This window comes from Eretmochelys imbricata, chromosome 1 (genome assembly GCF_965152235.1).
Source record: "Eretmochelys imbricata isolate rEreImb1 chromosome 1, rEreImb1.hap1, whole genome shotgun sequence".
Lineage (NCBI taxonomy): Eukaryota > Metazoa > Chordata > Testudines > Cheloniidae > Eretmochelys > Eretmochelys imbricata.
In genome coordinates this window covers 7,119,440-7,182,889 of record NC_135572.1, presented here as the reverse complement: position 1 = coordinate 7,182,889, position 63,450 = coordinate 7,119,440, and the positions used below count along the sequence as shown (strand labels likewise).

Sequence of the window (63,450 nt, the reverse complement as noted above, 5' to 3'; positions counted from 1 at the left end):
GGAAAGAATGGGTTGACATGTGTGTGCTAAAGTACAGATGTGTAAATATTATGCCAAAACTTCTCATTGTAAGACAAATTTTATAAATCAAACTGTCATGACATGCCTGTATATTGAAAGCCAGCAGCAGAGTTGTTGGAATCTCTACAGGATGGAGCAGTGGTAACTTTACTGCTTAATGGCTTTTGCTTTCAAAAGTATATCAGAAGTACTCCACATACTGTTTGTTTATGGTATGAAATAGTTTTCAGTGAATAGTTGCATGATACTGTCTCCTGCTGACTGACCAGAAGCTGTTTCTAACACTTACATTCAGGGTCATACACACAATCCATCTGCAATACCTGGGCAACACTGTCCAAAAAGTCCTGTGAGAACAGAACCGCTGGTCCGTGTTTCAGCAAAGAGTGGAGTTGAGGTACAGGAAAGGGGAGTGTAATAGTGGTTGTATGTAACCTACCCCCATAACCTCTTACATGAGCATGGCTGAAGGAACTTCCACACTCAGCTAGATATTAGTGAAAACCTAGTGTTTGCAGTCTTCACCCATCTGTGAAGCGAACCCCCAGCCCAAAGCTGAAGTAACTGTCTGGCTTTGCTTGAAACTTACCAGGTATATACAGACCCTTGTATGGGGAAAGGATGCAGGTCCTGTGAGGAGGTAGAGAAGACTTCAGGATGATCAAACTCTCTAGATTTTGTCAACACTAACCAGGCAAAGCACTTCAGTTGTCTTGGAGGGATTCTTGGGGGTCAGAGTGTATCACCGGGAACATTGGGTAAGGGACAGTTAATTCAGCTCTGTTCTGATCGAATTTACACATGTGACACTGTAAATGTCAATGTTACTGAATTCAGAACCTGGACGTGAGAATTTATCCAATATACTGGAAAGAGGCAATGACATAATTTGGACTCTCCGGAGTGGACAAAATAATATATATATATAAAATGAGGCAATGAAACATGTTTATATATAGTGTGGCAAAATACCTTGTTCACCTCAGTAGGCTCAGTCCTTTTTAGCTTTGGAGACTCAGATTTGGGGCAAGACAAATCCTTACAGGTGGCACAGGGTCCTGCAACTCCTCTCCTCAGTCAGTCCCTTGTGTTTGTTTTCCTTCCCTTCTGGGGAGTGAGTGCAGCCTCCCTACTGGGAAGGTCGTAACAGTTTTTCCATGAGCCTTTGGAAAGTAGCGGGCACCCCATGCAACCCAAAGGGGAGGACAGTGTACTGATATAGTCCCTCTGGAGTTGCAAAGGCCGTCTTCTCTTTATCAGCCTTGGCCAGGGGGATCTGCCAATAGCCCTTGGTCAGGTCAAGGGTAGACATAAACCATGCTTTTCCCAATCTGTCAAAGTGCTCATCTATCCAGGGTATATGGTACACATCTGTCATAAAAAAAAAAGGGAAGGGTAAACCCCTTTAAAATCCCTCCTGGCCAGAGGAAAAATCCTCTCACCTGTAAAGGGTTAAGAAGCTAAAGGGAACCTCGCTGGCACCTGACCAAAATGACCAATGAGGAGACAAGATACTTTCAAAAGCTGGGAGGAGGGAGAAAAACAAAGGGTCTGTGTCTGTCTGTATGCTGCTTTTGCCGGGGACAGAACAGGAATGGAGTACTTGTGCACCTTAGAAACTAACCAATTTATTTGAGCATAAGCTTTCGTGAGCTATAGCTCACTTCATCGGATGCATACTGTGGAAACTGCGGAAGACATTATATACACAGAAACCATGAAACAATACCCCCTCCCACCCCACTCTCCTGCTGGTAATAGCTTATCCAAAGTGACCACTCTCCTTACAATGTGTATGAAAATCAAGGTGGGCCATTTCCAGAACAAATCCAGGTTTTCTCACCCCCCCCCCTTTTTTCCAAAAAACACACACACAAACTCACTCTGCTGCTGGTAATAGCTTATCCAAAGTGACCACTCTCCCTATAATGTGCATGATAATCAAGGTGGGCCATTTCCAGCACAAATCCAGGTTTTCTCACCCCCCCACCCCCAGACACACACTAACTCACTCTCCTGCTGGTAATAGCTCATCCAAACTGACCACTCTCCTTACAATGAGTATGATAATCAAGGTGGGCCATTTCCAGCATAAATCCAAGTTTAACCAGAATGTCTGGGGGGGGGGGTAGGAAAAAACAAGGGGAAATAGGCTACCTTGCATAATGACTTAGCCACTCCCAGTCTCTATTTAAGCCTAAATTAATAGTATCCAATTTGCAAATGAATTCCAATTCAGCAGTTTCTCGCTGGAGTCTGGATTTGAAGTTTTTTTGTTTTAAGATAGCAACCTTCATGTCTGTAATTGCATGACCAGAGAGATTGAAGTGTTCTCCGACTGGTTTATGAATGTTATAATTCTTGACATCTGATTTGTGTCCATTTATTCTTTTACGTAGAGACTGTCCAGTTTGACCAATGTACATGGCAGAGGGGCATTGCTGGCACATGATGGCATATATCACATTGGTGGATGTGCAGGTGAGCGAACCTCTGATAGTGTGGCTGATGTGATTAGGCCCTGTGACGGTGTCCCCTGAATAGATATGTGGGCACAGTTGGCAACGGGCTTTGTTGCAAGGATAGGTTCCTGGGTTAGTGGTTCTGTTGTGTGGTATGTGGTTGTTGGTGAGTATTTGCTTCAAGTTGGGGGGCTGTCTGTAGGCAAGGACTGGCCTGTCTCCCAAGATTTGAGAGAGTGTTGGGTCATCCTTCAGGATAGGTTGTAGATCCTTAATAATGCGTTGGAGGGGTTTTAGTTGGGGGCTGAAGGTGACGGCTAGTGACGTTCTGTTATTTTCTTTGTTAGGCCTGTCCTGTAGTAGGTGACTTCTGGGAACTCTTCTGGCTCTATCAATCTGTTTCTTCACTTCCGCAGGTGGGTACTGTAGTTGTAAGAATGCTTGATAGAGATCTTGTAGGTGTTTGTCTCTGTCTGAGGGGTTGGAGCAAATGCGGTTGTATCGCAGAGCTTGGCTGTAGACGATGGATCGTGTGGTGTGGTCAGGGTGAAAGCTGGAGGCATGTAGGTAGGAATAGCGGTCAGTAGGTTTCCGGTATAGGGTGGTGTTTATGTGACCATCGTTTATTAGCACTGTAGTGTCCAGGAAGTGGATCTCTTCTGTGAACTGGACCAGGCTGAGGTTGATGGTGGGATGGAAATTGTTGAAATCATGGTGGAATTCCTCAAGGGCTTCTTTTCCATGGGTCCAGATGATGAAGATGTCATCAATATAGCACAAGTAGAGTAGAGGCGTTAGGGGATGAGAGCTGAGGAAGCGTTGTTCTAAATCAGCCATAAAAATGTTGGCATACTGTGGGGCCATGCGGGTACCCATAGCAGTGCCGCTGATCTGAAGGTATACATTGTCCCCAAATGTAAAATAGTTATGGGTAAGGACAAAGTCACAAAGTTCAGCCACCAGGTTAGCCATGACATTATCGGGGATAGTGTTCTTGATGGCTTGTAGTCCATCTTTGTGTGGAATGTTGGTGTAGAACAGGAATGGAGTCTTAGAACTTTTAGTAAGTAATCTAGCTAGGTATGTGTTAGATTATGATTTCTTTAAATGGCTGAGAAAAGAACTGTGCTGAATAGAATGACCATTCCTGTCTGTGTTTCTTTTTTGTAATTTAAGGTTTTGCCTAGAGGGATTCTCTATGTTTTGAATCTAATTACCCTGTAAGGTATCTACCATCCTGATTTTACAGAGGTGATTCCTTCACTTCTCTTTACTTCTAATTCTATTAAAAGTCTTCTTGTAAGAAAACTGAAAGCTTTTTAATTGTTCTCAGATCTAAGGGTTTGGGTCTGTGGTCACCTATGCAAATTGGTGAGGATTTTTACCAAACCTTCCCCAGGAAGTGGGGTGCAAGAGTTGGGTGGATTTTTTGGGGAAAGATGTGTCCAAACTACGTTTCCCAGTAAACCCAGTTAAAATTTGGTGGTGGCATTGGAAATCTAAGGGCATAGGGTAAAATTAATTTGTACCTTGGGGAAGTTTTAACCTAAGCTGGTAAAAGTACGCTTAGGAGGTTTTCATGCAGGTCCCCACATCTGTACCAGAGAGTTCAGAGTGGGAAGGAACCTTGACAGCATCAAACTGGGACACCTCTGTCAGCTTTCGGAAGTCGTTGCAGAACCTCATGCTGCCATCCGGCTTAGGCACTAAAATCACTGGGCTTGACCATTGGCTAGGAGATTCTTCAATGACTCCTAAGGCCAGCATTTTCCTGTCCTCTGTCCTGATCTCCTCTCTTTTGGCCTCCGGGATCCGGTATGGCTTGACGTTCACTTTCACTCCCGGCCCTGTGAGGATGTGATGGTGAACCTCAGTAGTCCTGCCTGGCTTTTCTGAGAACACATCCTGATTGCATTTAATCAGGCTGATCACTTCAGATGGTTGCTCCGGAGTCAACTCCGGGGATATTCCCACTTGGTCTGGCTGGTTGCTTTTAAGGGATATGCCCCGAGTGCAACCACATGTGCTTCTCTATCCTGCCGTTTTTTCAGCAGGTTTATATGGTAGATCTGCTCCAGCTTCTGGCTGTCGGACCTTATAGTCGACTTCTCCTATGGCTTCTATTATCTCATGTGGCCCCTGCCACCTGGCCTGGAGCTTGCTCTCTGCCATGGGTATGAGCACCATTACCCGGTCTCCCACCTGGAACTTCTGGGTCATTGCTTGGTGATTGTAGTATGCCCGTTGGGCCCCTTGGGCCTTCTCCAGGTGTTCGCATACAAGGGGGGGCGACTTGGGCTATCCTGTCTTTCACTTACAATACATGTTCAATGATGTTTATCCCGGTGTTCGGATGTTCTTCCCAGCCCTTTTTGGCCATGTCCAATATGCCCCTCGGGTGGCGATCATATACCAGTTTGAATGGGGAGAATCCAGTGGAAGCTTGGGGAACCTCCCATACAGCAAACAGCAAGTAAGGCAGCAGGGTGTCCCAGTCTTTCCCGTCGTGACTAACCACTTTCCGTAGCATGTTCTTCAATGTTCTATTGAAGCGTTCAACAAGACCATCAGTCTGGGGATGATAGAATGACATCCTGAGGGTCCGTATATGGAGCATTGTACATAGGTCCTTCATTAACTTAGACACAAAGGGGGTCCCTTCATCCATCAGGATCTCTTTAGGTATCCCTACTCTGGAAAAAATCCAGACTAATTCTTTGGCTATGGCCTTGGACACGGTGTTCTGTAGGGGTACACCCTTGGGATATCGGGAGGCATAATCTAGTACTACCAGAATGTACTGATGACCCCAGGCTGACTTCTCCAGTGGCTCTACTAGATCCATAGCTATTCGCTCAAATGGGATTTCAATAATTGGTATAGATACCAAAGGGGCCCTTAGGTGTGGTTGAGGACCATGTAACTGACATTCTGGACAGGAGGTACAATATCGCTGGACAGCCGCATAAATGCTGGACCAAAAAAAACCTCTGAAAAATCCGATCAAGGGTCTTATCTACCCCTAGATGGCCCCAACAGATGGCTGTGGGCCAGATCCATCATGCCCCTCTGATGGTTCTGTGGGACCAAGAGTTGTTCTACTACTTGCTCTTGGACCTGGACTACTCTGTATAGCAGATCATCCTTAATCACATAATATGGCCCTGGGCCCTTGACTCTCCCCTCCACGGGGACCCCATTTACCTCAACTACTTCTTTACGAATATTGCTGTATATTGGATCATTGGCCTGATCCTGACCAAAATTCCTGAGTGAGGTCCCCATTTGTCCAAACTCAGGGGGATCTACCTCTGTCTCCCCCTCGGGGAAAACCCCCAGGGAACAAGGTCTGGATATTGGGTCATTGATCTCCTGCCCCGCCCCACTGTCCGTTGAGACACATCTTTCCCCTACAAGTGTAGATTTCTGTTACTGGGTCAAGATCCTCATTCCCCTCCTTTTATCCGCCCTCCGTTCCCTCCGAGGCTTCTGGGGCTTTCCCAGCGGGGAGAACAAATCCTGGCCAAATTCGTGGAAGGCCGGGGGGGTGTTATTTATCTGGGCCACCCCCTGGGTCCTGGGTTGATTATTTTCTTCCACCTACTCCCCAGGGAGTAGGCTATCAAATCCCGGGAAGTCCTGTCCAATAAGGACTGGGTTGGGGAGTTTCGGAACTACTCCCACCGTCACCTTAGTGGGGTTTCCGAGAACTTCTATTTTTACAGGGATGGTCGGGTAGTAACCGACATCCCCATGCACACAGGATATTCCTGAGTGTTTGGCCCGGGATAGTTGGTCCTGCCTGACCAGCTTTCCCGAGACCAGAGTGATTGCACTTCCCAAGTCTACTAACGCAGTGGTCTCTATACCATTCATCTTAACGGGTCTAGTGTATCTATGAGGGACCACTACATCCCCTACTAGACTTATTAGATCACATGGTCCCCCTATATCTCCCAGTTCGCACTGCATGGGCTCTTCTAGATTTAGGCATTGGGCAGCAATATGCCCCAATTTGTCACATGCATAACATCAGTACCCTGCTCGGGGCAGTCCCTGGTTTTTCGGGGAACTGGGCTTTATCCCCTGAGCATTTCTCCCCCCAGTCCTCAAGTCTCTCTGGGACCTCTGGCTGCTCTTCAGCCTCCTTCCTCCCTGGTGCTAGGGCAAACTGGGACCTCTGTGCAGAGACTTGCCTCTGATTCTGGTGCCTTCCTTCCCTGGTGGTCTGCAAAAGGTCTTCGGCTGCTAGGTGTCTCTCTACGAGGGCAACTAGTTCATTATAGAAGGAGGGATTGTTTTGCCAGACTCACCCCCGTATGTCCAGCGGCAACCCCCTCATGTACCTGTCCAACACAAGGATTTCCACTATCTTCTCTGGCCCATGGGTCTCGGGGCAGAGCCACTTCAAGGTGAGGTGGTTTAAATCAAATAGCTGGGACCTCGGCAGTTTGCTGTCCTGGTATTTCCACTCATGGAAGTGCTGGGCCCGTATGGCTGATTTCACACCTGACCTTGCCAGAATGTCTGCCTTCAGCTGGGGTAATCCATATCTGTCTCTGTGGTCATGTCAAAATAGGCCTTCTGGGGCTCCCCACACAGAAATGGAGCCAGGATACCTGCCCACTGGTCTTGGGGCCAGGCCTCCCACAGTGCCATCCTCTCGAAGGCGAGGAGATAGGCCTCTATATTGTCATATGTAGTCATCTTCTGTAAATAGTTGCTTACCCACAGCGGCCGGATCCCCTGGGGCCTGTGCTGACTCTTGCTGGGCAGCCATCTGCACCCTGGTAGCCTCTTGTTGGGCCACAGTGGCCTGTACCAATGCCTTCACTACATCCTCCGTGTGTGTGTGTGTGTGTGTGTGTGTGTGTGTGTGTGTGTGTGTGATTTACCCTGCCCTGAGATGGCTTGCCACAGAGCCTTATTCATTCACCACATCCCACTTCTGACACCAAGTGTGGCAAAATACCTTGTTCGCCTCAGTAGGCTCAGTCCCTTTTAGCCTTGGAGACTCAGGTTTGGGGCAAGGCAAATCCTTATAGGTGGCACAGGGTCCTGCTACTCATCTCCTCAGTCAGTCCCTTGTGCTTGTTTTCCTTCCCTTCTGGGGAGTGCGTGCAGCCTCCCTACTGGGAAGGTCTGGTGTCTTGCTGCAAACAGCCTACTGGCAGCTTCCCTGCTCCTCTCACTCCCTCACTCTGCCCCTCCAACCACCCAGGGGAGGGTTTAAAAAGGTCCCAAGTAGTTGGAGTCAGCTGAACCTAATTGGTTCCCTAGCAACCTGTTTTCCAGCTGAACCTTATTGCCCAGTGGTTCTCTCTCCACAGTGGGCAATAATATTCGTAAAGAAGTAGTTGAGGTAAATGGGGTGGATAGGGAGGTGCCTTTTAATCCCCTGGGACTAATTATTACTCCCCTTTTGTAGCTGTTTGTCCTGGGTTTACCATAATAGCTTCTATGCAGCACAGATAAATACAATGACCATTATCACCATGTGTTTACACACATGTCATGATACAATGGGGCACACTCAGACATGGAGGGCAAGAAACTGTGTGTGTGGTAAAGTCACAACTGTAAAATCACATAGTGCTCAAGTAGGCTGTGGAACTCCCAGCCACAAGATATCAATGGGGCCAAGAACTCAGAGAGATTCAAAGAGGAATGGGATGTTCATATGGCTAAGCAGAAAATTAAATTACAATAATGGGGGTTTTTAAAAGAATCTGTAAGGGCTTTAAACCTTCTTTATTTATACCAAAAATATGTCTCTAACTAGTGAGGGGGGAAACATTCCCTGAGAGCAGTTTATCTCATAGTTGCCTAATGCAGAGCTTCTTGGATTGTCCTCTACAGCATCTGGAACTGACCACTGGATATTGAGCTATACGGACTACAGGTCTGATCCAATCTGGCAATGCCTATCTTCCTATCAGTGATGAAGAACCAAGACAATATTTTTGCTAATCTTCCTTCAGCTCATGGGATTCTCTAGCCTTCCCCTGAGATCAGAAATATGTCTAGTTAAATATTATCTAGTCTCCTGTTCTTTTTCTTTTCAGGAAAGAAAGCTCAAAACGCCTCGGACTAGCCCAGTACATTATGTCAGCTCTCAATGACACCAAATTCAACTCTGCAGTCTTCCTTCTCACAGGGATACCTGGGCAGGAAGACATCTATCTCTGGATCTCTATCCCCTTCTGTTTCATGTATGTTATTTTGATATTAGGAAATTCAGTCATTCTGTTCATTATAAAAACAGATCCAAGCCTCCATGAGCCCATGTACATTTTCCTTTCCATGTTGGCTGTCACAGACCTTGGTTTATCGTTATCCACCATGCCAATGATACTGGGCATATACTTGTTTAACTCTAGGGAGATTAGCCTGGATTCCTGTTTTGCCCAGGTCTTCTTCATCCACTCACTTTCATTAACTGAATCCTCCATGCTGTTGCTGATGGCCTTTGACCGTTTTGTTGCAATCTGTAACCCACTGAGATATGCTTCCATCTTAACTGCACCAAGGATAGCCAAACTGGGACTGGTGTTTGTGCTAAGAGGGGTGGTCCTAGTATTCCCAGTCCCCTTTCTCCTTAAACGGTTCCGATATTGTCGAGCCAATATCCTCTCCCATTCCTACTGCCTGCACCAGGAGGTCATGAAGATGGCTTGTTCAGACATCACAGTCAACAGCATCTATGGATTGTCTGTTAAGCTCTTAACAGTTGGGTTGGATTTGTTCCTCATCTTTCTCTCTTATGTGATGATTATCAAAACAGTGCTGAGCGTCGCGTCCCCCATGGAGAGCCTCAGGGCCCTGAACACCTGCATATCCCACCTCTGCACTGTCCTGCTCTTCTTCACACCAGAAATTGGCTTGTCTGTGATACACAGATTTGGGAACAGCTCTTCTCACTTGCTTCAGATTCTCCTGGGCTATGTCTACCTGCTTGTCCCACCCCTGATGAACCCAATTGTGTACAGTGTGAAAGGCAAACACCTTTGTGCGAGGATAATCAGGGTATTCGTCAAATAAAGAGTCAGTTCTTTATCTGGATCCTGTGCTGCTGATATGAGAATGAAATATACGGGCCACCAATTCCATCCTGGACACTTACATCTGAGAGGACATGAGCTACTGATCTCCACTCAGTAGAGAGTGGTTCAGGTGGTGTCTAAGACCTGGAGCAATGGGTGATGGGCTGTCCCCAAACACTGTTGAGGGAAGGCAATGCACTGGTGGAAGGAAACCAAGGCAGGCAGTAGCATTTAAAAATTGAATGAGTTCGTGGAGAGCCAGGGGACAGGAGAGATGTTGGCTAATAAAGATCCATATCGGTGGCTGCTCCAATCTCACTATTCTTCTTGATACAGTCAATAAAGAGAAGGGACTTGGATGTTGTTTCCTATTACCCCCAGTCTGTAGCTGTTCTGTCTCTAGTTAAAAAACAAGGGCCCTGCAAAAAGGTGCAGGGCTGTCTTGCAGTTGCAGTCCTGGCCCTTCCTGAGAGCTCTGGTTGCTGCATGACCCATGGGTGCTGCACCAGCGATGGACAGGGGTTATTCAAGGGGCATGGACACCCATACTTCCCCCACGCCCTCAGCCAGATGCGTGTGACTGAGTCGTGTCAGAGACATGATTAATATCAGAGCCCCAGGAGAAGCCATTCAACCAGTGCCCCCAGCTCACCCGTTGATGGCTCTGCACACCACACACCTGCTGAGCCCACTCCCCACCAAGGCAGGGCAGAGCTAGCTGTGTGAGTGAGGGCCTGACACAGGAGACCTGGCAAGATACTCAGGCCCAGATTCCCTCCTCCTCCCCTCAGTTTGTGCTGCCCCAGCAATGCAAAGGGGTGGAAGTGGGTCTCAATTCCCCAACAAAGACGCAGCTAGCTCCTATCCCCATCCAGCACATTCATCGTAGGGTGACCACCTCTCAAAAGGCAAAAGTGGGACATGTGCAAGAGCCTCATCCCCTCTATGACCTGCCTCTTGTTGTCCTCCTTGAGATCCCATCCCCTGCTCCTCCTCATTACCCAAGGCTCCATCCCCTGTCCAGGCTACAAGCCAGAGGTAGGCCATAATAAAAGCTGCCTGAAAGAAGCCCCCATCCTGTCTCCTCACCCCCCAGGATGTTCAAACCAGGGAAACTGGTGAGTCCAGGGCTCTGCACAGTGGCTCCCTGGGCAGCTCTTACCAAAATCAAGCTCAGGTCTGATCAGAGGGGTGGGTCTTCAGGGGAAGAGGAAGAGCAGGGGGCGGGGCTTAGGGGAAAAGATTAGGCAGAGGGCAGGGCCTCAGGGGAAAAGGAGAAGCAGGGAATACAGCAAGCCTAAACCAATGCAGCCCCGTGCAAGGAGGTCGCTAGGGCGGGGGCTCATGAGTAAAGGAGGGAGATGGGGCCGGAAGGTAGGAGAGTCTGTGCTTTACAGAAGACCGAATAAATGAAACTCCACAAAGGGGGCTCTTGTTTTAAGTGTTCCAGGCTGAGAGTAAGTCATTGCAAAGACCTTAGTGCAGGGGTGGGCAAACTTTTTTGCCTGAGGGCCACAACGGGGTTCTGAATATTTATGGCGGGCCCGGTAGGGACCCAAAATGGCCAATGAGGGGACAAGATTCTTTCAAATCTGGAGGGGGTGGGGGACAAAGGGGTTGGGCTATCTGTGTGATGCTTTTGCCAGGAACAGATCAGGAATGCAAGCCTTACAACTCCTGTAAAGTCAGTAAGTAATCTAGCTAGAAAATGCATTAGGTTTTTTTGTTTGTTTGTTTGTTTAATGATTTGTAAAATAAGCTGTGTTGGAGGAAATGTAAATTCTTGTTTTTGTGTCTTTTTGTAAGTTAAGGTTTTCCTTAAAGGGATTCTCTGTGTTTTGAATCATAGACTCATAGACTATACTAAGGTCAGAAGGGACCATTATGATCATCTAGTCTGACCTCCTGCACAATACAGGCCACAGAATCTCACCCACCCACTCCTGCAATAAACCTCTCACCTATGTCTGAGCTATTGAAGTCCTCAGATTATGGTTTAAAGACTTCAAGGAGCAGAGAATCCTCCAGCAAGTGACCCATGCCCCATGCTACAGAGGAAGGTGAAAAACCCCCAGGGCCTCTGCCAATCTGCCCTGGAGGAAAATTCCTTCCCAACCCCAAATATGGCGAACAGCTGAACTCTGAGCATGTGGGCAAGATTCACCAGCCAGAGACCCAGGAAAGAATTCTCTGTAGTAACTCAGATCCCACCCCATCTAACATCCCATCACAGGACATTGGGCCTATTTACCATGAATAGTTAAAGATCAATTAATTGCCAAAATCATTGTTATCCCATCTTACCTTCTCCTCCATAAACTTATCGAGTTTAATCTTGAAGCCAGATAGGTCTTTTGCCCCACTGCTTCCCTTGGAAGGCTATTCCAGAACTTCACTCCTCTGATGGTTAGAAACCTTCATCTAATTTCAAATGGCCAGTTTTTATCCATTTTTTCCCGATGGCCAGTTTTTATCCATTTTTTCTTGTGTCCACATTGGTACTGATCTTAAATAATTCCCCTCCCTCTCCAGTATTTATCCATCTGATATATTTATAGAGAGCAATCATATCTTCCCTCAACCTTCTTTTGGTTAGGCTACATAAGCCAAGCTCCTTCAGTCTCCTTTCATAAGACAGGTTTTCCATTCCTCAGATCATCCTAGTTGCCCTTCTCTGTACCTGTTCCAGTTTGAATTCATCCTTCTTAAACATGGGAAATCAGAACTGCACACAGTATTCCAGATGAGGTCTCACCAGTGCCTTGTACAATGGTACTAACACCTCCTTATCTCTACTGGAAATACCTCGCCTGATGCATCCCACACTGAGTCAGCAGTGTGCCCTTGTTGCCAAGAAGGCCAATGGCATTTTGGGATGTATAAGTAGGGGCATAGCGAGCAGATCGAGGGACGTGATTGTCCCCCTCTATTCGACATTGGTGAGGCCTCATCTGGAGTACTGTGTCCAGTTTTGGGCCCCACACTACAAGAAGGATGTGGATAAATTGGAGAGAGTCCAGCGAAGGGCAACAAAAATGATTAGGGGTCTAGAACACATGACTTATGAGGAGAGGCTGAGGGAGCTGGGATTGTTTAGCCTGCAGAAGAGAAGAATGAGGGGGGATTTGATAGCTGCTTTCAACTACCTGAAAGGGGGTTCCAAAGAGGATGGCTCTAGACTGTTCTCAATGGTAGCAGATGACAGAACGAGGAGTAATGGTCTCAAGTTGCAGTGGGGGAGGTTTAGATTGGATATTAGGAAAAACTTTTTCACTAGGAGGGTGGTGAAACACTGGAATGCGTTGCCTAGGGAGGTGGTGGAATCTCCTTCCTTGGAAGTTTTTAAGGTCAGGCTTGACAAAGCCCTGGCTGGGATGATTTAACTGGGAATTGGTCCTGCTTCGAGCAGGGGGTTGGACTAGATGACCTTCAGGGGTCCCTTCCAACCCTGATATTCTATGATTCTATGATTCAAGGCCTGATTACCCTGTAAAGTATTTACCATCCTGATTTTACAGAGGTGATTCTTTTATCTTTTCTTTAAATAAAATTCTTCTGTTAAGAACCTGATTGATTTTTCATTGTTCTTAAGATCCAAGGGTTTGGGTCTGTGTTCACCTGTACCAATTGGTGAGGATATTATTATCAAGCCTTCCCCAGGAAAGGGGGTATAGGGCTTGGGGGGATATTTTGTGGGAAGACGTCTCCAAGTGGGCTCTTTCCCTGTTCTTTGTTTAACATGCTTGGTGGCAGCAGCATAAAGTTCAAGGACAAGGCAAAGTTTGTACCTTGGGGAAGTTTTTAACCTAAGCTGGTAAGAATAAGCTTAGGGGGTCTTTCATGGAGGTCCCCACATGTGTACCCAAGAGTTCAGAGTGGGGAAGGAACCTTGAAAACAATGATTCATAGAGTCAGAGAATTTAAGGTCAGAAGAAGCCATGTCACCCCGTAAATCAGTATATGTATTTGTGTGGCTGGGGGAATGGGGGCATAAAATCTTATAGACACAAAGAAGGGAGGGAGTATGATCAAATAAATTAGAGAACAACTGATCTATTCTGAAGTCCCATATAGCACAACCTGCAGAATTTCACCAATTTATCCCTGTATTGAGCTCAATGACGTGTGCTCTATTAATTCATGACATGTGTTCCTCTAAAGCATATCTTCCAGGAGGTCACCAAGTCTTGGTCTGGAGATAGCAGGAGAATCCAGCACTTCCCTTAGTGGTTTGCTTGACTGGTTAGTCATCCTCACTGCTAAAAATGTGTGCCTCATTTCCAAATTTAATTTGTCTGTCTTCAGTCTCCAGCCATTGTTTCTTGTTATAAATTACCCTGCTGGATTAAGGAGCCCATTAGTATTTGGTATTTCATCCCTCTGAAAGTGCTTGTACACTATCATCAAGCCACCTTTCAGTCTTCCCTACTTCTACTCACTACACCCCTGTTTATACAGCCAAGGGTAAGTTGGAAACAACTGAGGAGGAGAAATACCTGGTTATATTAGTCAGTCCCAGGATGACTGTGAGCCACCGATCTGATGCGGCTGTCAACAAGGCAGATGAGATCCTAGAATGTGTCAGTGAGACAGGGAATTTTTAATATCCTTATATCAGGTACTGGTGAGACGTTTACTGAAAAACTGTTAAATTCTCATCACTCATTCAAGAATGATGAATTCAGATTGGAACAGCTATGGAGAAGGGCTCCTCAGATTGTTAGGGCAATGGACAGTCTGGCTTAGGAGGAGAATGAAAGAACTAGGCTCATTTAGCCTAACACAATGCAGGCTGAGTGGGGATTGGATTTCATTATAAATACATTGGGGGGGGTGTAAACCTGTGGAACTCCTTGCCAAGGGATGTTGTAAAGGCCAAAACTCTAACAGGGTTAAAAAAAGAACTAGATAAATTCATGAAAGATAGGTTTATCAATGGCTATGAGCCAGGGTGGGCAGGGATGGTGTACCTAGCCTCTGTTTGCCATAATCTGGGAATGGCTGACAGGTGATTATTACCTGTTTTGTTCGTTCCCTCTGGGTTACCTAGCATTGGCCACTCTTGGAAGACACTCCTGGAAGATACTGGCCTAAATGGACCATTAGCCAGACCCAGTATGACCATTTGTATATTCTTTTTTTCTCACTATAAGAGTTAGAAAGAGAAGCCCCATGATCTGGGGTGTCCCAAAGGCTCTGAGTGCTAGAAGCTTGGACCAGACCACAGGGGCTGATCACTCAATAATTGCTTTGTTCTGTTAGTTCCCTCTTCAGTATCTGCTCAGGCCACTCTCAGAAGACAGGACACTGGGTTAGATGGACCGGGACGGGGGGTCTGACCCAATATGGCTGTTCTTATTTCCTTAAATTGTTCCACTGATGGATGTGATCCTGCAGCATGAGGACAGAGGCTCCTGGGCTGAGCTAGAGATGGGCTGGAAAACAGAATTTTGACCCAACCTGAAATGTTTCCTTTTAATTCACTTTTTAGGGGTGAGTTGTCATAGAAAATGGATATTTTTTCTCTGAAAGCTCAGGTGCATGAGCTGTCCAGCTGCAGCTGCCTGGATCCCCAACAAAAACTGGAGGCTTTTCATTTGACTCTCCCTCGTAACATAGATGAAGGTTGCACTGACAGAGTCTATGGCTGCACTCTGGGTATGAAACCTTTCGACCAGTCTATGTCTGGGTATTGTGCCCATCAACTCTCTGTGCACCACCTCAACCCTGTGCAATGCCCCTTAAGCAGATTCAGTGAGTGGTGGCTATTGTGACAGAACCTGGTAGATCATCTCTGATGAACCTATGCTACCAGGGAGCTGGGGAGCTTTCAGGAGCATTTGTGGAGGCACAGAGATTGTGAGTGTGTGGGCCTCGCTCAAGGTGGATCACTGAGATCTGTGTATACCTTTGGAGACCTCCTGGATCCTGGGGCCCTGTGTTATGCCTCAGGGAGAAGGGAATGGACCACCCCTCCTGGAACAATCCGAGGGAAATTTCCATGTAGGGCGCTTGGTAGAATCTCCCTACCCTGGCCTGCACCCTGGGTTTATAATGCAGGACAGGAGGCTGCTGGGGAAAAAAAAAACTGGTCCTATATCATTATTATTATTGTTATTATATTATTTTATTACAGTGAGATCACATTTGTGACAGAATCATCGTTGCCACTTACCTGCCTCCAAGGTAGCCATGTGACTAATCAGAATGATACAAACAGTGACAACAAGACCTGATTCCAGGAATAAAGCCTGCAGCAGGGCTTGGGCTGCAGTCCAGTTGGGCAGCATCACCACATGTCCCCTGTGATTTGGCCTTCTGCAGTTTGCCATTGGCTGTGACGGGGGTTAAACCTGGTGCACACTAAGCCAAGCAGCTGAGCTTCCCTGATGGCCAAGTGGACCCCACGGGAATGTGCAAACATGCTTCATAAATACGGTTGCCTCCCTATCTGAACAGATACAGCCTGCTGCATGTGCAACATCTCCAATGACTCCTTTTCCTTTTGGCTGAAGACCTCTAGTGTCATCAGCTCCTCTTCCAGCAGGATCAGAGATTCAGAACAAAATTGGTGGGAGACATTGTTGAGATGGTCCCTCACATCACTGGGGATTTAATTTGGCCTGACATTAAATTATAGTGATTCTAATGTTTCACGTGGTGTTGGCTGTTGTGCTCCTAGTACTGATATACTGGATTCAAAGGAAGATTGATTGGTTGAAAAGCCAGCAGTTTTACAGATTATGGGTACTCCTCAAAATTAGTATATGATGCCTGGTCTTCAACGAGGCAAGGTCAGGGATGAAACGGTAGAGTGGCAGCAAGAAGATTCTTGCTTGGTCTTAGCTGAGAGCCTTAAGCCTAATGAAGGACCTTCAGAAGTAACTCACTAATCTTGTTATATACAGATAAAGGCCTTAATATTAAAGATATGTGGACTTTAAGGAGTGGAATGTAGCCTTGGATTTGAGGGGTGTGTATACCCCAGAACATGATCAAGCCAATTGCAACCACATTACATGCATTCAGCCACCATGAATTAATGAAATAGAACACTACATAGCTAAGGATCAATTTTGAGACAGGTTTTCAGAAGCAAGGTCATATCTAGCTAGCAGTTTCTGCTAATCAGAATGGGAGGAGGGGACAGGAAATTAAACAAATGAGACTGAAAACCTTGGTGGCTAGAAAACCTTGAATCTAGATGCCTCTGATATTAAAGGTTTATTGAAAGTTAGAAAAGTGATGCTCCAGTAGAGGTCATTGTGACATATGCATTTGCAGAAGTTAGTTATAAAAGATCAGCTACTATAGTGTACTTTGGAGCAGTCCTCTGGAGCTATCCTGAGGGAGATATTTTTCCTGACATGTTTACTCCTTGGCCGGGAGGTGTTTGGCCAGCACTGCCCCATCATAGATTACGCAATACTGTCTCAGAATATTGGTAAATATTTGGGATGTTCTAAACATATGGCTGTCATAAATATAAAGGGAAGGGTAAACCCCTTTGAAATCCCTCCTGGCAAGGGGAAAGCTCCTCTCACCTGTAAAGGGTTAAGAAGCTAAAGGTAACCTCGCTGGCACCTGACCAAGATGACCAATGAGGAGACAAGATACTTTCAAAAGCTGGGAGGAGGGAGAGAAACAAAGGGTCTGTGTGTCTGTCTATATTCTGTCTTGGCCGGGGATAGACCAGGAATGGAGTCTTAGAACTTTTAGTAAGTAATCTAGCTAGGTATGTGCTAGATTATGATTTCTTTAAATGGCTGAGAAAAGAACTGTGCTGAATAGAATAACTATTTCTGTTTATGTATCTTTTTTGTAACTTAAGGTTTTGCCTAGAGGGGTTCTCTATGTTTTGAATCTAATTACCCTGTAAGGTATCCACCATCCTGATTTTACAGGGGGGATTTCTTTATTTCTATTTACTTCTATTTTTATTAAAAGTCTTCTTGTAAGAAAACTGAATGCTTTTTCATTGTTCTCAGATCCAAGGGTTTGGGTCTGTGGTCACCTATGCAAATTGGTGAGGCTTTTTATCCAACATTTCCCAGGAAAGGGGGGGTGCAAGTGTTGGGAGGATTGTTCATTGTTCTTAAAATCCAGGGGTCTGGGTCTGTAGTCACCTAGGCAAATTGGTGAGGCTTTTTACCAAACCTTGTCCAGGAAGTGGGGTGCAAGGTTTTGGGAAGTATTTTGGGGGGAAAGACGCGTCCAAACAGCTCTTCCCCAGTAACCAGTATTAGTTTGGTGGTGGTAGCGGCCGATCCAAGGACAACGGGTGGAATATTTTGTACCTTGGGGAAGTTTTGACCTAAGCTGGTAAAGATAAGCTTAGGAGGTTTTTCATGCAGGTCCCCACATCTGTACCCTAGAGTTCAGAGTGGGGGAAGAACCTTGACATTGCTTATGTTTGTGTGCTTAAATCTAGTCAACTGAAGTGTTAGACAAGAGCACACCTACTTGCATTTAATCCTTGATCTGACTGAACTGCTGAGTTCCTATTGATTTATTCCTAACTCCACCTGGAGTAAAATTGTTAAATTGCCCCTGTTGGGAGTTCTGAAAACTATGGTGTCAGGGTTCCTTCCCCACTCAGAACTCTAGGGTAGAGATGTGGGGACCTGCATGAAAGACCCCCTAAGCTTATTCTTACCAGCTTAGGTTAAAAACTTCCCCAAGGTACAAACTTTGCCTTGTCCTTGAACAGTATGCTGCCACCACCAAGTGTTTTAAACAAAGAACAGGAAAAGAGACCACTTGGAGATGTCTTCCCCCCCAAATACTCCCCCCAAGCCTGACACCCCCTTTCCTGGGGAAGGCTTGATAAGAATCCTCACCAATTGGTACAGGTGAACACAGACCCAAACCCTTGGATCTTAAGAATGATGAAAAATCAATCAGGTTCTTAACAGAAGAATTTTATTTAAAAAAAAAAAGGTAAAAGAATCACCTCTGTAAAATCAGGATGGAAAACACTTTACAGGGTAATCAGATTCAAAACACAGATGATCCCCCTGGGCAAAACCTTAAAGTTACAAAAAAACAAACAAACAAAAAAAAAAAACAGGTATAAACCTCCCTCTTAACACAGGGGAAATTTACATAAAACAAAAGATAAACTAATTCACCTTACCTGGCTTACCTATACTGTTTGCAGTATTAGAGACTTGGATTAGGATGGGTTGGAGAAGATGGATTTCTGTCTGGCCTCTCTCAGTCCCAAGAGAAACCCAACACGTAAACAAAGAGCACAAAACAAAAGCCTTCCTTCCCCCAAGATTTGAAAGTATCTCGTCCCCTTATTGGTCCTTTGGGTCAGGTGCCAGCCAGGTTAGCTGAGCTTCTTAACCCTTCACAGGTAACAGAAAGTTGCCTCTGGCCAGGAGGGATTTTATAGCACTGTATACAGAGAGGTAGTTAGCCTTCCCTTTATATTTATGACATATGGTAACATTGTAGGAACTATTTCAGGGCAGGTCTCTGGCCTGTGCTATACAGCTGGTCAGACTAGGTGATCACAATGGTCTCTTCTAGCCTTGAGATCTGACAAGAGGTTTTAGTAGTCCTACCCTACTGCACAGGGTATTGTACTAAAAAAATACGTTATACATTGTGAGGTTCTCGGATGCTACAATAATTGGGGCCACAGCTAAGTGCCTTAGAGAGATTTCAGCTCTGTACAGCTCATAAGGATAGTTTTGGGCAGTGGACGGAGAACCTGAATTCCTCAACACCCCTTGCTGATGAGGCCTGTCATTAGAAAGCACATTTAATGAGAGAGTTCTGGACTCCTCCTGCAGCTCGGCAGTAAGAGGGGGAATCAGGACATCAGAGAGCGAAGGATTTTGAGAGTGTAGCCTGGCTGAATAGAGCCCTGCTGCATTGCCCCTTGGTCTGATCCTGACACCACCCTCACCCTGAGCAATGAGATCTGCTTTAGCACTGGAGACTGACCTCACACCCTTCATCCAAATTTCCAACATCACCAAGTTTGGGGACAGCTAGATCTGGGGGAGAGGGTTGTTTGGTTCCAGTAGAGAGCTAGCTTGCTTGCTTCCTGGGTGAGTGCATGTCTCATGCCTGAACATGAGGAGGAGACACTCTGAACTGTTGCTCAGAAACCAGTGAATCTGCGAGACAGTCACCGTTATGTCCGGCTGCCTGTGGCGTAACCCTGTTACTTACAGCCGGGGTCTCTGTAGCCTAGTGCAGAGGGAACCAGCGTATCTGCCGCAGATTAACTCTGTGACCAGAAATGTTCCCTAACCACCCCTAGTGTCTTCGTTTGTGGGTGCTCCGCTTGAGATATGGCCAACAGCGCCACTTCCTGGGATTTTACTGGGAGTCTCGCACTATTTCCTGTCTTCCTTAAAGCCCCAACTTCTGGGATCAAGACATTGCACAGGAATCTCAGCTTTCGGTTTTCTTAAAAGAAAAAAAAAAGTGAGTTGCAGAAAAAAAACCCTAGAAAACCTGAAGCAGGTGTACCTCAAAGGCTCAAACACCAAAGGCACATGCAAATGACCCCCACATTAGTATATTTTTAAATCTCATTATTTTTAAAGCTATCCCCTGATTTTTTTAGAGGTGTGGCTCATACTTGTTAAATGTGGGTTGTGTAACTAGTTCAAAAGACCTGAAAAACAATTAGAAAATGACACAAAAACTAAGAGCAAATATTATTAAGTACAGCAGAAGTGGTCAGCCTGCCAAATAATGAGTGGGGCCCTTGGAAGATTGAAGAGTTAAAGGTGCACTCAAGGAAGATTAAGCTGTTGCAGGGAGGACAAATGGACTCTTTGCATCAGTCTTCACTGCAGGGGATGTGAGAGAGATTCCTGCACCTGAACCAATCTTTTTTAGGTGACAAATCTGAGAAACTGTCCCCAATTGAAGTGTCAGGAGAGGTGTTTTTGGAACAAATAGACAAAATAAACAGTAACAAGTAGCACTGTTGATCAATCACAGCTAACTTACATGATTAATAAAAAGATTAATCACAATTTAAAAAATTAATTGTGATTAATCACACTGTTAAACAATAGAATTCCAATAGAAATGTATTAAATATTTTGGATTTTTTTTCTACATTTTCAGATATATTGATTTCTATTGTAACACAGAAAACCAAGTGTACAGTGCTCACTTTATATTATTCTTTTTTATTACAAATATTTGCACAGTAAAAATGATAAAAATAGTGTTTTTCAATTCACTTCACACAAGTACTGTAGTGTACTCTAAAAATTTGGATCCTACAACTTCGCTCAGTTCTACTTCTTGTTCAGCCAATCACTAAAACAAACAAGTTTGTTTACATTTACTGGAGATACTGCTGTCTGCTTCTTATTTACAATGTCACCTGAAAGTGAGAACAAGTGTTCCCATGCCACTGTTGTAGCCGTCATTGCAGGGTATTTACATGGCAGGTATGCTAAACATTAATATGCCCCTTCATGCTTCGGCCACCATTCCAGAGGACATACTTCCATGCCAATGATGCTCATTAAAAAAAAAAAGCATTAATTAAATTTGTGACTGAACTCCTTGGGGGAGAATTCTATGTCTCCTATTCTGTTTTACCCACATCCTGCCATATATTTCATGTTATAGCAGTCTTGGGTAATGATCCAGCATTTTAAGAACACTTTCATAGCAGATTTGACAAAGCGCAAAGATGATACCAATGTGAGATTTCAAAGGATAGCTACAGCACTCAACCCACATTTTAAGAATCTGAAGTGCCTTACAAAATCTGAGAGGGATGAGGTGTGGAGCATGCTTTCAGAACTCTTAAAAGAGCAACATTCCAATGTGGAAACTACAGAACCCGAGCCACCAAAAAAAAGAAATCAACCTTCTGCTGGTGGCATCTGACTCAGATGATGAACATGCATCAGTCTGCTCTTCTTTGGATCTTTATCGAGCAGAACCCGTCATCAGCATGGACTCATGTCCTCTGGAACGATGCTCGCAGCATGAAGGGACATGTGAATTTTATCGTATCTGGCAAGTAAATATCACACGGCTACAACAGTGCCATGTGAACACCTGTTCTTATTTTCAGGTGATGTAAACAAGAAGCCAGCAGCAAATTCCTGCAAATTGTAAGCATACTTGTTTGTCTTAACGATTGGCTGAAGTAGGACTGAGTGGACTTTTTGGCTCTAAAGTTTAATATTGTTTTATTATTGAATGCAGTTATTTTGTACATAATTTTACATTAGTAAGTTCAACTTTTATGATAAATAGATTGCACTACAGTAATTGAAAATACCTTTTCTTTTCTTTTTTTTACAGTGCAAATATTTGTAATCAAAAATATAGGGAGCACTGTACACTTTTTATTATTGGTTATAACAGAAATCACTATTTGAAAATGTAGAAAATATCCAAAAATATTTAAATAAATGGTATTTTATTATTTTTAACACCATGATTAATCATGAGATTAATCTCAATTAATGTTTTAATTGTGTGATTAATCACAATTCATTTTTAATTGCTTGACAGACCTAGTAATAAGTCATGAGGCCCAGATGGGATTCACCCAAGTGTTCTGAAGCAATTCAAATATCAAATTACAGAATAACTAACTGTGGTAAGTTACCTATCACTTAAATCAGCCTCTGTACCAGATGACTGGTAGATGTGATGCTGATTTTGAAGCCTATTAGCTAAATTCAGTACCATACAAAATGGTTGAAAATATAGTAAAGAACAGAATGATCAGTTACATAGATGAACACATTTTATTGGGGAAGAATCATCACAGTTTTTCAAAGGGAAATCATGCCTCACCCGTCTATTACAATTATCTTGAGTGGGTCAACAAACATGTGGACAAGAGTGACCCAGTGGACATAGTGTACTAGGACTTTCAGGAAGTCTTAAAGAAGGTCCCTCACCAAAGCCTCTTAAGAGAAGTAAGCAGTCATGGGAGAAGGTCCTCTCATGGATCAGTAACTGGTTAAAAGAGAGGAAACAAAAGATAGCAATAAAGGATGAGTTTTCAGAAGAGAGAGAGGTAAAGAATGGTGTCTTCCTGGAGTCTGTACTGTTTATCATATTGATAACTGATCTGGAAAAAAAAAGGGTAATTAGTGAGGTGGCAAAATTTGCAGACAAGACAAAAAGAAAAGGAGTACTTGTGGCACCTTAGAGACTAACCAATTTATTGGAGCATAAGCTTTTGTGAGCTACAGCTCATTTCATCGAATGTACTCCTTTTCTTTTTGCGAATACAGACTAACACGTCTGTTACTCTGAAACCAGACAAGACAAAAGTACTCAATGCAAAGTATGAGATCTTGAAGGCATTGTGGATAGCTCTCTGAAAACATCCATTCAGTGTGCTGCAGCAGTCAAAAAAAGCTAACAGAATGTTAGAAACATTAGGAAAGAGATAGATAATAAGGCAGAAAATAGCATACCTGTATATAAATCCATGGTATGCACACACCTTGAATACTGTGTGTGCAGTTCTGGTCACCCCATCTCATATAAGAGATATTAAAACAGGAAAAAGTACAGAGAAGGGTGACAAAACTGTTCAGGGCTATGGAATAGCTTCCATATGAAGAGAGATTGAAAATTCCCAGACGTTTTAGCTTGGCAAAGAACTGACTAAAGGGGGTATAACAGGATGCTCACCATGCCCCACTGGTTCAGCCTCCTTGCCCCGCTTCCCAATGACTCAGGACCACTGCAAGCTGGTGCTATACCTGTGCTCTTTATTCATGTATCTTGTTCCCACCCCCAAACTCCCACTATTTACAGACGATTTTTAGGTCTGGGTTTAGTGGAAACAGAGTAATAAATTCCTAGCTCCTTCTGAGCTTACTCTCCCCTCCTGGTCTTTACCCCCCCCAGACTCACTTCCTCCCAAGCTTTTAGACCCTGTTAACAAGGCTGGCAGGTGTTGCCAGTTTCCAGGTCAGTCCTCACTAGTTGCCCAGCCCCAACGTATTTCCCCTGATTAGGACTGGAGTGGTAGGAGCTGATTTCAACTTTCCCTACAGTGTCCTATGTAACAAAGCTGCCTCTGGTGGGACACTGCTGAGAGTATGAATGCAGGACAAATTGTTTAGAGCAGGGCAGTTATAGCCCAAGGCTGGGGTTTCTCTACTTCCAAGGCACACCAAACCTGCCAGACAGAGAGGACTTCAGTTTTACCCCACTGGCTAACCAGAAGTCATACAAGAAATTCCCTTAGATACTCCAGTTTCCCAGTATCACCACCAGTGCCACTCCTTATGGGGATGAATAGTTATGAAAGCCAATACCCCAGTAAAAGAAAAAGGTTCTCCCGATCCCAAAGGACCAAGCCCCAGACCCAGGTCAATACACAAGTCTGATCTTACCCACAAATCATGCTGTTGCCAGTCCTTTAGAATCTAAAAATCTAAAGGTTTATTCATAAAAATAAAGAAACATAGATGAGAGCTAAAATTGATTAAATGGAGTCAAATACATGCAGTAATGGCAAAGTTCTGGGTTCAGGCTTGTAGCAGTGATGGAATAAACTGCAGGCACAGATCAAATCTCTGGAGTACATCCACAGCTGGGATGGATCATTCAGTCCTTTGTTCAGAGCTTCAGTTTGTAGCAAAGTTCCTCCAGAGGTAAGAAGCAGGATTGAGGACAAAATGGAGGGTTTCTAGGGCATTTTATATCCTCTGTCATGTGGAAGGACCCCTTTGTTCTGACTGTGGAAGATAACAGCAGCAAGATGGAGTTTGGAGTCACATGGGCAAGTCACATGTCCATGCATGAATCAGTTTGTAGGCGGCAGCCTTTGCTCACATGCTACCTTGAATGTTCCCAAGAAGGCTCGTCAGATGTAGATTGGAATCTTCCAAGGTCCATTGTCAGTTAAGTGTTTCTCCTATCTCAAGAAGCTGACCAAAGGCTTCACTGATGCTACTTAGAATCAAACGCATTGAGATACAAGTACATAGCCAATATTCATAACTTAAAATACAAAAATGATACACACATACAGACAGCATAATCATAATCAGCAAATTACAACCTTTTCGTAGACACCTTACTTGATCTCCTTTGTACAAGATTTGGTGCAACTTTCAGACCTTGGTTGCGACAATTATCTATACAGTAACAGTTCATGTCAATAATGTCACACTCTGACACGGGGGCTATGACAGAGGTCTATAAAATCATGAGTGGTGTGGAGAAAGTGAATAAGGAAGTGTTATTTATCCCTTCACATAACACAACATAAACACACATAACACAACACAATCAGGGGGTAACCCATGAAGTTAATGAGCAGCAGGTTTAAAACAAACAAAATAAAGTATTTATTCACACAATGCAGAGTCAGCCTGTGGAACCCATTGCCAGGGGATGTTGTTAAGGTCTAAAGTACAACTGGGTCCAAAAAAGAACTAGGTAAGTTCATAGAGGATAGGTCCATAAATAGCTGTAATTCAAGATGATCATGGATGCAGCACCATGCTCTGAGTGTCTGAAAACCTCTGATTGCCAGTATATGGGAGCAGATGGCAGAGGATGGGATCACTCGAAGTATCTGCACTGGCCACTGTCAGAAGACGGGACACTGGGTTAGATGGACCTAAATGGACCATTGGTCTGAATCATCAGTATGATCATTCTTGTGTTCTTAAATTGTTGTGCTAATGGATGGGCTGCTGCAGACAAGCCTTTTCCAGGGGCTCCCTCTGTTATAAAGCTGGTGTAACCACTGTAGTAGACATCTGTGGTAGGGTGACCACACGTCGTGTTTTGGCTGATACAGTCCATTTTTTAAGCCCTGTGCCAGCTGCCCTGACTCCCCACCCCCCAAAGGAGGCATTTGTCCCAATTGCTCTTGCTGACTTAATTAGTTGGCAAGAGCAAACAGGACAAATGACCACTTCTGTCAAAAACGTGCGGAAGTGGGTTGTGGAAGAATATTCAGGGAAGGCAAAACTTGATACTACACTTGATCTGAGATCTGAGTGGCCCCTCGCGCATGGGGTCGGGAGAGATTGGGAAAGCAACTGGGGGTCTCCTGTTCACCCTAGTCTAGGGCCTGCTGAGTATGGGAGACTGATGCAGGGTGAGTGCTGGCACCTAGGGGCATGGTTCTGTAGCACGTGGGACAGACCCTCATGATTTGAGCTAGAGCTGGGATAACAGAGATATTTCCCTGCATGAAAAATTTTGACCCAAACAAAAATGTTTCCTTTTCACACATTTTTTGAGGTGAGTTTTCACTGAAAATGGATCATTTTTTCTCTGTAAGCTCAGCTGCCAGGATGCTGCCCAGCTACAACTGCCAGGATCCCCAAGAGAAGTTGGAGGCTTTTCATCTGTCTCTTCCTCATATAGTAAATGAAGTTTGCACTGATGGAGTCTCTGGCTGCAGTCTGGGTATGGAAAGGTCAAAACTTCCTGACCAGTCTAGGGCTGGGATATTGACCCCATCCGCTACTCTAACCAGCCCTCCCATCTCTGTGCAGCCTTCTCCACCCTCTACAACACCCCTTCAGAAGGTCCTGCATGCAGTGGCTACTGTGACAGGCCCTGGTAGCACATCTCTGTTGAGCCTGTGGTAGCAGGGAGCTAGAGAGGGTCCTAGAGCAGTTGTGGAGGCCTAGAGATTGTGAGTGGGAGGCCTAGCTACCAGTGGATCACTGAGATCTATGCTTAACTTTGGGGATTCAGTGATCCTGGGTCCCCCTTTTCATTCCTTAGAGAGAAGGGAAGGGATCTCACATCATGGAACAATCAGAGGGAAATTTCCATGAAGGGAGCCTTGTGGGATCTCCCTTCTCTTGCCTCCACCCTGGATTTGTAATGCAGGAAAGGGAGCTGCTGGGGAGAAATTTGGTCCTACGTTATTATTAATTAATTATTATTATTATTACTATTATATTTTATTTCAGCAAGATCACAGCTGTGACGGCATCATGCTTACCACTTGGCCACTCTTGAGGTAGCCCTGTGACTAACTGGAACCATACGAACAGTGATGGCAAGCCCTGATTCCAGGAATAGATCCTGCAGCAGGGCTGGCGCTGCAGTCCAATTAGGTATCATCACCATGCGCCCCCTGTGGTCTGGACTCCTGCAGTTTGTCATTGGCCATGATGGGGTTAAAGCTGATGCACATGAAGCCAAGCAGCTGATGTTCCCTGATGGCCAAGTGGATCCCAAAGAAATTTGCATGCATGCTTCATAAAGACACCTGCCTCCCTGTCTAAACAGATACTGTCTGCTGACCATGTAACCTCTCAGATAGCTCCTTGTCCTTTCAGGTGAAGACCTCTGGTGTCAGCAGCTCCACGCCTAGCAGGAACTGGGTATGTTGGCAGGTTTCACTATCTTTAAAATGTGAAGTGAAGAGGAAAGGCTGCAAGCTGTTTCCATTTGCAGATGTTCTGTACAGCAGCAGAGGACTCAGCTGGGCTATCGGGGTGACTCAGTGACGGGGCTGGAGGGCAGGCAGCACTAGGTAGCTTGGCAACCCCTCCCCCACATCTGATCATGCTCCATAGTGGGCTCTTCAAGCTACAGAGAAATCTAAGTTTCAAAGCAAGCTCGCAGTGTTAAAACCCTGATGCCTCAAGTCAGGATTTCTCTAGTGTTCCTTTTCTAGAGGTACCATGTGCTCTGGGCCCAATCCTGCCAGGGTCTGAGTGACATGAGACACCCCCCCCCCCGCCCAGAATCTCAGTGACTAGTTCCCAAATCACCTCAGGTTTATTTGCTTCTGGAAATGTAATCAACAAATGCATTTTCAAAGGGTTTATTCTCTGGCTCGATTGTGAACACAGAAATTCAGAGCTGTGTTGCTCTGTGGTAACAGGTCAGATAGGTTTCAGAGTAGCAGCCATGTTAGCCTATCCGCAAAAAGAACAGGAGGACTTGTGGCACCTTAGAGACTAACAAATTTATTAGAGCCTAGGATTTTGTGGGCTACAGCTCACTTCATCAGATGCATAGAATGGAACATATAGTAAGATGTGCCTGTCAACCTGAAGAACTCCTCAGCAACAGCTGCCCAACCTCTGGACAGACTCCCAGCACTGGCAAAACAAGCTGTGTAATGTGGCTGGAGCCTGAGAATAGGCTCTTCCCAGCTTGTAGCTCCGTTGTGGTCTCTCAACCTCCCTTGGGTGGTTACTGAGTGGTGGCTTTTCTTGAGCTCTTGCTTCCCTTCCTTCATGTTTTCCAGCAGCCTGCTATTAAACTAAGAAGAGCCACACTGGTTTCACCCAGTACAGCCATAACATCAACATCCCAAAAGTTAACCCTATATAGCTCTTCAGCAAACATCCCAACAACTGCGTTTAACATATTGCATTCATTATGGCAGCTCAGCTCCATGTCTGTGCCAATGCCTGTCCCGGGTGCTACAGATTTTATGAATACAGGACAAAGACAGACAGAGAAAGAGAGAGCAATAGGCTACTTTCCTGTGGGAAATGAAGTTCCATTTCCATGAACACTCATACATTTGACATTGAAAATCATTTCCTGCAAACCCGCATTGCGGCTAAATAATAGTTGCTGGGATTACTATGTATGAGAGTGTGGGAGCTCAGGGAACGAATATTTTCTTACTGATGCCAATGCCTGTTATCACTCTGGGTACAGGCTACAGAATGACAGAACAGAACCTGAGGAGACCCAGTCAGTGATTAACCCAGGGACAGGGGAGCTACTAGACTTCTGTTTGCTCACAAGTGACTGAATGAGGAGTGAGACGCTGCAAAATTTTCAGGTTCTGAAGAAATCCAGATGAGAGATATTACATTTTAAGTCGCACTCTAACCTGAGAAATCACCTCTTGTCAAGGTTCCTTCCCCACTTTGAACTCTAGGGTACAAATGTGGGGACCTGCATGAAAACCTCCTAAGCTTACTTTTACCAGCTTAGGTTAAAACTTCCCCAAGGTACAAACTATTTTACCCTTTGCCCTTGGACTTCCACTGCCACCACCAAACGTTTATCTGGGCTTACTGGGAAAACGTGGTTTGGAAATGTCTTTCCCCCCAAAATCCTCCCAACCCTTGCACCCCACTTCCTGGGAAAGGTTTGGTAAAAATCCTCACCAATTTGCATAGGTGACCACAGACCCAAGCCCTTGGATCTTAGAACAATGAAAAAAGCATTCAGTTCTTGAAAAGACACATTTTAATAGAAGAAACAGTAAAAAGAAAAGGATCATCTCTGTAAGATCAGGATGGTAAATATCTTACAGGGTGATTAGATTCAAAATATAGAGAATCCCTCTAGGCAAAACCTTAAGTTACAAAAAGACACACAGACAGGAATATTCATTCTATTCAGCACAACTTATTTTCTCAGCCATTTAAAGAAATCATAATCTAACGCATATCTAGCTAGATTACTTACTAACTTCTAAGACTCCATTCCTGTTCTGTCCCTGGCAAAAACCTCACCCAGACAGACACAGACCCCTTTGATGTTCTCCCTCTTTCCAGCTTTTGAAAGTATCTTGTCTCCTCATTGGTCATTTTGGTCAGGTGCCAGCGAGGTTATCTTAGCTTCTTAACCCTTTACAGGTGAAAGGATTTTTCCTCTGGCCAGGAGGGATTTTAAAGGGGTTTACCCTTCCCTTTATATTTATGACACCTCTGAAAGAAGATCAGAGAGGAAAGAATGGGTTGACATCTGTGTGCTAGAGTACAGATGTGTAAATGTTATGCCAAATACTCCAAATACTGTTTGCAATTGGTTTTGGTATTAACTCTTTTGTCAGTGAAAAGCTGTATGATACTGTCTCCTGGTAAACTCATAAGAAGTTGTTTCAAACATTTATATTCAGAGCCAGGCACACAAAAAATGCAGTACCTGGGCAAGACTTTCCAAAAAGTCATGAAAGAACAAAACTGTTGGTCTGTATTTCAGCAAAGAGGAGAGCTGGTGTTCAGGAAAGGAGAGTGTTATAATCCTTTTAAATAATTTATGCCCATCAGCTGTCACATGCACATGGCTGAGGTAACTTGCCCACTCAACTGGATATTAGTTGGAACCCACTGTTTGCACTATTCACCTATGTAAATTATTTCCTGGGTATCTGGCTTGTGAATCTTGCCCATATGCTCAGGGTTTAGCTGACCACCATATTTGGGGTTGGGAAGGAATTTTCCACCAGGGCAGATTGGAAGAGGCCCTGGAGGTTTTTTGCCTTTCTCTGTAGCATGGGGCACGGGTCACTTGCTGGAGGATTCTCTGCTCCTTGAAGTCTTTAAACCACAATTTGAGGACTTCAATAGCTCAGACATAGGTGAAAGGTTTATCGCAGGAGTGGGTGGGTGAGATTCTGTGGCCTATGTTGTGCAGGAGGTCGGACTAGATGATCATAATGGTCCTTTCTGACCTAAGTATCTATGAATCTATGAATCAATGAATGTGTGGGATGAATCCCTGCCCTGCCGAGCTGAAGTTACTGTCCATGTCAGCTTGTAACTTCCAAAATATCTAGAGACCCTTGCATGGGGAGAGGATGCAGGTCATGTGAGAATAAAGAGAAGCCTGTAGGATGATTGAAATCTCTGGAATCATTCAACAATGTCCAAGCCAAGCATCTCAGCTTGAAGGTCAGAATATCATCTGGAGCATTTTGTAAGGGAAAGTTAATAGAGCCCGGTTTGGATAGAATTTACCAAGTAAATGTGGAGTGACATAGTTAAAGTCACTGTTATTGAATTAAGCACCTGTCACTAAGAATTTATCCCATGTGCTGGAAAGAGTCAGTGGCATAACTTGGACTCTCAGGAGTGGAGAAAATTAAAATATATATATATATAATGAGGCAATGAAATACGTTTATATATAGCTTCAATGCAGGACAGATAAATACAATGACCATATTTCCCATGCATTTACCCACATGTCATGATACAATAGGCCACACTCAGAAGTGGAGGGCCAGAAAGGTGTCTATGGTAAGGTCACAATTATACAATCATACAGTGCTCAAGTGGACTGTGTCACTCCCAGACTAAAGATGTCAATGGGGCAAAGAGCTTAGCAGGATTCCTCTTTGATACTTCCTCTGGATACTTATCTGCATAACCAGGAAATCCAGCTACAGTAGTGAGGACTATTTAAAAAAAAAATTGGAGAGGCAATAAAACTTCCTGATTAACACCACAAAATATCTCAAACTAGTGTATGTCAGGGGGAAACTTTCCTTTGGAGCAGGTTTTCCCATAGCTGCCTCTTGCAGGGCTGTTTCCACCTTCCTCTGAAGCATTTGGAACTGGCCACTGGTTACTGGACTAGATGAACTGCAGGTCTGATCCAACCTGGCAATGCCTGTCTTCCTATGAGTGGTGTAAATCCAAGACTATATTTGTGCTGATCTTCCTTGAGCTCCTGGGAGTCTATAGACTTGCATTGAGAGCAGAATAATGCCTTACTAATGATCATCGAGTCTCCTGTTCTTTTTCCTTTCAGAAAGGAAAGTTCAAATCTCCTTGGACCTGCCCAGTACATTATGTCAGCTGTCAATGACACCAAATTCAAATTTGCAGTGTTTCTTCTCACTGGGATACCTGGCCAGGAAGACATCTATCTCTGGATCTCTATTCCCTTCTGCTTAATGTATCTTATTTCGATAGTAGGAAATTCAGTCATTCTGTTCATTATAAAAACAGATCCAAGCCTCCATGAGCCCATGTACATTTTCCTTTCCATGTTGGCCGTCACAGACCTTGGCTTATCAATAGCCACCATACCGACGATACTGAGCACATTCTTGTTTAATGTTAGGGAGATCAGCCTGGATGCCTGTTTTGCCCAGTTGTTCTTCATCCACTCACTTCAGTGAACTGAATCCTCTCTGCTCTTGTTGATGGCCTTTGACCGATTCATTGCGATCTGTAACCCATTGAGATATGTTTCCATCTTAACCCTGCCGAGGATATCCAAGATGGGACTGGTGTGTGTGCTAAGAGTGGTGGCCATAATATTCCCACTCCCCATTCTCCTGAAACGGTTCCAATACTGTCATTTCAATGTCCTCTCCCATTCTTACTGCCTGCACCAGGAGGTCATGAAAAAGGCTTGTTTGGACATCACAGTGAACAGCATCTATGGCTTATCTGTTGCATTCTTTACAATTTGGTTGGATTCGCTGCTCATCTTCCTCTCTTATGTGATGATCCTCAAAACAGTGCTGAGCATCACGTCCAATACAGAGTGCCTCAGGGCCCTGAACACCTGCGTCTCCTACCTCTGCGTTGTCCTGCTCTTCTACACACCAATAATCGGACTGTCTGTGATACACAGATTCGGGAAGGGCCCTTCTCCCTTGCTTCAGATTCTCCTGGGCTACATCTACCTGTTGGTTCCACCCCTGAGGAACCCAATTGTGTATAGCATGAAAAGTAGACACCTTCGTGCAAGGATAATCAGGGTGTTTGTCAAATGAAGGGTCAGTTCATCACCTGGCTCCAGTGCTGGTGACACCAGAGATAAAAATAACGGCAACATATTCCATCCTGGACCCTTATATCTGAGATGATATGAGCTACTGATTTCCATTCTGTAGAGCACAGTTCTGATGGGGTATGAGGCCTGGAGCAATGGGTCAGGGGATGGTGATGGAGGACAACACACTGGAGGATGGCGAACAAGACAGGCAGCAGGATTTACAAAGTGACTGTGTTCATGGAGAGCCAGGGCAATGGTAGGAGTTTGGCCCATAAAGATCCATATGAGTGGCTGTTCCGACCTCAGAATTCTTCTTGATAAAGTCAATAAAGAGAAGGGACGTGGATGTTGTTTCCCATTACACCTGGTCTGTCCCTGTCCCGTCTCTGGTTAAACATCCATGGGCCATGAGAAAAGCTGCAGAGCTGTTCTGTAGTCACAGTTCTGGTCCTTCCTGAGTGCTCAGGGTGCTGCGTGATCCATGAGCACAAATACTCACCCTTCCCCTACTCCTTCAGCTAGGAGACCCAGGAGAAGCCATTCACATTGCCCCCCGCCACCTCTGTTGATGTCTCTGCAGAGAGAACACCTGCTGAACCCACTCCCCACAGAGTCAGAGCTGAGCTGCATGTGTGAGTGAGTGTCTGACTCAGAGGAGTCCTGGAAAGAGACTCATACCCACATCCCCTCCGCAGCCCTTCTGTTTGTGCTGCCCCATCTGTTGCACAGGGGTTGAGATGGTCCTCAGCTCCCGCACAGAGTCACAGCTAGCTCCTATCCCAGCCCATCCCATTCAGTGTAGGGTGACCACCTTCTCAAAAGGCAAAAGCAGGAATGATGCAGGCAGGATCCCCGTCCCCTCTGTGACCATGCCCCTGCCACTCTTCTTCCCACTTGAGGCCCCACGCCCTGTTCAGCCTCTTTCCCTGAGACCTCACCCTCTGCCCCATCTGTTTCCCCAAGACCCTTCCTGTAAAATCTATCTTTCTGTAGTTAATAAACTTGTTTTATGCTTTATCATAACCAGTGTGTTTTGAGTGAAGTGTCTGGGAAAATCTCAGCTCTGTAAACAATGGCTGTTGCATATCTTTCACACATCAAGGGGAAAGCGACCTATATCAATGAGTTTGCATTGTACAGATCGCTGTGCAGTTCAAGACCGTATGATTCTGGGGTTATACTCAAGCAAGTGTGCAAGGGTGGGGAGCTGATAAATTAGGGGCCTCAGAGGTTCCACCAACTTCCAGACTGCAACCCAGGGGTGACAACCCATCACAGAAGTTTTAGAACAAACTGATAAATTAAATGGTAAATGTCCCCAGGACCAGATAATATTCACCTAAGAGTTCTGAAGCAATTCAAATATCAAATGACAAAACTACTAACTGTTGTAAGTTACCTATCACTTAAATCAGCTTCTGTACCAGAGAACTGGCAAATAGCTAATGTGATCCTGATTTTTTTTAAAAGACTTCAGAGGTTATCCCAGCAATTACAGACCAGTAATTCTAACTTCAGTACCAGGCAAATTGGTTGAAACTATAATAAAAAACAGAATTTTGAGACACCTACATGAACATGATTTGTTGTGGAAGAGTCGATACGGCTTTTGGAAAGAGAAATCATGCCTCACCAATCTATTAGAATTCTTTGAGAGGGGGATCCAGAGGATATAGTGTACTTAGATTTTCAGAAAGTCTTTGAGAATGACCTTCACCAAAGGATCTTAAGCCATGTAAACTGTCACAGGATAGTAAGGAAGGTGCTCTCATGGATCAGTAACTGGTTAAAAGATGGAAAACAAAGTGTAGGAATAAATGGTCAGTTTTCAGAATGGAGAGGGGTAGTTAGTGATATGCTGTTCCATATATTCATAAATGATCTGGAAAAAGGCATAAACAGTGAGGTGGTAAAATTTGCATATGATACAAAATTATTCAATATACTTAAGTCCAAAGCAGACTGCAAAGATCTTGGAAGAGTGACTGGGCAACAAAATGGCAGATACAATCATTGTCAATTAATGCAAAGCAATAGACGTAATCCGCACTAGACATACAAAATGATGGTTCCAAATTATCCTTTACCACTCCTCAAGAAAGAGATGTTGGAGCCATTGTGGATAGTTCTCTGAAAACATCCCCTCAGTGTGTGCAGAGTCAGTCAAAAAAAAGTAACAGAATGTTGAAAACCATAAGTGGTGGATATAATGATCTAGGACAGGCTAAGCCTCCCCTGGCACAGCTGCAGCCGCCAGACACTGGATACCGGTTGCGGGGTTTGCTCAGGGAAGTTTTTGCTTCTTATTATTCACTATGCAGGTTCCAGGGTAGCTGAGGAGGCAGTATGTGCTACTGAGCTTCTTCAGTAATCTCGCTGCACTCCATGGAGATTACTGATGAAACCAGGAAGCTGAGAAACACAGACCGCTGTGACAGGGTGCAGTCTGGGAGCCATGGGAACAGATGTGCCCCTGAACCCTTCATCTGGACTAGCCAATCTTACACTGCTTTGTTGGTGACACAGACCGTGTCTTCAAGCCCTGCTATCACCCACCATGATAGCAGGTGGTGCCACACACCTAACTAAGGTGCCTGAATGCTTTACCTAAGCCACTCAAAGTCAGGTAGGAGACAACAGCCAATTTCCCATCTCCCCGCCCTTGCATGTTTGCTGGACTATAACACAGTATTATACTGTGATGGGTTGCCCACCACCTTCTGGGGTGCTACCTGATGTACTGGAATTACACTGAGCCTGCCTGTTCCACCAGCCTGGGCTCCCTCATCCTTTCCTGCTGCGCATGGCCCTCAAGCTTCCTAGAGCACACACACAGGTAGGGACATATCCAGCTGTAGACAGACACAGATACTGAAATCCGCTCCGCATGGGAAGGCTTTAAGCTAAAGAATTGCCCAGCACTCAAGTGCACGCCCCCTAAACCTAAATTTGTATTGTCTTGCACTGCACAGAGAACTGTTCAGTGTAAGGTAATTAAAACTCACCTCCTCTCTCAATGTGGAGGAAGATATGCACAGCCCTTTGCTCGCCCTTCCCCCCGCAATTTATAAATTCCAAAAACTGTGTTGAGACAAAATAAATCAATTTTATTAGCTACAAAACCAGTTTTTGAGTGATTATAAGGGACAGCAAACAGATCAAAGCAGATTACTGAGCAGATAAAACAAACATGCAAATTAAGCTTAATACATGAAATAAACTGGCTGCAAATAGTAATTTCTCACCCTAAATGTTGTTTTAAGGAGGTTGCAGAGTTTCTTGAAGACAAACTGGTCTTTCTTGCTGCTTAAAACTCCAGGCATTCCTTTCAGAGGCCAGACACCTTTTCCAGCCTGGGCTCAGACTCCCAGCCTGCCCTTTGTCCTTGTTTCTTAGATGTTTCCAGCAGTCATCGGGGGGGGGGGAAGGTGAGGGATTAAGTGAAAAAAAAAAGAACCCTGATTATCTCACTCCCCAGCCTTAAATAGGATTTACATATAGCGGGAATCCTTTGTTTCCCAGTTTGATCCCCACCCCCTAGTGCAAAAATACTAGCAGTCCAGGATGGAGTCCAGTACATGTCAGACACGTGTCAAAGATTGTTTGGAGCATCCCAGGAATCTTTCCAGGAAGGTGGAATGGCTCATTGACTAACCAATGAGACTGATTGCATTTTTTATTCTGGGTGTTCCCCAGGTGCAAACACTTTTGTAACTGATACATAGTCAACGTTCCTACCTTCAGATGCAGAAATGCTACATGCATACAAATAGGATAATCACATTAAGTAAATCGTCACCTTTCCAATGCTATCTTACTTGACCCATCTCACATAAACCGGTTCTTAGTTATGCCAAAATTATATTAGAGCAATATTTCGATGAAAATTATGGGGCGTAGTGCCACTTATACCATCTTGCACTGCACAGGAGTCTGTACAGCATAAGCTCCATAGTCTAGGTCACTTTCCTCTTGATGTGGGAAAGATGCAACAGCCTTTGTACGAAGAGCTGAGATTTTCCACTGATTGTTGCTCAAAACATGCTGGTAAAGATAAAGCATAAAACAAGTTTATTAATGACAAAAATAATTTTAAGTGATTATAAGTGATATCAAACAGATCAAAGCCAATTACCTAACAAATTAACAAAACCACAAACTAAGCCTAAGCTACAAGATCGATTGGGTATGAATTAGCAATTTTGCACTCTGACTGATGATATAAGCAGTCCACCAAGTTTCCATACACAGGGTAGAAATCCCTTTAGCCTGGGACCAGCGTTTCCCCCAGTTCAGTCTTTGTTCCTCGGGTGTTTCCAGGAATTCTCTTGTGTGAGGAGTGAGGCCAAGAGGTGATGTCACAACCCACCTAATATAGTGGGAAAATACAAGTACCAAAATGGAGTTTAGTGACATTTGGTCTGGTCACATGCCCTTGCCTGCCTCAATCATAGCATCCATTATCCATATGCAGTCTGGAGTGTTCTCAGGAAGGCTCACCAGGTGGGGGATAAGCTTCTCCTCAGGCCTATTGCTTCCCCTAACTGCCAATTACCCTGAATAGGCCCTTCACAACCAGCTGTCTAGACTGGAAGCATTTTGCCTAGTGGGTGTCACCCAGGTGTAACTACATTTGAAATAGAGATACATAGTCAATATTCATAACTTCAGATCCAAAAATGACATGTGCACACAAAGAGGATCATCATATTCTGCAAACCATAATTCTTCCAGACACCTCACAAATCATGTTTTGTACAAGATGCAACATACCTAAGTCATAACCATATGGGGGTAGTGTAACAACTGCCTCCTCAGCTGCCCTGGATCCTGCATGGCACATATAAAAATCTCAGGTTCTTGGGGAATCGCAGAATCATAGGACAGGAAGGGACCTCGAGAGGTCATCAAGTCCAGTCCCCTGCACTCATGGCAGACCCAGGCACCATTTAGACCATCCCTGACAGGTGTCTAACCTGCTCTTAAAAATCTCCAATGATGGAGATTCCACAACCTCCCTAGGCAATTTATTCCAGTGCCTAACCACCTTGACAGTTAAGAAGATTTTCCTAATGTCCAACCTAAACCTCCCTTGCTGCAATTTAAGCCCATTGATTCTTGTCCTACCCTCAGAGGTTAAGGAGAACACATTTTCTCCGTCCTCCTTGTAACAATCTTTTTATGTACTTGAAAACTGTTATCATGTCCCCTCTCAGTCTTCTCTTTTCCCCATGAGAAGACACAAGTGAGTTTTCATAGAAAACAGATAGTTTTTCTTTGTAAGCTCAGCTGCCATGATGCTGCCCAGCTGCACTGCCTGGATCCCCAAGAGAAACTGGAGACTTTTAATCTGCTTCTCCCTCATAACATAAATGAAGGTTGCACTGACGGAGTCTCGGGCTGCACTCTGGGCATGGAAAGATTGAAACCTCCTGCCCAGTCTAGGGCTGGGGTATTGTGCACATCAGCTACTTTAACCAGCCCTCCCATCTCTGTGCAGCCCCCGCCACCTTGTACAACACCCCCTCAGCAAGTCCCGTGGGCAGTGACTGCTGTGACAGGCCCTGATAGCACATCTCTGATGAACCTGTGCTAGCAGGGAGCTGGAGAGGGTCCTGGAGTGGTTGTAGAGGCCCAGAGATTGTGGGTGAGTGGGCCTAGCTACCAGTGGATCATTGAGATCTGTATATAACTTTGGGGATCTGCGGATCCTGGGTCCCCCATTTCATTCCTCAGGGAGAAGGGACAGGACCTCCCCCCCTGGAAAGATCTGAGGTAAATTTCCATGTGGGGAGCCTTGTGAAATCTCCCTTCTCTGGTCTGAACCAAGAGTTTGTAATGCAGGAAAGGGAGGTGCCAGGGACAAATAGGGTTGTTTATTAATTATTATTATTATTATTTATTATTTATTATTTCAACAGGATTATACCTGCCCCCAAGGATTCCAGAAATGGAGCCTGCAACAGGGCATTTGCTGCAGTCTAGTTAGGTAGCACCACCACCCATCCCCTGTGATTTGGCCTCCTGCAGTTTGCCATGGGCCATGATGGGGACTAAAGCTGGTGAGCTTTCCTGAGGTTCCCTGATGGCCAAGTGGCCCCCAAGGGAATGTGCAGGCATACTTCATAAAAATGAGCCTCTATAAAAGCCTCCCCTGTCTGAACAGAGACTGCCTGCTGCCCGTGCCACCTCTCCGATGACTCCTTGTCATTTCAGGTGAAGATCTCTGGTGTCAGCGGCTCCCCATCTAGCAGGAACTGGGTATGTTGGCAAATTTCACTATCTTTAAAATGTGAAGTGAAGAATAAAGGCTGTGAATTGTTAACATTTGCAGATGTTCTGTGCAGTGGCAGAGGACTCAGCTGGGCTCGGATTAGGATTGTGCTCAGACTAGGAAGGACTAGTCCGTGAAAAGAAAAGGAGTATTTGTGGCACCTTAGAGACTAACCAATTTATTTGAGCATGAGCTTTCGTGAGCTACAGCTCACTTCATCGGATGCATACCGTGGAAACTGCAGCAGACTTTATATACACACAGAGAATATGAAACAATACCTCCTCCCACCCCACTGTCCTGCTGGTAATAGCTTATCTAAAGTGAGCAACAGGTTAGGCCATTTCCAGCACAAATCCAGGTTTTCTCACCCTCCACCCCCCCACACAAATTCACTCTCCTGCTGGTGATAGCCCATCCAAAGTGACAACTCTTTACACAATGTGCATGATAATCAAGTTGGGCCATTTCCTGCACAAATCCAGGTTCTCTCACTCCCTCACCCCCCTCCAAAAACCCACCCCCAGACACACACAAACTCACTCTCCTGCTCATCCAAACTGACCACTCTCCAAGTTTAAATCCAAGTTAAACCAGAACATCTGGGGGGGGGGTAGGAAAAAACAAGAGGAAATAGGCTACCTTGCATAATGACTTAGCCACTCCCAGTCTCTATTTAAGCCTAAATTAATAGTATCCAATTTGCAAATGAATTCCAATTCGGCAGTTTCTCGCTGGAGTCTGGATTTGAAGTTTTTTTGTTTTAAGATAGCGACCTTCATGTCTGTGATTGCGTGACCAGAGAGATTGAAGTGTTCTCCGACTGGTTTATGAATGTTATAATTCTTGAGATCTGATTTGTGTCCATTTATTCTTTTACGTAGAGACTGTCCAGTTTGACCAATGTACATGGCAGAGGGGCATTGCTGGCACATGATGGCATATATCACATTGGTGGATGTGCAGGTGAACGAGCCTCTGATAGTGATGTTATTAGGCCCTGTGATGGTGTCCCCTGAATAGATATGTGGGCACAGTTGGCAACGGGCTTTGTTGCAAGGATAAGTTCCTGGGTTAGTGGTTCTGTTGTGTGGTATGTGGTTGTTGGTGAGTATTTGCTTCAGGTTGCGGGGCTGTCTGTAGGCAAGGACTGGCCTGTCTCCCAAGATTTGTGAGAGTGTTGGGTCATCCTTTAGGATAGGTTGTAGATCCTTAATAATGCGTTGGAGGGGTTCTAGTTGGGGGCTGAAGGTGACGGCTAGTGGCGTTCTGTTATTTTCTTTGTTAGGCCTGTCCTGTAGTAGGTAACTTCTGGGAACTCTTCTGGCTCTATCAATCTGTTTCTTTACTTCTGCAGGTGGGTATTGTAGTTGTAAGAAAGCTTGACAGAGATCTTGTAGGTGTTTGTCTCTGTCTGAGGGGTTGGAGCAAATGCAGTTGTATCGCAGAGCTTGGCTGTAGACGATGGATCGTGTGGTGTGGTCAGGGTGAAAGCTGGAGGCATGCAGGTAGGAATAGCGGTCAGTAGGTTTCCGGTATAGGGTGGTGTTTATGTGACTATTGTTTTTAGCACTGTAGTGTCCAGGAAGTGGATCTCTTGTGTGGACTGGACCAGGCTGAGGTTGGTGGTGGGATGGAAATTGTTGAAATCATGGTGGAATTCCTCAAGGGCTTCTTTTCCATGGAGCTTATTGAAACATCTTTGAGGGTGATTTTACATGTAACAATTTCTTAGCGTATTAAGCTTAGCCATGCGTGTTTGTTTTATTTTGCTTAGTAACCTACTTTGTTCTGTCTGTTATCTCTTATGATCACTTAAATCCTACCTTTTATACTTAATAAAATCACTTTTGTTTATTAATAAACCCAGTGTAAGTAATTGTTTCCTAGGGGCAACCAGTCTGTGTATATCTCTCTTTACTTTGAGAAAGAGGGTGAATAACATCAATGAATTTATCTGTGGTTCAGGCTCCCAGAAAGGCTGTGCACTGGGATGCTGAGGCAAGTCCCTTTAACCGAGTCTTCCCAGAATGGAGCTGATCTCAGTGTCTGTATTTTGCAGAGGGGTGTGGCCCTATCTCTGGATCTGTGCTGGAGGAAGCCAGGAGGGTCTAGCTCAGGAAGACAGAGTTAAGGAGTGTCCATGTTGGCAGAAGGGTAAGGCTCAGTGGAATCTCAGCAAATCAAGTGACAGTCCCAAGGGGGTCCCAATGAGAGAACCCATCATATAAATACTAGACAGTGAGAGCTCAGGGAATGAGTATTTTCAATATTAATCTTAATGCTGCAGATAAAGGCTACAGAGTGACACAACAGAACCTGAGCAGAACCAGTCAGCTATCAACAGAGGGACAGAGGACAGCTACTGGATTTTTGTTTGCCAACAAGTGACTGAATGAGGGCTGAGACATTGCAATCTTTTCAGTTTGTGAAGAAATTCAGATGACAGACTCTACATTTAAAGTTCTATTCTCACCTGAGAAATCATTTCTGAAAAAAGATCAGAGGGGAAAGAATTTGTTGACATGAGTGTACTAAAGTACAGATGTGTAAATGTTATGCTAAACTTTTCATTGTAATACAAATATTGCAAACCAAACTTTCATGACTTGGCATGAATATTGAAAGCCAGCAGCAGAGTTGTTGGAATCTCTACAGGAAGGAGGAGTGACAGCTTTATTGCTTAATGGCTTTTGTTTTACAAAGTAGTTTTGAACATACTGTTTGCAATGGGTTTCTGCCATTAACTCTTTGTTCAGTGAACAACTGTATGATACCGCCCCGGTAACTGACCAGAAGCTTTATCTAAAACTTACGTTCAGGGTCATAAACGGAACTTCTTTGCAATACCTGTGCAAGAATTTCCAAAAGGTCATGACAGAACAGAACCACTGGCCTCTGTTTCAGCAGAGCAGAGCTGAGGTATAGGAAAGGGGAGTGTATTAGTGGTTATATGTAATGTATGCCTATCTACAGTGACACGAGCCTGGCTAAAGTAACTTGCACATTCAAGTGGATACTAGTGCAACCATAGTGTTTGCACAATTCAGTCATTTGTGACACCAACCTCTCCCCCACACAGGTGAAGTAGCCCTCTGTGTTAGCTTGTAAGTTCCAGATATCTACAGACCCTTGCATGGGGAGAGGATGCAGGTCCTGTGTGGGTGAGGAGAAGCCTGTAGTCTGATCAGACCTTCTGGATTCAGTCAACATTGGCCAGGCAAAGCACTTCAGCACCTGTTGGAGGGATTCTTGGGGGTCAGAGTGTATCACAGGGGAGTATTTGGTAAGAGAAAGTTAATATAGCCCAGTTCTGACTGAATTTACAAATGTAAATCTGGAATGACACAGTTGAAGTCAAAATTATTGAATTAAAATCTTGGCTCTAAGAATTTATCTCATGTACTGCAAGGAGGGAGTAGCTTAATTTGGACTCTCAGGAGTGGAGAAAATGAAATAGATAGATAGATAGATAGATAGATAGATAGATAGATAGATAGATAGAATGACTGTTTTCACCATGCACTTGCCATGTGTTCATAAATACATCATCATATAATGAGCCATACGCAGAAGTAGAGGGCAAAAAAGGTTGTCTGTGGTAAATTCACAACTGAAAATCACAGAGCTCTCAAGTAGGCTGCGGAACTCCCAGCCACAAGATATCAATGGGGCCAAAAGCTTAGCAGGATTCAAAGAGGGACTGGATGTTTATATGGATAACAAGAAAATACAATTACAGCAGTGAGGATGGTTTTAAAAACTCTTGGAAGAGATCTAATCCTTCTTGATTTATATCAAAAATGTGTCTAATGGGTATAAGGGGGAAACTATCCATGGGAGCAGGTTATCTCATAGCTGCCTATTGCAGGGCTTTTTCCACCTTCCTCTGAAGCATCTGGAACTGGACACTGGGCTAGATGGACTGCTGATCTGATCCAGTCTGGCAGTGCCTATCTTCCTATTGGTTGTGTAAATCCAAAACTATATTTTTGCTGATCTTCCTTGAACTCCTGGGAGTCTCTAGACTTGTACTGAGAGGAGAAAGAAGTCTAGTTAAATATAATTTAGTCTTCTGTTCTTTTTCCTTTCAGGAAGGAAAGTTCAAAATTCCTGTGACCTGCCCAGTCCATTATGTCAGGTGTCAATAACACCAAATTCAACTCTGCAGTGTTCCTTCTCACTGGGATACCTGGGCAGGAAGAAGTCCATCTCTGGATATCTGTCCCCTTCTGCTTAATGTATGTTATTTCAATAGCAGGAAATTCAGTCATTCTATTCATTATAAAAACATATCCAAGCCTCCATGAGCCCATGTACATTTTCCTTTCCATGTTGGCTGTCACAGATCTTGGTTTATCGATAGCCACCATGTTGACGACACTGGGTATATTCTTGTTTAATGTTAGGGAGATCAGTCTCAATGCCTGTTTTGCCCAGGTGTTCTTCATCGACTTGCTTCAGTGCACTGAATCCTCCATGCTCTTGTTGATGGCCTTTGACCGCTTTGTTGCAATCTGTGACCCGCTGAGATATGCTTCCATCTTAACCCCACAGAGAATAACCAGGATGGGACTGGTGTTTATGCTGAAAGGGGTGGCCTTAATATTCCCACTCCCCTTTCTCCTGAAACGGTTCCAATACTGTCGAACCAATGTCCTCTCCCATTCCTACTGCCTGCACCAGGAGGTCATGAAGATGGCTTGTTCAGATATTACAGTCAACAGCATCTATGGCTTGTCTGTTGCACTCTTAACAGTGGGGTTGGACTCGCTGCTCATCTTCCTCTCTTATGTGATGATCCTCAAAACAGTGTTGAGCATCGCATCACCCATGGAGTGTCTCAGGGCCCTGAACACCTGCGTCTCCCACCTCTGTGCTGTCCTGCTCTTCTACACACCAATAATCGGACTGTCTGTGATACACAGATTAGGGAAGGGCCCTTCTCCCTTGCTTCAGATTCTCCTGGGCTACATCTACTTGCTGGTCCCACCCCTGATGAACCCAATTGTGTACAGCGTGAAAAGCAAACACCTTCGTGCAACGATAATCAGGGTGTTCACCAAGTGAAGGGTCAGTTCATCACCTGGCTCCAGTGCTGGTGACATGGGAGATGAAAAACATGGGCCACCTTGTAACAAAGTGGTCTCTGGCGGGACACAACTGAGAGTATCAATTCAGTCACAGCCCAGAGCTGGGGGGGTTCCTTACTACTAAGGCACACCAAACCAGCCAAACAGAGTGGACTTTGGTTTCACCCCACTGGCTAACCAGAAGTCATACAAGGAATTCCCTCAGATACTCCAGTTTCCCAGTATCACCACCAGTTCTGCTCGTTTTGGGGATGAATGGTTATAAAAACCAGTACCCCAGTTAAAAAAAAAAAGGATCTCCTGATTCCAAAGGACCAAGACCCAGACCCAGATCAATATACAAGTCAGATCTTACCCACAAATCACGCTGTTGCCAATCCTTTAGAACAGGGGCTGGGCAAACTTTTTGGCCTGAGGGCCGCATCGGGTTTTGGAAATTGTATGGAGGGCCGGTTAGGGGAGGGGGTCATGGCCCAGCCCCCATCTCCTATCCACCCCCCCGGGGACTCCTGCCCCCATTCAACCTCCAGTTCCCACCCCAATCCCTATCCACACCCCCGCCCTTTGACCATCACCCCGAACTCCCCTGCCTTCTATCCAACTCCCCCTGCTCCGTGTCCCCTTACCGCACTGCCTGGAGCACTGGTGGCTGGCGGCTCTACAGCCATGCCACCCGGCTGGAGCCAGGCCATGCTGCCTCTGCCATCTCGCAGCACAGAGCACCAGGTCAGGTCTGGCTTTGCAGCTGCACTGCCCCAGGAGCTCACAGCTCCACCGCACAGAGCATTGCCCCGGCGGCGAGGTGAGGCTGTGGGGGAGGGGTCAGGGGTAGCCTCCCTGGCCAGGAGCTCAGGGGCTGGGCAGGAGGGTCCTTTGGGCCGGATGTGGGTCCCGGGCCGTAGTTTGCCCACCTCTGCTTTAGAATCTAAAATCTAAAGGTTTATTCATAAAAAGTGAGAAATACAGATGAGCGTTAAAATTGGTTAAATGGAATCAACTACATAAAGTAATGGCAAAATGCAGTGCACAGTTCTTGTTTCAGGCTTGTAGCTGTGATGGAATAAACTGCTGGCTTAAGTTAAGTCTCTGGAGTACATCCACAGCTTGGATGGGTCATTCAAGTCCATTGTTCAGAGCTTCAGTTTATAGCAAAGTTCCTCCAGAGGTAAGGAGCAGGATTGAAGACAAAATGGAGAAGATGCAGCTGCCTTTTATAGTCCCTTACCGTGCAGCCTGTGCTTCCTTTGTTTCAAACACAAGGTGCCCAACATATGGCTTGGAAACCTTAGAGTTCTGTCCATAGGCATGTCCCTGCATGTCTTGCTGAGCCACAAGGTGGATCTGCCTTCTCTCAATGGGTCAGTTGTATAGTTGATGGTCCTTAATGGGCTATGAAGCAGGCTAGGAGTGCTGATGCCGAATAGTCTGGGGTTGTCACTCAGAAGCAGAGCACCAGTTTGAAATACAGACATACATACATGTCTATAACTCAGAATACAAAGGTGATACAAACATATGAACAAAATTATCATATCTGGCAAATTATAGTATTTTTGCAGATATCTTACATGGCATATGTCATAAATATAAAGGGAAGGGTAAACGCCTTTAAAATCCCTCCTGGCCAGAGGAAAAATCCTCTCACCTGTAAAGGGTTAAGAAGCTAAAGGTAACCTCACTGGCATCTGACCAAAATGACCAATGAGGAGACAAGATACTTTCAAAAGCTGGGAGGAGGGAGAAAAACAAAGGGTCTGGGGCTGTCTGTGTGATGCTTTTGCCGGGGACAGAACAGGAATGGAAACTTAGAACTTAGTAAGTAATCTAGCTAGGTATGTGTTAGATTATGATTTCTTGAAATGGCTGAGAAAATAGCTGTGCTGAATAAAATGACTATTCCTGTCTGTGTGTCTTTTTTGTAACTTAAGGTTTTGCCTAGAGGGATTCTCTATGTTTTGAATCTAATTATCCTGTAAGGTATCTACCATCCTGATTTTACAGAGGTGATTCCTTTACTTCTATTAAAAGTCTTCTTGTAAGAAAACTGAATGCTTTTTCATTGTTCTCAGATCCAAGGGTTTGGGTCTGTGTTCACTTATGCAAATTGGTGAGGATTTTTACCAAACCTTTCCCAGGAAGTGGGGTGCAAGGGTTGGGAGGATTTGGGGGGGAAAGATGTGTCCAAACTACGTTTCCCAGTAAACCTAGTTAATGTTTGGTGGTGGCAGTGGAAATTCCAAGGGCAAAGGGTAAAATTAATTTGTACCTTGGGGACGTTTTAACCTAAGCTGGTAAAAGTAAGCTTAGGAGGTTTTCATGCAGGTCCTCACATCTGTACCCTAGAGTTCAGAGTAGGGAAGGAATCTTGACAGCATATCTGGCTGATTACTTCGTGGGCGTTACCCCAGGAGCCAACATTTGAAACAGGTATAGAGCCAATACTTACAACATTAAATACAAAATGATACATGAATACAGATATCATATTCATAACAAGCAAATCATAACCTTTTCATAGACACCTACTTGACCTCCTTCGTACAAGATTTGGTGCAACTATAGGACCTTGGTTTCAACAATGGTCTATAGGGTCACAGTTCGCGTCAATACTGTCACACATCTAATTCATCCTAGACCCTTGCATCTGAGGTGGCTTAAGCTACTGATCTACACTCTGTAGAGAGAGGTTCACATGTGGTGTGAGACCTGAAGCAATGGTATAGTCGCCGTTCAAACCTTCTGGTGAGGGAGGACAGCACACTTGGGGGAAGGAGACCAAGGCAGGCAGCAGCATTTACAAAGTGACTGTGTTCATGGAGAGCCAGGGGACCGCTGGGATGTTGGCCCATAAAGAGCCGTTTTGGTGGCTGCTCTGACATTAGAATTTCTCCTGATACAGTTAATAAAGAGAAGGGACAGGGATGTCATTTCCTGTTACACCTGGCCTGTCACTGTCCCATCTCTGGCTAAACATCCACGGGCCATGAAAAAATCTGCGGGGCTGTTCTGCAGTCAGAGTCCTGGCCCTTCCTGAGAGCTCTGGAATCTGTGTGATCCAGGAGGTCTGCTCCAGCTGTGGACAGGCGTATTCAAGGGGCTCAGATACTACCCCTCCCCTATGTGCTCAGCCATGTGCACGTGACTGAATCCTGTCAGAGACATGATTAATGCAGCAGTCCCAGGAGAAGCCATGTGGGCAGCCCCTTTGATGGCTCTGCACACCATACACCTGCTAAGCCCACTCCCCACCAAGGCAGGGAAGAGCGGCATGTCTGGGTCTGACACAGAGGAGTACTGGCAAGAGGCTCCGGCCTAGATTCCCTCCTCCTCCATTTGTGCTGCTCCAGCTGCTTCTAAAGGAGTGGAAATGGTCCTCAGCTTCCTTACAGAGGCATGGCTGTCTCCTATCCCAGCCCAGCCCACTCAGTATAGGGTGACCACCTCTTCAAAAGGCACAAGTGGGACACAGGCAGGAGTCCTGTCCCCTTTGTGATCTCGCCCCATTCCTCTCCTATCCCCTTGAAGCCCAACCCTCTGCTCCTCATCTTCACCCTCTGCCCCACCCTCTGCCCCATCTCTTCTCCCAGGACCCCACCCCCTGCTCCTCCTCATTACCCAAGGCTCCACCCCCTCTCCAGACCAGAAGCTAGCGCCGGGCCATGGTAAGAGCTGTCCGCGGAGCCAGAGCCATTGTGAGGAGCCCCCAGCCTGGGTCCCTGCCCCCCCCAGGATGAACTCCCAGGGAAGGTGGAGAGTCTGGGGCTCCTCACAGCGGCTTGGGCTCTTGGGGTAGCTCTTACCACAGTCTGGCTCTGGCCTGGCCGGGGGAAGGAGCCTCTGGGGTAGTGGAGGCACAGGGGGCAGGGCTTAGTGGGAAGAGATGAGGCAGGGGCGGGGCCTCCAGGGAAAAAGAGGAACAGGGGTTGCAGCAAGCCTGAAACAAGGCTGACCCCAGCAGGGACGTCGGTGCGGGGGCTCCTGAGTAAAGGAGAAGAATGGGGCCAGAGTGTAGGAGAGCCTGTGTTTTAGAGAGCTCCACCCACTGGAGAGGCCAGAAGCCAGATCTGCTTTGGAGAACCCGGGACCCTTCACCTGCCTCGAGTTGGGGGCAGGACCTTCTGGGAAAGAGGAGCAGGGGGCGGGGCTTCATAGTGAGGGGGCGCTAAGGACCACCTCAGCATCCCTACCTGGAAAAGGGCGGTGCTTCCTATGAGCCTCTGTCCATTGTGGAGCATCACTACAAGGAATTTGGGACAAATGTTATCCTGGAGTCATTTAGCCTGGGACCAGGAATCAAACTCTGTATTTCAGGTCTCTCCTGCCCAATTTGGGATGGGTGATCACCCTAATTCAGTTGCCATTAGAGATGGTATGTTGGAGACTCTCCCCTTTATGGGTAGGAAAGATTAGAAGGGTCAGTCAACCTTTGCTCCAGGGTGTGGCCCTTTAAGCTTCCTGTGACTTTTGGAGCTGACAGAGTTCTAGTAGAGACAGCTACTGGGAGACAGGAAGATGGTCCTGGGTAATAGTTAAAGCTTTGGGAAATTCCAGGCTACTGTTTCTTTAAGGGCCTGGGGCTGGGGCCTTGTAGTGCAGGGCAGGGGGCTGTGTCCTCTTTCAGAACATGGGTGTCACCAGCAGGGGAAGGTCTGCCCAGAGGTGTTAATAGCTCTGCCCTACCGCAAAGGGGTGTTATGCTGGTAAATATGTTACAGATTGAAAGCTGCTTGGACTCTGCAATAATTGAGACCACAGCTAAGTATCTCACAGAGATTTCAGCTCTGTTTGCCTCATATGGGTGATGTGGGACACTGGGTGGAGAACCTGAACTCTTCCCAACACCCCTTGCTGATGAGGCCTGTCAGTAGCACAGCCCCCTTTGACAAGGGAGTTCTGGGCCCCTCTGCAGCTCGGCAGTCAGAGGGGGAATCAGGACGTGCTTTGAGAGAGTGAAGGATCTGTAGAGTGTAGCCTGCCCGAACAGCCCCCTGCTGCAATGCACGTCTGTCTGATCCTGACCCGCTTCGCTCCACGAGCAACGAGAGCCACTCTAGTGCTGGAAATAGACCTTCCACCCTGCATCCAAATTTCCAGCATCACCAAGTAGCTGGGGGTAGCTGGATCTGGGGAAGGGGTTTGTTTGGTTCCCAATGAGAGCGAGCAGCAGGCATTTAGCAAAGCTTTTGACATGGTCTCCCACACTATTCTTGTCAGCAAGTTAAGGAAGTATGGGCTGGATGAATGCACTATAAGGTGGGTAGAAAGTTGGCTAGATTGTCGGGCTCAACGGGTAGTGATCAATGGCTCCATGTCTAGTTGGCAGCCTGTGTCAAGTGGAGTGCCCCAGGGGTCGGTCCTGGTGCCGGTTTTGTTCAATATCTTCATAAATGATCTGGAGGATGGTGTGGATTGCACTCTCAGCAAATTTGCGGATGATACTAAACTGGGAGGAGTGGTACATACGCTGGAGGGCAGGGATAGGATACAGAGGGACCTAGACAAATTGGAGGATTGGGCCAAAAGAAATCTGATGAGGTTCAATAAGGATAAGTGCAGGGTCCTGCACTTAGGACGGAAGAACCCAATGCACAGCTACAGACTAGGGACCGAATGGCTAGGCAGCAGCTTTGCGGAAAAGGACCGAGGGATGACAGTGGACGAGAAGCTGGATATGAGTCAGCAGTGTGCCCTTGTTGCCAAGAAGGCCAATGGCATTTTGGGATGTATAAGTAGGGGCATAGCGAGCAGATCGAGGGACGTGATCGTCCCCCTCTATTCGACATTGGTGAGGCCTCATGTGGAGTACTGTGTCCAGTTTTGGGCCCCGCACTACAAGAAGGATGTGGATAAATTGGAAAGAGTCCCGCGAAGGGCAACAAAAATGATTAGGGGCCTGGAACACATGACTTCTGAGGAGAGGCTGAGGGAACTGGGATTGTTTAGTCTGCAGAAGAGAAGAATGAGGGGGGATTTGATAGCTGCTTTCAATTACCTGAGAGGTGGTTCCAGAGAGGATGGTTCTAGACTATTCTCAGTGGTAGAAGAGGACAGGACAAGGAGTAATGGTCTCAAGTTGCAGTGGGGGAGGTTTAGGTTGGATATTAGGAAAAACTTTTTCACTAGGAGGGTGGTGAAACACTGGAACGCGTTGCCTAGGGAGGTGGTGGAATCTCCTTCCTTAGAAGTTTTTAAGGTCAGGCTTGACAAAGCCCTGGCTGGGATGATTTAATTGGGGATTGGTCCTTCTTTTGAGCAGGGGGTTGGACTAGATGACCTCCTGGGGTCCCTTCCAGCCCTGATATTCTATGATTCTATGATTCTATGATTTGGAGCTGGGCTGGGGTCACCCCCCTTTCTATTAAGAAATCGCATGGCCTTGCTTAACCAGAGTGTGCGTGTCTCTTGACTCAACATGAGGAGAGACCGTCTGAGCTGTAGTCTCAGGTACCAGTGACTCTGCGAGCCTGACACTGTTATATCTGGCTGTCTTGGCATAACCCTGTTCCTTACAACCATGGGCCCTGTAGCTCAGTGCAGAGGGCAAAGGGTGTCTGTCACTGATAGACTGTGTGACCAGAAATGTCCACTAACTAACCGTCAGTGCCTTTGTTTGTGGGTCCTCTGCTTGAGGTGCAGCCAGCAGCACCAACTCCTGGGATTTTATTGGGAGTCTCGCACTCGTTCCTGTTTTTCTTAAAGCCCCAACTTCTGGAATCAAGAAACTAGACAGGAATCTCAGCTTTCAGTTTTCTTAAAAGTTTTTTTTTTTAAAGTGAGTTGCTGAAAAGCTAGAAAACCTGATGCAGGTGCACTCCAAGGTCTCAGACCCAAAGACAAATGAAATCCATTCCTTACCCCTCACTGTCACCCCTGAGCACCCCGACATCTGTCACAGACACCAAGGTGCTAGAGTCATGGGGCTTCCCGGAACCAGCTGTCACAGGGGGCTGCGGTAAGAGGCCTTTTACAGTCAAAGTTGTTGCTCTGGGAACGCTGACATAGTCCTGATTTTAGGGTCTCACAGTATCTGAACACCTTGAATGTATTTATCTTCCCGTCACTGCTGTGAGGCCGGGCAGGACTATTATCCACCTGTGCAGAGGCTCAGGGACAGCCAATGTCTTGGCCATGGTCACATATGACAAGGGAATCAAACTCAAATCTCTTGAGTCACACAGCAGTCCTAGACCACCGGACCAGCCTTCCAAGCAGCGACAGGCCCGGCTGGATTCTCTGGTACACCAGCAGAGCTCCCCCCTGCGCTGCAGAGAGCGGGGATGGCACGGAGCCAGTTACATGGGTTTAATTCGTTGGCCTGTTCTCCCCCTGGCTCAGAGGTGTTTAGAGCAGCCCGGGGGCTGGGCTGACCTCACCTCCGCCCATTGGTAATGGCTGCCAAGAGTTCAGCTCACTCTGCCCAAGTCTGAATTCTCGGCAGTACTGCTCCGCTCCTACCTGACACTCACGGACAGTGCCAGCTGTACCTGGTGTGTGTGGGGGCTGAGTAGATACTTAGGTCCCCCTCACAATGAGACCCTGCCCCTGGTCCTCTTTCCCCCCAAGGCACGGCCACCATCCCAGGGCAGGTGGAGGTTCCAGGGTCCCCCCAGCCCCAGTAGCCCCTTCTCCCTGGGCAGCTCTTACATTGGCCTGGCTCTAGCTTCTGGCCTAGCCAGTGCTTACGGCTTGGGGGAAAGAGAAGGGACAGGGGGTGCAGGTTTGAGGTGAAGAAGAGGGGTAGGGGCAGGATCAGGGAAGAGATGGGGCTTCTACATGTGTCCTACTTTTCCCTTTTGAAAAGGTGGTCTCCCTACCCTGAATGGGCTGGGCTGGGATAGGAGCTAACCGTGGCTCTGTTGGGGAGCTGAGGCCTGTTTCCACCCCTTTGCATTAGTCTCTTGCCAGGACTCCTGTGTATCAGATCACCACTCACACACACAGCTCTGCTCTGCCTTGGTGGCATTATGGCCAGCTGGGTTTGGGATAAGCAGGCGTGTTATGTGTGCAAAGCCATCAACAGGGTGGGCTGCCTGAATGGCTTCTCCTGGTGTTCCTGCATTTATCAAGTCTGGGACACGACTCAGTCACAAGCACCTAGCTGAGGGCATCGGGGAAGGGTGAGTGTCCTTGTCTCTTGAATAGCCCCTGTCCACAGCTGGTGCAGCACCCATGGATCACACAATACCCAGAGCGCTCAGGAAGGGCCAAGACTGTGACTGCAGAAGACCTCTGCGGCTTTCTTCATAGCTCATGGATGTTTAACCAGAGACGGGACAATGACAGGCCAGGTGTAACAGGAAACAACATCCAACACTTTTCTCTTTATTGACTATATAGACAGGAATTCTGAGAGGGGAGCAGCCACTGATAGGGCTCTTTATGGGCCAACATCCAACCAGTCCCCTGGCTCTCCATGAACACAGTCACTTTGTAAATGCTGCTGGCTGCCTTGCTCTCCATCCGCCAGTGAGCTGTCCTCCTTCACCCACCTCTGTCCTTAGACCCCACCTGAACTTCTCTCTACAGAGTGGAGCTCAGTAGCTCATGTCATCTAAGATGCAAGAGTCCAGGTTGCATTAGGCAGCCCGTGTTTTTCATCCCCTGTGTCACCAGCGCTGAAGCCAGGTGATGAACTGAACCGTCACTTGATGAACACTCTGATTATCCTTTCACGAAGGTGTTTGCTTTTCACGCTGTACACAACTGGATTAATCAGAGGTGGGACCAGCAAGTAGATGTAGCCCAGGAGAATCTGAAATAAGGGAGAAGAGCCCTTCCCAAATCTGTGTAGCACAGACAAACCAATTTCTGGAGTATAGAAGAGCAGGACAGCACAGAAGTGGGAGACACAGGTGTTCAAGGCCCTGAGGCACTCCACGTGGGACGCAATGCTCAGCACTGCTTTGAGAATCATCACATAAGAGAGGAAGATGAGAAGTGAGTCCAAACCCACTGTTAAGAGTGTAACAACCAAGCCATAGATGCTATTGAATGTGATGTCCGAACAAGCCATCTTAATAACGTCCTGGTGCAGGCAGTAGGAATGGGAGAGGACATTAGCTCGACAATATTGGAACCGTTTTAGGAGAAAGGGAACTGGGAATGCTATGGCCAACCCTCTTAGCACAAACAGAAATCCCAGCTTGGCTATTCTCTTCCGGGTTAAGATGGAAACATATCTCAGTGGGTTACAGATTGCGACAAAGCGGTCAAAGGCCATCAGCAAGAGCATGGAGGATTCAATGAATTGAAGAGAGTGGATGAAGAATAGCTGGGCAAAACAGGCATCAAAGCTTATCTCCCTAGAATTAAACAAGAATATGCCCAGTATCGTCGGTATTGTGGCTAACGATAAGCCAAGGTCTGTGACGGCCAACATGGAAAGGAAAATGTACATGGGCTCATGGAGGCTTGGATCTGTTTTAATAATGAAGAGAATGACTGAATTTCCTAATATCGAAATAAGATACATGAAACAAAAGGGTATGGAGATCCACAGATTAACGTCTTCCTGCCCAGGTATCCCGGTGAGAAGGAACACAGCAGATTTGCATTTGGTGTCATTTACAGTTGACATAATGGACTGGGAAGGTCCAAGGAGTTTTGAACTTTCCTTCCTGCAAGGAAAAAGAACAGGAGACTAGATGATAATTAGTGAGGCATCTTTCCGGTCTCAGTGCAAGTCTAGAGACTACGAGCTCAAGGAGAATCAGCAAAAACATTGTCTTGGTTTTACATCACTGATAGGAGATAGGCACTGCCAGACTGGGTCAGACCTGCAGTCCATCTAGCCCAATATCCAGAGGCCAGTTCCAGAAGCTTCAGAAGAAAGTTAAAGGAACCCTGCAATAGGCAGCTCTGAGATAATCTGCTCCTTGGGAAAGTTTCTCTCTGATGCCCCTAGCTAGACATATTTTGTGATGTAAATCAGGAAGGTTTAGAGTCCTTCCAAGACTTTTTTCAAACAATCCTCAATACTGGAATTGGATTTTCTGGTAACACACACAAACATCTAGTCTCTCTTTCAATCTGGCTAATCCATTGCTGTCTTGTGGCTGGGAGTTCCACAGCCTGCTTGAGCACTGCGTGATTTTACAATATTGACCTTACCACAGACACCTTTCTGGCCCTCCACTTCTGAGTGGGGCCTACTGTATCATGATATATGGGTAAACACATGGGAAATTCATGGGGGAAATGGTTACTGTAAATATCTCTTCTGCATTAAAGATATTTATAAATGTGTTTCGTTGCCTCATTATATATTTTTTTCTCCATGCTTGAGAGTCCAAATTAAGCCACTTCCTCTTTGCAGCACATGGGGCAAATTCTTAGAGCTAGGATTTTAATTCAATAACATTGACTTAAACTGTCGCACTCCAGATTTACATGTGTGAACTGGGCTCTGTTATCTTTCCCTTAACAAGTGCTTGTGGTGATATACTCAGACCCCCAAGAATCCCTCCAAGAGAAGCTGAAGTGCCTTTGCCTGAATCCAAAGAGTTCAATCATCCTACAGGCCTCTCATCATGCTCTCAGGAACTTCATCTTCTCCCCATGCAACGGTCTGTAGATATCTGGCAAGTTACAAGCTAACGCAGACAGTTACTTCAGTTGGGCGGGGGAGGAGTAGGTGGCAAAGATGGGTGAATAGTGCAAAAACTGTGTTACTGTGTTTACTCTAATATCCAGCTGAGTGTGCAAGTTACTTCAGCCATGCTCATGTAAAATGTAAGGGACATAAATTATTTACATCCACGATTACACTCCCCTTTTTTGCCCCTCAGCTCTACTCTTTGCTGAAACACAGGCCAGTGGTTCTGGTCTCTCAGGACTTTTTGGAAAGTCTTATGTTCTTGCACATGTACTGCAGAGTGATTGAATGGACAACCCTGAATGTAAGTGTTATAAGCAGCTTCCGGTCAGTTACCAGGAGACAGTATCATACAACTGTTCTGCACAAAGAGTTAATAGCACAAACCCATTGCATACATAGAATCATAGAATATCAGGGTTGGAAGGGACCCCAGGAGGTCATCTAGTCCAACCCCCTGCTCAAAAGCAGGACCCATACCCAATTAAATCATCCCAGCCAGGGCTTTGTCCCAGCCATTCGGTCCCTAGTCTGTAGCTGTGCATTGGGTTCCTCCGTCCTAAGTGCAGGACCCTGCACTTATCCTTATTGAACCTCATCAGATTTCTTTTGGCCCAATCCTCCAATTTGTCTAGGTCCCTCTGTATCCTATCCCTGCCCTCCAGCATATCTACCACTCCTCCCAGTTTAGTATCATCCGCAAATTTGCTGAGAGTGCAATCCACACCATACTCCAGATCATTTATGAAGATATTGAACAAAACCGGCTCCAGGACCGACCCCTGGGGCACTCCAATTGACACCGGCTGCCAACTAGACATGGAGCCATTGATCACTACCCGTTGAGCCCGACAATCTAGCCAACTTTCTACCCACCTTATAGTGCATTCATCCAGCCCATACTTCCTTAACTTGCTGACAAGAATAGTGTGGGAGACCGTGTCAAAAGCTTTGCTAAAGTCAAGATACAATTCATCCACTGCTTTCCCTTCATCCACAGAACCAGTAATCTCATCATAGAAGGCGATTAGATTAGTCAGGCATGACCTTCCCTTGGTGAATCCATGCTGACTGTTCCTGATCACTTTCCTCTCATTTAAGTGCTTCAGGATTGATTCTTTGAGGACCTGCTCCATGATTTTTCCGGGGACTGAAATGAGGCTTACTGGCCTGTAGTTCCCAGGATCCTCCTTCTTTCCTTTTTTAAAGATTGGCACTACATTAGCCTTTTTCCAGTCATCCGGGACTTCCCCCGTTCGCCACGAGTTTTCAAAGATAATGGCCAATGGCTCTGCAATCACAGCCGCCAGTTCCTTTAGCACTCTCGGATGCAACTCATCTGGCCCCATGGACTTGTGCACGTCCAGTTTTTCTAAATAGTCCCTAACCACCTCTTTCTCCACAGAGGGCTGGCCATCTATTCCCCATGTTGTGATGCCCAGCACAGCAGTCTGGGATCTGACCTTGTTCGTGAAGACAGAGGCAAAAAAAGCATTGAGTACATTAGCTTTTTCCACATCCTCCGTCACTAGGTTGCCTCCCTCATTCATTAAGGGGCCCACACTTTCCTTGGCTTTCTTCTTGTTGCCAACATACCTGAAGAAACCCTTCTTGTTACTCTTAACATCTCTCGCTAGCTGCAGCTCCAGGTGCGATTTGGCCCTCCTGATTTCATTCCTACATGCCCGAGCAATATTTTTATACTCTTCCCTGGTCATATGTCCAACCTTCCACTTCTTGTAAGCTTCTTTTTTATGCTTAAGATCTGCTAGGATTTCACTGTTAAGCCAAGCTGGTCGCCTGCCATATTTACTATTCTTTCGACACATTGGGATGGTTTGTCCCTGTAACCTCAACAGGGATTCCTTGAAATACAGCCAGCTCTCCTGGACTCCCTTTCCCTTCATGTTAGTCCCCCAGGGGATCCTACCCATCTGTTCCCTGAGGGAGTTGAAGTCTGCTTTCCTGAAGTACAGGGTCCGTATCCTGCTGCTTACCTTTCTTCCCTGTGTCAGGATTCTGAACTCAACCAACTCATGGTCACTGCCTCCCAGATTCCCATCCACTTTTGCTTCCCCTACTAATGTGAAGTACTTCTATAATACTTTCTAAAGCCAAAGCCATTAAGCAGTAAAGTTACTGCTGCTCCTTCCCGTAAAGATTCGAACAACTCTGCTGCTTGCTTTAGATATACAGGCATGTCATGAATATTTGGTTTGTAATATTTGTATTACAATGAAAAATTTTGACATAACATTTACACATCCGTACCTTAGCACACACACATCAACCCATTCTTTCTCTTCTGATCTTCTTTCAGAGGTGATTTCTCAGGTTGGAGTGGGACTTAAAATGTAGCATCTCTCATTTGGATTTCTCCTGGCTGGGATGATTTAGTTGGGGATTAGTCCTGCTTTGAGCAGGGGGTTGGACTAGATGACCTCCTGAGGTCCCTTCCAACCCTGATATTCTATAATTCTCTGTCCCTGGGTTAATAGCTGACTGGTTCTCCTTGGGTTCTGTTCTATCAGTCTGTAGCCTGCGTCCGGAGTGGTAACAGGCATTGGGATCAGTATAGAAAATATTCATTCCCTGAGCTATCACTCTCTAGTACATAGTAACCCCAGCAGCTGTTATTGAGGCACAATGAGGGTTTGCAGGAAGTGGATCTGAAAGTCAAATGCATGAGTATTCATGGAAATGAAACTTCATTTCACATGTGGAAGTAGTCTATTGCTTTCTCTCTCTCTCTCTCTCTCTGGCTGTCTCTATCCTGTACTCATAAAATCTGTAGTACCCAGGAATGGCATACTGTCAGACATGGAGCTGAGCTGCCAGAATGTATGGACATGTTAAACCCAGTTCTGGGGATGTTTGCTGTAGAGCTATATAGGATTAACTATTGGGATGTTTATGTTATGGCTCTATTGGCTGAAACCAGTATGGCACTTCTTATTTAACAGCAGGCTGCTGGAAAACAAGCAGGAAGGGAAGCAACAGCTCAAGAAGAGCCATCGCTCAGTAACCACCCCAGGGAGGGTGAGAGACCACACTGGAGATACAAGCTGGGAAGAGCTTATTTCCGGGCTCCAGACACATTACACAGCTTGATTTGCCAGTGCTGGGAGTCTCTCCAGATGCTGAGCAGCTGTTGCTGAGAAGCTCTTCAGACTGACAGGAACAGACACCGCTGGGGAAATTTGAAGGCCCTTGGCCTGCCTGGGTCCCCATCAGAGTCGGAGGACTTGGAGTCAGAGAACTTCTTATTCCCCATGTTATGCTTTCTTCCTGCTGTTCAGATTAAACAGTATTTTGGTTCTAGAAAGCTGACTGGTCACTTGTCTCACCACTTGTCACAGACTCCCAAAGGGAAGAACCTCAGGTGCTGAACCCACTCGGACCTACTGAGCAAGCACAGTTGACCTCCGGTGTGCTGTAGCCCAGGGCCCGGTCTGAGGTGGAGGATCCTGAATTTCCACCTCGTGAGCGTGAAGGCTACAAAGGGTCCTGTCTGAGGATGGCAGGTTAGGGGGATTCCACCCCACGAGTGGGTAGGCTATGATACTTGACATCTGGCACTCGGAGACCAGAGAGGGGGCAGAGATGCCAGTAACCCTGTAACTCTGAGGGGTATCTACGGGATAAAAAACCTGGAGACCTCAGCCAATCAGGAAACAGAAATATGCCTTATCAGCCCTGTTACCACAGAGCAACACAGCTCTGGATTCCTGCCTTTACAATCGAGCCAGATTATAAATGCATTTACTGATTAAATTTCCAGGAGCAAATAAACCTGAGGCGATTTGGGAACTAGTCACTGACATTCTGTGGGGTCTCCTCTTGCTCAGCCTGGCAGGTTCGGTCCTAGAGCAAATGGCACATCTAGAAATGGGTCCTGGGTTTTTAATATTCCAAGCTCACTTTGAATCTCAGATTTATGTGTAGCATGAATAGCCCACCGAGGATCCTGGCTCCATGTAAGGGAGGGGTTCCCAAGCTACCTAGCGCTCTCTGCCCTCCAGCCCTGTCACTGAGTCACCCCGACAGCCCAGCTGTGTCCTCTGCCACTGCAGAGAACATCTGCAAATAGAAATAGCTTCCAGCCTTTCCCCTAAACTCCACATTTCAAAGATGGTGAAACCTGCCAACGTACCCAGTTCCTGCTAGAAGGGGAGCTGCTGACACCAGAGGTCTTCACACTAAAGGACAAGGAGTCATCGGAGAGGTTACATGGGCAGCAGGCAGTATCTGTTCAGATAGGGAGGCAACTCTCCTTATGAAGCATGCCGGCACAGTCCCTTGGGGCCACCTGGCCATTAGGGAACCTCAGCTGCTTGGCTTACTGGGCACCAGCTTTAACCCCTGTCACGGCCAAGGACAAGCTTCAGGAGGCCAAATCACAGGGGACATGTGGTGATGCTGCCCAACTGGATGGCAGCACAAACCTGGCTGCAGGCTCTGCTCCTGGAATCCGGGCTTGTCATCACTGTTTGTATGGTTCTGATTAGTCACAGGGCTACCTTGGGGGTGGACAAATGGTAATGATGTTGTCACAGCTTGATCTTGCTGAAATAATAATAATAATAATAATAAATAACAACAATAATAAATATTAATAAATAAATATAGATTCAGATTTCTCCCCAGCAGCCCCCTGTCCTGCATTGCAAACCCAAGGTGCAGCCAGGGAAGGAAGACTTCACAAGGCTCCCTACAGGGAAAATTCCCTCCGACTTTTCTCATAGGAGAGGTTCCTTCCCTTTTCCCTGAGGAAGAAACAGTGACCCCCAGAATACAGGGATCCCCAAAGTTAGATACAGATCTCAGTGAGCCACTGGTAGGTACCCTCCCCCAATCTCTGCACCTCCACAACTGCTCTAGGACCCTCTCCAGCTCCCGGCTAGCACAGAATCATCTCAGATGTGCTACCAGGACCTGTCTCAGTAGTCTCTGCCTGCAGGAGCTGTTGAAGTGTCATTGTACAGGGTGGCAGATGCTGCACAGAGATGGGAGGGCTGGTTAGAGTAGCTGATAGGCACAATGCCCCAGCCGCAGACTGGTTGGGAAGTTTAGACCTTTCCTTACCCAGAGTGCAGCCATACACTCCGTCAGTGCAACCTTCATTTATGTTATAAGGGAGAGGCAGATGAAAAACCTCCAATTGCTCTTGGGGACCCAGGCAGCTGCAGCTGGGCAGCATCATGGCAGCTGAGCTTTCAGAGAAAAAATTATCTGTTTTGTATGAAAAAAACTTACCCGCAAAAAATGGATGAAAAGGAAACATTTTAGTTTGGGCCAAATCTTTCATGGGGGGCGGGGACTCTCAGTTTTCCAGCCCAGCTCTAGCTCAACCCATGAGCCTCTGTCCCTCGTGCTGCAGGACCACACCCCTAGGTGGCAGAACTCACCCCCCCCATCAGCATCCCACACTCAGCACCCCCTGGAGTCTTCTAGGGTGGCTACGCCAGCAGAGGGAGCCCCTTGAAAAGGCTTGTCTGCAGTAGTCCCTCCATCAGTGGAACAATTTAGGATCAGAAGAACAGCCTTATTTGTTCAGACCATTGTTCCATCTAGCCCAGTGTCCTGTCTTCTGACGAGAGCCTGTAAAATTCTTCAGAGGGAACAAACAAAACAGGATGATTATCGAATAATCCATACGCTCTCATCTGCTCCCAGTTTCCACCAGTCAGAGGTTTAGAGACACCCAGAGGATGGGGCTGTATCCCTGACCATCTTGGCTAATAGCTATCGATAGACCTATCCTCCATCAACTTACCTAATTCTTTTTCGATCAGTTATACATTTAGCCTTCACAACATCCCTTGGCAATGTGTTCCTCAAGCTGACTGTGTGTTGTGTGAAAAAGTACTTTCTTTTGTTTGTTTTAAACCTGCTGCCTATTAACTTCATTAGTTAATGTGAAGGGGTAAATAACACTTCCTGATTCACTTTCTCCCCACCACTCATGATTAGACTTCTATCATATCCCCCCCCCCCAGCCCCCGGTCATTTCTTTTCCAAACTTAACAGTCTCAGTCTTTTTAATAGAAGGAGTACTTGTGGCACCTTAGAGACTAGCAAGCTCTCCTGCTGGTAGTAGCTCACCTTACCCAATCACTCTGGTTACAGTGTGTATGGTAACACCCATAGTTTCATGTTCTCTGTGTATATAAATCTCCCCACTGTATTTTCCACTGAATGCATCTGACAAAGTGAGCTGTAGCTCACGAAAGCTTATGCTCAAATAATTTTGTTAGTCTCTAAGGTGCCACAAGTCCTCCTTTTCTTTTTGCGAATACAGACTCACACAGCTGCTACCCTGAAACCATTCTTTTTAATCTATCTTCATATGGAAGCTGTTTCATACCCCTAAAAATGTTGATGCCCTTCTCTGTATATTCCCATTCAAATATATGTTTTTTGAGATAGGGCAACCAAAACTTTAAACAATATTTAAGGTGTGGACATACCATGGATTTATACAGGGGCTATATGATATGTTCTGTCTCATTACCAATCCCTTTCCTAATGATTCCCAACATTCTGTCTGCTTTTTTGTCAGCCACTGCACATTGAGTGGATGTTTTCAGAGAACTATCCACAGTGATTCCAAGATCTCTTTCTTGAGTGGGAACAATTCATTTAGACCCCACCATTGTGTCTGTGTAGGTGGGATGATGTTTCCCAACATGCGTTTCTCAGCACTTCTCAGCACTGAATTTCACCTGCCATTTTGCTTGCCCAGTCATCACATTTTGTATCATCTGCAAATTTTACCACCTCCCTCCATCCCCCTTTTTACAGGTCATTTATGACTATGTTGAACAGCGCTGGGCCCAGTACAGATCCCCACCACTAGTTACCTCTCCCTCCCTTCTGAAAACTGACCATTTATCTAAATGGCAGGTGAAATCCTACCCTTTGTTTCCCGTCTTTTAACCAGTTGCTGAAGCAGGAGAGACGCTGTTGTGTGACATTACCCCATAACTTACCCCATATCTCCTCGCTTTGCTTAAGAGCCTTCGGTGAGGGACCTTGTCAAAGACTTTCTGAAAGTCCCAGTAGACTATATACCCTGGATCACCCTTGACCACATGTTTGTTCACCCCCTCAAATCATTTTAATAGATGGGTGAAGCATGATTTCCCTTTCAAAATCTATGTTGCTTCTACCCCAACAAATCGTGTTCATCAATGTGTCTAATTATTCTGTTCTTTACTAGAGTATCAACAAATTTGCCTGTTACTGAAGTTAGGCTTTCTGGCCTGTAATTGCTAGGAAACCCCCTGGAGCCTTGTTTAAAAATCAGAATCACATTAGCTATCTGCCAATCATCTTGTACAGAGGCTGATATACAGTTAGTAGTTCTGCAGTTTGGTATTTGAGTTCATTCAGAACTCTTGGGTGAATCCTATCTGGTCCTGGTGATTTAATATTGTTTAATTTGTCAGTTTGTTTCAAAACCTCCTCTACTGACACCTCAGTGTGGGACAGTTCCTCACAGCTGTCACCTAAAAAGAATGGCGCAAGTGTGGGAATCTCCCTCACATCCTCTGCAGTGAAGATCAAGGCAAAGAATTCATTTAGCCTCTCTGTTCCAGCCTCATCTTCCTTGAGTGCACCTTTAGCAGCTCAATCATCCAGGGGTCCCACTTATGGTTTTGTAGACTTACTGCTTCTGATGTACTTTGAAAAAAATGTTGTTAATTTTTTGTAATTTATGCTTTGGAACTCGGTAAGTATCTGGGTAAGTAACTGGGTAACTGGGCAGTATCGCCCAGCCCCATTCAACAAGTATGGCCAATCACCTAAAATAATCATGAGATTGATTTACAAATAATAATATTTAGAAATATACTTATGTGAGTTTCTTTTCTGTTTTCCTTTGGTTTCTGAGCCTTTCTGCAACTGAGTTTTTAAAACGAAACTTAAGATAGCTGAAATCTGAGATTCCCGAACAGTCACTTGATCCCAGAAGTTGGGGATTTAAGAAAGACAGGAAATGGTACAAGACTTCCAGTAAAATCCCAAGAGGTGCTGCTGCTGATCATATCTCAAGCAGAGCACCCACAAATGAAAGCACAGAGGATCAGTTAGTGGATGTTTCTTATCACACAGTCCATCAAAGAGTGCTGTTTTAAGGAACAGGGTTACACCACAAATAGCCTGACATAACAGTGACTGTATGAACTGCAGATTCACTGGTTCCTCAAGCACAGCTCATAGGGTCTCCTCCACCTGTTCTGGCATGAGACCTGAACATGCTGGGTAAACAAGGACATACACTTTCTTAATAGAAAGGGGTATGACCCAAGCCCAGTTCCAAATGCCTGCAACTAGTTCACTATAGGACCCAATCAACCCACTCCCCCAGATCCAGCTACCCCAAAACTTGCTGGTATTGGAAGTTTGGATGCAGGGTGTGAGGTCTATCCAGTGCTAGGGTGGTTCTCAGTGCCCATGGAACAGGTGGGGATCAAGATGAGACCGAGGGGCAGCCCAACAGGTGCAAACTTGCTGAGGGTGCAATCCATCCCATCATCCAGATCATTAATGAAGATGTTGAACAAAACCAGTCCCAAGAACCAACCCGTGGGGCACTCCACTTGATACTGGCTGACAACTAGACATCAAGTTGTTGATCACTACCCATTCGGCCTGACAGTCTAGCCAGCTTTCTATCCACCTTATAGTCCATTCATCTAGTCCATGCTTTTTCAACTTGCTGTCAAGAATACTGTGGGAGACCATATCAAAAGCTTTGCTAAAGTTAAGAAATACCACATCCACCATTTTCTCTATATTCACAGAGCCAGTTACCTCATCATAGAAGGCAATCAGGTTGGTCAGGCATGACTTGCCCTTGGTGAATCCATGTTGACTGTTTCTGATCACCTTCCTCTCCTCCAAGTGCTTCAAAATTGATTCCTTGAGGACCTGCTCCATGATTTTGCCTGGGACTGAAGAGAGGCTGAATGGGGTTCTCTGGATTATCCTTCTTCACTTTTTTAAAGTTGGGCACTATAATTTCCTTTTTCCAATTGTCTAGGACCTCCCACAATCAGCATGAGTTTTCAAAGATAACGGCCATTGGCTCTGCAATCACATCAGCCAACACCCTCAGCACCCATGGATGCATTAGATTCAGAGTAATGGACTTCTGCATGTCCAGCTTTTCTAAATGGTCCTTAGTCTGTTCTTTTACCCCTCAGGGCTGCTTACCTCCTCTCCATACTGTGCTGCCCAGTGCAGCAGTCTGGGAGCTGAGCTTGTCTGTGAAGACTGAGGCAAAGAAAGCATTGAGTACTTCAGCTTTTTCCACATCATCTGTCACTAGGTTGCCTCCCCCATTCAGTATGGGTTGCACACATTCCCTGACCTTCTTCTTCTTCTTGCTAACATACCTTTAGAAAATCTTCTTGTTCCCCTTCATGTACCTTGCTAGCTGCAACTCCAATTGTGCTTTGGCCTTCCCGATTACACCCCTGCATGCTCCGGCAATATTTTTATACTCCTCCCTAGT

General features: G+C 45.8%; 3 protein-coding genes and 1 pseudogene across 3 annotated transcripts; 3 read left to right on the top strand and 1 right to left on the bottom strand.

Annotated features, from left to right (window-relative positions):
• The first annotated feature begins 8,588 nt into the window (after positions 1-8,588).
• Positions 8,589-9,524, top strand: LOC144279187 (olfactory receptor 51G2-like). The gene has a single exon (XM_077840671.1). It carries the CDS (start codon positions 8,589-8,591, stop codon positions 9,522-9,524), a length of 936 nt encoding a protein of 311 aa, XP_077696797.1.
• A 21,504-nt stretch (positions 9,525-31,028) lies between these two features.
• On the top strand, positions 31,029-31,964 carry LOC144279176 (olfactory receptor 51G2-like; annotated as a pseudogene).
• Positions 31,965-42,374: 10,410 nt separating this feature from the next.
• Positions 42,375-43,310, top strand: LOC144279170 (olfactory receptor 51G2-like). The gene has a single exon (XM_077840651.1). The coding sequence runs from the start codon at positions 42,375-42,377 to the stop codon at positions 43,308-43,310; it is 936 nt and encodes a 311-aa protein (XP_077696777.1).
• An 8,664-nt stretch (positions 43,311-51,974) lies between these two features.
• On the bottom strand, positions 51,975-52,910 carry LOC144279159 (olfactory receptor 51G2-like). Its single transcript, XM_077840639.1, has one exon. It carries the CDS (start codon positions 52,908-52,910, stop codon positions 51,975-51,977), a length of 936 nt encoding a protein of 311 aa, XP_077696765.1.
• Between the last annotated feature and the right edge of the window lie 10,540 nt (positions 52,911-63,450).

What these genes read in the sequence shown, in the direction of transcription:
- LOC144279187 (XM_077840671.1), top strand. Translation starts at nt 8,589, where the DNA reads ATGTCAGCTCTCAATGACACCAAATTCAACTCTGCAGTCTTCCTTCTC.
- LOC144279170 (XM_077840651.1), top strand. Translation starts at nt 42,375, where the DNA reads ATGTCAGGTGTCAATAACACCAAATTCAACTCTGCAGTGTTCCTTCTC.
- LOC144279159 (XM_077840639.1), bottom strand. Translation starts at nt 52,910, where the DNA reads ATGTCAACTGTAAATGACACCAAATGCAAATCTGCTGTGTTCCTTCTC.